We start from the raw sequence: 72,089 nt of genomic DNA, 5'->3' as shown, positions 1-72,089 counted from the left end.
TTGAATGATAACTCTTCCGGTTCCTGTACACCTGTTCACTCCTGTGGGGGGGGACCAAAGCTACATGGGTCCCATTAATGGCACCTATGATGTTGGGGAAAAGTCCAATGGCATAGAAGTCACCTTTCACTGTAGGCAAGTCCTCCACCTGAGGGAAAACGATGTAGCTCCGCATGTGTTTCAGCAGGGCAGACAACACTCTGGACAACACGTTGGAAAACATAGGCTGGGACATCCCTGATGCCAAGGCCACAGTTGTTTGAAAAGACCCACTTGCAAGGAAATGGAGCACTGATAGCACCTGCACTTGAGGGGGGATTCCAGTGGGATGGCGGATTGCTGACATCAGGTCTGGCTCCAACTGGGCACACAGTTCCTGGATTGTGGCACGGTCAAACCTGTAGGTGATGATCAAATTTCTTTCCTCCATTGTCGACAGGTCCACCAGCGGTAGGTACACCAGAGGATTCCGCCATCTCCTCACATGTCCCAGCGGACGGTGCCTATGAAGGACAACAGCGAGCACAGAGTCAAACAACTCAGAGGTATGTACCCACAGTCTACACAGAACACCAATCATACACAAAATCTGGCCTGTATGTGTGTTGAGAGTAGGCCTAGGTATGTGTGACGCAGTTGGTAATTAGGCCATGTGGGCTCCTGAAATGGCGGCTGCCTGATCTCTAAAGCGGGACAATGGAATGTGAGGTACCTGCGCTGGCGTTGTACACCGCTGCGGTAGGCGGTCGAAGACCGCGGCGCAATGCTGCATTGGTTAACATTGGACCCTATGGGTCCCAGGAGCCACTGACAATGTACGCCGGCGGTGATGGTACGCACCGCCGCGGACGTGACCGCCATTTTCTAGCTGTTGAATCACTCGATACCTGATCTTCGACAGGAGAGGACCTACACTGCAAGTGCTGCTGTGACCTCGGTCTGGAAGAGACAATGGCTCGTGCGTCTGGGGAAAGGGCCCCTGCCTTCACATCGCAGGAGTTGGAGAAGCTCGTCGACGGGGTCCTCCCCCAGTACACGCTACTCTACGGTCCTCCAGACCAACAGGTAAATACACAGGGAGCATGTTGTATGGGCTATGCCTGTGTGGAGAGGGCTGGTTGTAAGAAGGAAGGGGGTAGAGTTCTGCTTGCATGAAAGACGGTGGGGGCATGTGCCACATGGCAAGGGTAGGGATGGGGGCCACTCACTTTGACGGTGCAGTTGGTAATGACTTCTCTTCTTCCCCTGTACATTTCATGTAGGTCAGCGCCCACCAGAAGAAGGATATTTGGCGTGCCATTGCCAAGGACGTCCGGACCCTGGGGGTCCACCACAAACGGAACACTCACTGCCAGAAGGGATGGGAGGACATTTGCCGCTGGAGCAAGAAGACGGCGGAGGCTCAGCTGGGGATGGCCTCCCAACGTGGGAGGGGTGCCTGTCGAACCATGACCCCCCTGATGTTCCGGATCCTGGTGGTGGCCTACCCTGAGTTGGATGGGCGCTTGAGGGCATCACAGCAGACACAAGGGGGTGAGTACACTCTCATTCAGCTGACTTTGCACGCAGTGGAGGTGTCTGGGTGGGGGAGGAGGGCTGTGGGTTTCCCTAGGCCAGGGCGAGTTCCGTAGGCTAGGCCCCTTCATAAGGCATGGCCCTGTGGCCCCCCACCCCATCTCTGTAGAGCGGCAAGTACAGCTATTTATGCCCCTGTGTCATCTATGTGTGCAGATGTCGTCCATAGCCTTTTAGGCCATTTCCCAGGAATTGCACTGTAGAGCCCAACAGCGCGACGTAGTGCAGGGGGCTGCTGTGTCTGTCTTGTCCGCCAACGGTAGCGGTAAGCCATGCACTCAACCTGTCTTTCTTCTGTTCCCCCCCCCTTTTTTTGCGGTCTCCCTGTTCTTGTATGCATTAGCATCATCAGGCGGAGGTGCAGTGGCACCGGGGCACGAGGGAGCTGCATCCCACATGGGCATGGAGGCCCACACTATGGACTCTGAATACACCAGTGGGATGGAGGGCGAGGGGAGCACCACGGCGATCACAGGTTCTGCAACCAGCGACACAGACTCGTCCTCCGATGGAAGCTCCCTTGTGGTGGCGGCAACATCTGTGCCCCCTACTTCAACAGGTACAGCCGCCACCCCCCTACCAGCACCGCCCTCCCAGCATCCCCTCAGCCTTCGCCCCGTGCCCGCTCACCCAGGAGGGTGGGCATCACCTTTGCCCCAGGCACCTCAGCCCCTGTCACCTCTGCTGCCCTCAGTGAGGAGGCCATTGACCGCCTCAGGTCCCTCACTGTTGGGCAGTCTACCATTTCGAATGCCATCCAGGGTGTAGAAAGGGAGTTGCAACACACAAATGCATTCCTGGAGGGCATTCATTCTGGTCAGGCTGCCCTTCATCGAACCGTTCAAACTCTGGCCTCAGCACTGATGGCAGCCATTGTCCCTGTGTCTAGCCTCCCCCCTCCAAATTCCCTGTACCACTGCCTATCCCAAGCACACCATCAGACCAGCCTGCACACACCTCACCACATAAGGGAAGCTCAGGCAAACATAAGCACCACACATCTCACAGGCACTCATGCAAGCATCACACAAATACAGACACACCAACATCCACTGCCTCCACTGTGTCCCCCTCCTCGTCGTCTCCCTCCTCCCTCCCAGTCTCGTCTCCACTCACACCTGCATGCACTACCACTACAGCCACTATGTCCTGCACCAGCACACCCACCACCACACCCCGCTCACGTGCACTCACCACCCCCACTACCATTTACACGTCCCCTGTGTCCTCTCCCAGTGTGTCTGTGATGCCCCCTCCAAAGATACACAAACGTAGGCACACACCCACCCAACATACATCCACCTCACAACAGCCTCCAGCGCATGCACCTGCACCCAAAGCCAAAAAACGTACACCTCCTACAACCACCACCTCTTCCTCCACTCCCAAACCCCCTCCAGCTACCCGTCCCAGTGTCTCCAAACAACTTTTCCTGTCGCCCCTTAACCTATTTCCCACCACCCCCGTCCAACTCATAGGTCCCGTACTAGCACCTCAGCCACAAAATCTCCAGGACCAGTGGTGCCTGTTGTCACAGGTATGTGGAGTGCACCGGCCACCAGGCCAGCCAGTCTGTCACGGAGCCACAGCACAGCCAGTCCCCCCCCCCCCTGTGAAGCACCAGAAGTTGGCCAGTGCCCGACAGGAGAGGGGGAAGACTCTAGCCACCCAAGCCGCTCACAGGGGTCCCGGGGAGAGTGTGGACTCAGCTGTGACTCCTCCCAAGGTGGGGAAGGGGCAGAAGAAACCTGCAAAGTCTGGGAGGAGCAGCACGGCGGAGAAGACCGCCATCATCCCCGCTGGCCAGGAGGCCACCGCCAGCCCCATCATCGCTGCCCAGGAGGCCACCGCCAGCCCCATCGTCGCTGCCAAGGAGGGCCCTGCAAGCCACAGCCCAGCTGCCCAGGAGGGCCCCACAAGCCACAGCCCAGCTGCCCAGGAAAGCCCTGCCAGCAACAGCCCATCTGACCCATGAAGGACCGCCAGCCACAGCCCAGCTGGGCAATGACGGACCACCAGGGCAAGCACCGCTGAACAGGGCAAGGACCGCTGAACATGGCAAAGACAGCCATGGCAAGCTCCGCTGAACAGGGCAGAGACCGCCAACTCAAGCACCGCTGAACAGGGCAGAGATCGCCAACTCAAGCACCGCCGAGCAGGGCAAAGACCGCCAAGGCGAGTACCGCTAGCCCATGAGCGGCAGGGGCAGTGACGCAACTGGGACTGTCACAGGGTGAGTGATGCACTCTGGGCACCAGTCCCCCTCCAGAACCAGTGGAGAACAGCATCCACTACCTCTGTCCTGCACAGGATGAAGCACTCTGGGCACCAGTCCCCCTCCAGAACCAGTGGAGAACAGCATCCACTACCTCTGTCCTGCACAGGATGAAGCACTCTGGGCACCAGTCCCCCTCCAGAACCAGTGGAGACATGCATCCACTCCGCCTGTCCTGCACAGGATGAAGCTCTCTGGGCACCAGTCCCCCTCCAGAACCAGTGGAGACATGCATCCACTTGAGAGACTGTGGCTTTGCACTCCCCAGGATACAGCAGTGGGCAAACCACCCACTGTAGAGACTTGAGAGACTGTGGCTTTGCACTCCCCGGGATGCAGCAGTGGGCAACCCACCCACTGTAGAGACTTGAGAGACTGTGGCTTTGCACTCCCCAGGATTGAACAGTGGGCAATCTACCCACTGTATAACCTTGAGAGACTGTGGCTTTGCACTCCCCAGGATACATCAATGGGCATGGTGCCCCCTCGTGGATCTGGCGTCGTGCACTCATCCGGCTGAGGTGCCCCCCCTTCCCTTCCCCCTGAACTGCCTGTTGTATTTCTATCTGATGCACCTGCAGTGTTCTCTCCGTCATGTTCTGGTATATTGTTTGGGCCTCGCCCATGCATTTTGGGCCTAGTGGTCCACGGACTATGAATGGTGCAATACCTGGACTACTAATCGTGGTGTATATTTTGTTTATAGTGTATATATATATATTTTTGCTTACTGATTTTTGATATATTACAATAGTTATACTCATTTCCTTTTGTCTTTGCATTCTTACAGGGGGGTTGGGGGGTGTTACTGTAATGTATAGATATGCATTGGTGTGTGTGTTGTAGTGGGTGAGGGTGGGGGTGGGGGTTGGGGTGTTGAGTGTGTGTGTCCCTGTTTTTTGCCTCCCCCCTCCCCTTTGTCGTAGGTGCAGTACTCACTGTGGTCTTCGCCGTCGGCGTTGGTGCTCCTCGTAGAGGAGAAGGAAGACTAGCGCAGGGAGAATATGAAGTTTCGGCTCCATGCTGTCCTCGTGGAGTGTGTAGAGGTGAGCGTTTTCCCTTCGAAATTCCTGTTTCCGCCGTGTTTTTATCCGCGGTGAATCCGCCCCGGAAAAGGTGGCGGATTGGCCTGTCATAATAGTGTGGGCGGTACATTGTCTTCCGCCTGTCTGTTGGCGGTGACCGCTGCGCTGTTTGTCTGTACCGCCGTGGCGGTCGGAGTGTTAAAGTGGCTGTCTTTGTTGGCGGTTTCCGACACGGTCGGAATTCCAAAATGTTTACTGCCGGCCTGTTGGCGGTCTTACCGCTGCTTTAACACTGTCCGCCAGGGTTGTAATGACCCCCCATGTTTCCTAGCAGCAGCATTTCAGTAGAATCACACTCCATACGCTTGTTGATGCCTGTAGTGTGTCTGTAACGCAGTCATGGAAGAGTAGCACTTCTTAATTTAGCAGTCCATGATATATTTTCTTCAGGGTTTAAGTTTTCCTTTTACAAGTGTTTAGTTTTTGAACTGCCGAAGATAAGATGGTGTTTTATCAATTCCTGTTTCTTCCCACAGGTTTACTTCCTGTTTTGGGCGAACAGACCAGTTCCAACTTTTGTAGTAATTATGCTTGTTTGTTGAATATCATGAGTGGCTAGGATCGGTGATAAGATAACTAGCCTCAGTAGAAAAAAACAATAGCAATAGGGTAACACCATCTGAAGCATATTTCTCTGATTGATAAACTCAAGGCCCAAAAACAACTTTGCCGTAAGCAGGAGCACAAATGGAGAAGGAGTTATGAGGACAGTGAGAGAGAAATTCATAAACTAACAACCAATGTAAAAAAGCATTTGATTGATTCAAAAGAAAAAATCATCCTATTTTATCATTAAAATTGGAAAGGCCAAAATTCAACTAAAGAATTATTCAAGTCAGTGAAGCTGTTGGCTAATGTTCCAGACAATAAAAATACAAAGGTTAGCCAATCTTTTTGTAATACACTAGCCTTGTTTTTTCAGACTAAAATTGAGGATGTGTACAACAGTTTCACAGCTAATACCTACCTAAGTCCACATTCTTCTGACCAGTCTTATTTACCTTCTGAATGTGAATTTCTTTCTTTTTCACAACTTTCAGCTGAACAGGTGATCAGTTTGATAAATTCTTCTAAGTCAGACTCCCCTATTGATCCTTGCCCATCAAAAATAATTCAGTTGACTCCGGAAACGATATCAGTTTACATGGCTGATTTCTTTAATAAAAATTTTGTTCAGGCTATTTTTCAAGGGTATGGAAAAAAGCATCCATGCTTCCTCTAATAAAAAAGGCAAACATGGCTCTAACTGACCCTAGCAATTATCAACTGATCTCATGATTGCCATTTGCAGCCAAGTTAGTCGAAAAAGTATTGAATCAAGAACTTTTGACTTTTATAAATACAATCAACCTACTACACTCCACACAGTTCAGGTTTAAAAGTGAACATGGGACTGAATCTGCTCTGATTGTGGCATCCAAAGAGATTAGATCTACTTTGGATAGGAATACTGCTCTGATCCTTTTAGATATCTCGGCTGCATTCATGACCTCCCGATTGATCTTCTTCACGCCTTAGGAATCAGAGGAATGGCTCTGGTGCTTAAATGTCACCCCTCTGGTCAGGCTTATTAAATCATTTGGGTTCTCAGTAATATCCTATGCTGATGATACCCACATTTTAGTGTCAGTGTTTAGTAATCCTGACCATTCAGCAGCCAGATTCCACAACTGTCTGTAAAATATAGGCATATGGATGAGTAATAACTGCCTAAAACTGAATTTTGAAAAGACAGAAGTGCTTCTTGTAGGAAAATGGCACTGTTGGCATGGTCACCCCCCACTTTTTGCCTAGTGTGGATGCCAGCTTTGGTTGGAAGTGTGCTGGGACTCTGCTAACCAGGCCCCAGCACCAATGTTCTTTCCCTAAAACTGTACCTTTGTTTCCACAATTGGCACAACCCTGGCACACAGTTAAGTCCCTTGTAAAAGGTACCCATGGTACCAAGGGCCCTGTGGCCAGGGAAGGTCCCTAAGGGCTGCTACATGTATCATGCCACCTTCAGGGACGCCTCACTCAGTACATGCACACTGCTTTGCAGCCTGTGTGTGCTAGTGGGGAGAAAAGACAAAGTCGACATGGCACTCCCCTCAAAGTGCCATGCCCACAAACCACTGCCTGAGGCATAGGTAAGTCACCCCTCTAGCAGGCCTTACAGCCCTAAGGCAGGGTGCACTGTGCCACAGGTGAGGGCATAGCTGCATGAGCCCTATGCCCCTACAGTGTCTTCTTCTTAGACAATGAGAGTGCAGGGTAGCCATACTGAGTATAAGGTCTGGGAGTTTGTCATTACAAACTCCACAGCACGATAATGGCTACACTGAATACTGGGAAGTTTAATATCAAACTCCTCAGCACAATAAACCCACACTGATGCCAGTGTGGGATTTATTGAAAAATGCACATAGAGGGAAACTTAGGGATGCTCCCTGTATGTTAGCCCAACTGCTAGTGCAAGGCTGACAGGTCTGTGCAAGCCTGCCACTTCCAGACATGTTTCTGACCACATGGGGTGCGTGCTTTGTGCACTCTGTGGTCAGAAACAAAGCCTTTCCTGGTTGGAGGCGCTTCACTCCACCCCCTGCAGAAACTGTAACACCTGCCGGTGAGCCTCAAAGGCTCAAGTCTGGTGTTACAGTGCCCCAGGGCACTCCAGCTAATAGAGCTGCCTGCCTCCCGGACGAGCCCCACTTTTGGCAGGGGGATAATGAGAAAAACAAGGAGGAGTCACCCCCTCAGCCAGAACCACCCCTGAGGTGTCCAGAGCTGAAGTGACCCCCCCTCCTTGAGAAATCCTCCATCTTGCTCTGAAGGAGTAGGACCAGTAGGGCTAGGGATGTGCCCACCTCCACAAAGGGAGTGGGCACAAGGAGGGTGTAGCCACCCTCAGGGACAGTAGCCATTAGCTAATGCCCTCTGGCCCTAACACACCCCTAAATTAGTATTTAGGGGTGACCCTGAACCCAGCTCCTCAGATTCCTGACAACCTCAAGAAAGAAGAAGGACTGCTGAGCTGAAAACCCCACAGAGAAGGTAAGGAGACAACTGACTTGGGCCCAGCCCGTCCGGCCCGTCTCCTGCTTTGAAAAGATGCAAGAAAAGAACCAACGTGTTCTATAGGACCAGCGACCCCTGAAAAGCCTCCAGGGGACTGCCTGCATCACTGTGGACAAAGAAACTACAGTGGACAGCGGACCTGTCCAAAAGGAAGACAAAGAAACCATCTTTAAAGGGACTCTCACCTCACTCCAGAAGCATGAGTCCAACTACTCTGCACCCGACACCTCTGGCCCTTGTCAAGAGAAACCAACTAGCCAGAGAGGATCTTCAGGCGACTCTGATGATGAGTCCACCCTGGGCCAATCTCTCTGCACCCCCATGATGACGAATACAGAGGGAATCCCGAGGACTCCGCTGACCGCGACTGGCCGGGACGAAGATATCCGATGCCTGGAGAAGCACTGAACCTGCAGCCCCCAGGGCCAGAAAGAAACCGACCACCAGTGCAGCAACGACCAGCAGGCAGCCCTCACCCTTGCCTAGTTGTTGGCTTGCGCGAGAGGCCCCCCAGGTCCCTCTGTAAAGTTCTATTGAGAACCCTGTCTGCACACTTCACCCGGCCGCCCCCGTGCTGCTGAGCCTGTGGTTTTTGTGCCCACTTGAGGCCCCTCCAGTACTCCTCCAAACCCTCCTGGTCTGCTACCGACAACATAGGTACTTACCTGCAAGCAGACCGGAGTACCCCGTCTCCATAGAGGCCCACGTTATTTTGGCTCCTGTTTGACCTCTGCACCTAACCGGCTCTGTGTTGCTCGGTGTTTGGGGTTATCTTGAACCCCCAACGGTGGGCTACCTATGCCCCGGAGATTGAACCAGTAAGTTTGTTACTTACCTCAAAAACTGTACTTTACTTACCTCCCCCAGGAACTGTTGAAAATTGCAGTGTCCACTTTTAAAATAGCTTTTTGCCATTTTTGAAGAATACTGTGTACATTGTTGATTCCATTCAAAGTTCTTAGTATTACTGTGTAAAGTACCTTTCATTTAATGTACTTACCTGCTAACATGGATCTTGTGGTTCTAGAAATAAAATAACAAAAGATTATTTTTCTATATAAAAACCTATTGGCCCGGATTGTATGTTTTCACTTAGGGCTTGTGTGTGTACAACAAATGCTTAACACCTCCCTCTGATAAGCCTAACTGCTCAACCACACTCCCACAAATAGAGCATTAGTATTATCTATTATTGCCTCTGTCAAGCCGCTTGGGGAACCCCTGGACTCTGTGCACACTATGGCGGTCATTCTGACCACCATGCGGTCACCGCCAAATGGCCGCTCCGCGGTCAGGAGACCGCGGATGCCATTCTGGCTTTCCCGCTGGGCCGGCGGGCGACCACCAAAAGGCCGCCCGCCGGCCCAGCGGGAAAGCCCATGCAACATAGAAGCCGGCTCCGAATGCAGGGGTGCGACGGGTGCAGTAGCACCCGTCGCGATTTTCACTGTCTGCAAAGCAGACAGTGAAAATCTTCATGGGGCCCTGTTAGGGGGCCCCTGCACTGCCCATGCCAGTGGCATGGGCAGTGCAGGGGCCCCCAGGGGCCCCACAACACCCGTTCCCGCCATCCTGGTTCTGGCGGTGTGAACCGCCAGAAACAGGCTGGCGGGAAGGGGGTCGGAATCCCCATGGCGGCGGCGGGGCTTTACCGCCACGGTCAGAATGGCCCTGGAAGCACCGCCAGCCTGTTGGCGGTGCTTCCGTGGTCCCCGGCCCTGGCGGTCATGGACCGCCAGGGTCGGAATGACCCCCTATATCTCATTTTGATATAGTATATACAGAGCCAGCTTACTACACTTCTGTTTAGTAATAACACCTCCTTCTGGTCCTTTGTTGGTGGCCTCAAGAATTGCACCAGTTGAGAAGGTGAGGAATTGAGGAGTACTTTTTGATAATCGGTTAACTTTTGAAAACCAAATCAACGTAGTTACATCACCCTTCTTTCATATACTGAAGCTTCGCAGACCTTCAGGAAACTGTAGTGATGGTCCTGCAATACGCAGAAGCCCTACTCTTGTTAGGAATTCCCAAGCACCATTCAGCTACTGTGGTGCTGAAGGAGCTTCATTGGCTACCTGTAAACAAGCACATTGTCTTTAAGGCATTATGTATTACCTTTAAAGCACTTCATAATTCAGGACCTGATCACCTAAAGCGCCCCTTTTCTTTGTATGTACCATCAAGATCCTTACGGTCTGCCTCAGCCAAAAATGCAGTTATACCTAGATAGAAGAAATCCCTTAGAGGAGGCAGAAATTTTGTTATCAACGCCACCAAACTATGGTAAAGCCTTTCTCGTCAGCTCAAGGAAATGACTGAGTTTTGCCAGTTTAGGAAAGCTTTAAAAATATGGCTGTTTTCCAAAAAGTATTCTGTCCAGTCTTCATCTTTTATCTTGAGATAGAGGCAGCACCAAGATGCCTCTGGGTAATCACGCTCTTTCTAAGTAACACTTTAATTTCAATTTCATTTTATACTTCCATAAAAATCAGATGCCAATTATAATACTCAGCTTCCCCCGGCAGAAAACCACAGCTGCAAGCTGCCCCTTGTAGGAGGCTGGCCTGACTTATAGTGGGTACCTGATGGTACTTACACCTTGTGCCAGGTCCAGTTATCCCTTATTAGTAGATTAGTAGTGTTCTAGCAGCTTAGGCTGATAGAGGTAGCTATAGCAGAGCAGCTTAAGCTGAACTAGGAGACATGCAAAGCTCCTACTATACCACTTATATCATATAGCACTATACCATAAGAAACACAATACTCAGAGTTACTAAAAATAAAGGTACTTTATTTTAGTGACAATGTGTCAGAAATATCTCAGAGGATATACTCCCTTAGGAGGTAAGTAGAATACACAAAATATACACACAAACCAAAATCAGGTAAGTAAACAGTTAGAAAAGTAGTGAAAACACTGTAGAATACAATAGGATGCAATAGGCCTAGGGGCAACGCAAACCATATATTCCAAAAGTGGAATGCGAACCACGAATGGACCCGAGGCCTAGTGTAGTGTGTAGAGGGTCGCTGGGGTCGCTAAGGGTGTCCAAGATACCCCACCCCAAGACCCTGAAAAGTAGGAGTAAAGTTACCCTACTACCCCAGAAACACAGTAAAGTCGTGATAGGGGATTCTGCAAGGACAACAACTGACTGCAAAGCACTCAAGATAGATTCCTGGACCTGAGGACCTGCAAAGGAAGGGGACCAAGTCCAAGAGCCACGCAAGTGTCCAGGGGGGGCAAGAGCCCACTAAACCCCGGATGAAGGTGCAAAAGGGCTGCCTCCAGGTGGAAGAAGCTGAAGATTCTGCAAAAACTGATGGTGCCAGGAACTTCTCCTTTGCACAGAAGATGTCCCACGGTGTGCTGGAGGATGCAGAGTTGTTTCCACGCAGAAAGACTGCAAACAAGCCTTGCTAGCTGCAAGAGTCGTGGTTGAAGAAAAAGGGTGCTGTCCGGGCCCAGGAAGGACCAGGAGGTCGCCCCTTGGAGGAGGAGACAGAGGGGGCACTCAGCAGCACAGAGAGCCCACACAGAAGCAGGCAGCACCTGCATAAGCACTTGAACATGAGTTCAAGAAATCTGAGCATGGCAGTTGTCTCAACACTACAAAAGAGGGTCCTATGAAGCCGGTGATCAACTCAGCGAGTTGAGCAATGCAGGACGGAGTGCTGGGGACCTGGGCTATGCTATGCACAAAGGATTCCTTGCAAAAGTGCACAGACACCCTAGCAGCAGCAGTTCATGCAGTACACAGGATTACTGTCTGGTGTGGGAAGGCAAGGACTTACATCCACCATATTTGGACAGAAGGACCACTGGACTGTACGGGTCGCTGGGATCCAGCGCCTGTGTTCCAGGGACCACGCTTGTCAAGATGAGAGGGGACCCAGAGGACCGGTGATGCAGAAGTTTGGTGCCTGTGTTAGCAGAGGGAAGATTCCGTCGACCCACAGGAGATTTCTTATTGGCTTCCAGTGCAGAGTGAAGGCAGACAGCCCTCAGAGCATGCATCACCACGTAACAGTTGAGAAAGCCGGCAGGATTAGGTGCTACAATGTTGCTGGTAGTCGTCTTGCTACTTTGTTGCGGTTTCACAGGCGTCCTGGAACAGTCAGCGGTGGATCCTTGGCAGAAGACGAAGAGAGAGATGCAGAGGAACTCTGGTGAGCTCTTGCATTCGTTATCTGAAGAGAAACCCCCAGGAGAGACCCTAAATAGCCCTCAGAGAAGGATTGGCCACCTAACCAGGTAAGCACCTATCAGGAGGGTCTCTGACATTACCTGCTGGCACTGGCCACTCAGAGGCCTCCATTGTGCCCTCACACCTCTGCATTCAAGATGGCAGAGGTCTGGGACACACTGGAGGAGCTCTGGGCACCACCCCTGGGGTGGTGATGGACAGGGGAGTGGTCACTCCCCTTTCCTTTCTCCAGTTTCGCACCAGAGCAGGGGCTGGGGGATCCCTGAACCGGTGTAGACTGGTTTATGCAAGGAGGGCACTATCTGTGCCCTTAAAAGCATTCCCAGAGGCCAGGAGAGGCTACTCCTCTCAGGACCTTAACACCTATTTCCAAAGAGAGAGGGTGTAACACCCTCTCTCAAAGGAAATCCTTTGTTCTGCCTTCCTGGGACTGGGCTGCCCAGACCCCAGGATGGCAGAAGCCTGTCTGTAGGTTGGCAGCAGCGGTAGCTGCAGAAAAAAACCCAGAGAGCTAGTTTGGCAGTACCCGGGGTCCATGCTGGAGGCCCTGGGATGCATGGGATTGGCACCCCAATACCAGATTTTGCATGGGGGGACAATTCCATGATCTTAGACATGTTACATGGCCATATTCGGAGTTACCATTGTGAAGCTACATATAGGTATTGACCTATATGTAGTGCATACGTGTAATGGTGTCCCGCACTCACAAAGTCTAGGGAAATTGCCCTGAACTATGTGGGGGCACCTTGGCTAGTGCCAGGGTGCCCTCACACTAAGTAACTTTGCACCTAACCTTCACCAGGTGAGGGTTAGACATATAGGTGACTTATAAGTTACTTAAGTGCAGTGTAAAATGGCTGTGAAATAACGTGGACATGGCAGTGGCAGTCCTGTGTAAGAATTGTCTGAGCTCCCTATGGGTGGCAAAAGAAATGCTGCAGCCCATAGGGATCTCCTGGAACCCGAATACCCTGGGTACCTAGGTACCATATACTAGGGAATTATAAGGGTGTTTCAGTGTTCCAATCAGAATTGGTAAAAATGGTCACTAGCTTGCAGCGACAATTTTAAAGACAGAGAGAGCATAAGCACTGGAGTTCTGGTTAGCAGAGCCTCAGTGACACAGTTAGGCACCACACAGAGAACACATTCAGGCCACAAACTATGAGCACTGGGATCCTGGCTAGCAGGATCCCAGTGAGACATATAAAACACACTGACAAATAGGGTCTTCACTATGAGCACCGGGGTCCTGGCTAGCAGGATCCCAGTGAGACAGTAAAACACCCTGACATATACTCACAAACAGGCCAAAAGTGGGGGTAACAAGGCTAGAAAGAGGCTACCTACCTACACCCCTTGACCAGCTCTGTTTTGAGGAATGGCGTAGGAACAAGCAACCAAGATAAAGCTTTCACTTATTAGATTAGATGAGCAATCTCACAATGTCATTACAATAGACAAGTGGGTACCTCATGAGTAAATCCAAGCGAAAAGTGGCACTGGCTCCTTGTCACCCTCAATCGGCGAAAGAATGCATGAATGACTTCACCATGGTTGGAATATTCCTTCTCATGGAACGTAGACTGTCTGATATGCTTATTTCTGGACAGAGATATGATTACCTACTGGGAATCCTTTGACCATCTATGTTTTCAAGTAACATGGTCTGAAACTGATTTCCCATTGTCAGGATTCGAAGCCTTTTATAAGAATGTAAAAAAGGGAGATTAAGAAAAGTCATTCAAAGGGTGGGTTTTCCAGATATGCAAATATGGATAAAACGTTCAAAGTAACTCATCTGGGACAAGCAGTGTGACTTGAAAACTGGGCTTCGAAATTGCCAAAAGAGCAGAATTGGCCATTTGCCACAGGTTTTCCCATTAGAAATGTTAACACCTCACTAAAGAGAATAGCAACTATAACAGGGAAGACGGTAATGGAGAATCTAAAATGACTAAAATGGGCTAGAAAACCTCAGGTTTATTCTGTAAATCAGAGCGTCTAATCAAACAACTGGCTAGTCATCAACTAGAAAAAGGGCCATGCAGAATTAATCAAATTAAACTTTGGGAAGACTACTCATGCGGAATATGACCCACCGCTAATGACAAAACTAATTTATTCAATAAGTCAACTCAGAGCCTCACCAGCAATTTGTGGTTCAGCAAAGAACGTAATTAGGACAACAGATTTCTACAAAGAGAGACTAGAGAAATGCTTAAAGCCAATGAGATTCCAAATCATCCCAAAAAGTGTAATAAATGTATACAGTGTCCAAACTGTATAACTCAGCCCACTTACCAAACAGTGTAACAAATCAATCGCTGAACTAAGTTTACTGTTGGAAGCAAAGGCTGTGGTTTATTCAAGCACAGGAAATAAGCATAAGCACTTTCATTGCTCGAAGGCGGACATCGGTCAGGCCAATGCACCACTGCATACTGCTCAAAACTTAAAACGTTTGCGTTATTTTTTTGTTGTTGTTGTTTTTTATAACCCTTTTTATTGTAAACAAAGCTCAGCATACATTGGAACCAATATCAATTACATAGGAATGGTAACTCAGACAAGGTACACAATAGCATCCGGCCATCGACCAACATTACACGACCACTGATCTTAAATCTACTCTTGTGTCTCGCCCATTCTCTCTTGCCTCCCCTCCCCTCCTGTGAGCCCAGAGGATAATCCCTCCTTCCTAGCTATTCAACTGTGTCTCTATATGCTTCCAAACGTTTGCGTTCTTAAGCATCAGTCAATCAGTGCCACCATAAATCACGATTATTCTCCATCAAACAGTGTGAACATGTGTCATAAAATCCTTTGCTTGCCACTTAAACCCCACAATCTTTAGGAACTGGTGTTTTCTCGCCATCTGCCAGGGGGGTACCCTTTCGGTTGTTTAGGCTTAACTTGTTACCTTGTATGACCTCTTGGCACTGGTGTCGGGCTGTAAGTACCGTGCTGCATTCAACCCCGTTAGCTGGCTTGCCATTCCGTAAGGTATCCCAAGGCAAGCCCACTATGTTGATCACCCCTCCCTGACCAGTAATAGCCTGAAGCTGCTCCTTGCGAGCCCAGTCATGCCACCTGTTGGGGCTTACGTCCCCGGGTGGCTCCCCGATTCCGGTCTTTTTTTTTTCTTTTTAAGCATCCCACCAAGCGCATGGCTCCCCTGAGGCTGTCCCAGAATATCTCCAATCGTGCACTGGATAGACACACCACAGAGCTCCGGGGGCCTTAGGTTAATAAGTATATGCTGGATGCTTTCTCATATCCGTTAACCCTGCAAAACTTTAATACTGCCATGTTGAATTTTATCCTTGATTTCGCTGGGTCCCCCTTGGATAGGGTTGCTGTCCATTGGTGCAAGGGAATGACCTCAGAACACATCACCATTGTGTTGCCCAAAAGTTTGTTCACCTCAGTTAGCCCCTCCCATATGCAGGTCAGCAGTTCCTTCTTTCAAAACTGTGTTAGGTCATTGCCCCCAGGTAGGTAATCCGTATGTCTGGCAGGGACTTCCCCACTCCTTGGTCCCTCAGTATAAGTAGCATCTGGTCCCATTGCATCCCTGATGAGCCCATTCATTTTATAATGGTGCTACGTGGCCACCCGCCTCCCCGCTTCGCTGTTGGGACTGATATAGGAAAAGCCTTTGCACATAGGAATGCCTGATCACCCAGACAGAACGCCATCCACCACCTGTCAAGGCAATCATTAAAGGTCTATAACAAACCTGCCTTTAAACATAAACTGCTGGGACACAGGGTCGATGAGGTGATTGTAGGTGTTGGAGGGGTGGGAGGTGCTGACGATTTTGTCCGGTGGTGGTGCCCTGCAACATGCATGTGCATGCATGGTGTGTCCTATTATAGGAGATATAGGGGGTCATTCTAAGTCTGGCGGGCGGCGGAGGCCACCCGCCAGACTTCCCCCCTCCAAAATACCGCTCCGCGGTCGCAAGACCACTGAGGGTATTTTGGCTTTTGCACTGGGTTGGCGGGCGACCGCCAAAAGGCCGCCCGCCAGCCCAGTGCAAAAACCCTTCCCACTAGGACGCCGGCTCAGAATTGAGCCGGCGGAGTGGGAAGGTGCGACGGGTGCAGTGGCACCCGTCGCGTATTTCAGTGTCTGCAATGCAGACACTGAAATACAAAGTGGGGCCCTCTTACGGGGGCCCCTGCAGTGTCCATGCCATTGGCATGGGCACTGCAGGGGGCCCCAGGGGCCCCACGACAACCCATACCGCCATCCTGTTCCTGGCGGGAGAACCGCCAGGAACAGGATGGCGGTATGGGCTGTCAGAATCCCCCATGGCGGCGCAGCAAGCTGCGCCGCCATGGGGGATTCCCAGGGCAGCGGAAAACCGGCGGGAGACCGCCGGTTTTCCCTTTCTGACCGCTGCCAAACCGCCGCGGTCAGAATGCCCTGCGGGGCACCGCCAGCCTGTTGGCGGTGCTCCCGCCGACCCTGGCCCCGGCGGTAGTGAACCGCTGGGGTCAGAATCACCCCCATAGTCTCACATAAGCCTAGTACACCCTTAAATGCCATCACCCTATTGCCATGATCCCGGTTTCATGGAGCCAACATGTGCAGCAGCAGTCACTGTCCCTATTCTGGACCAGTGTGTGACAAATTTCTTCACCAGCATCCCCGTCTTTCTTCAGGAAGCCGCATAAAGCTGCAAAGAACTTGAATTTGCTCTACTGGCCCCAATTCAAATACTTAAATAAAGGGCCTCCACTCTCTGGGTACCTTCTCAGCATGTATACGTGGCAGTGAGCCGGCTCCACAAGTGTGGCAGCTGCAAATTATTATAAACTAAAATGAAGGGCCCTTCATTTGACCCTTAAATGATTGGAGATAAAGAAAACTATAACCTACATTATCTTGTGGCTTGGATGCCCTTCCTGAATGCCTTGCCTCATGGGTGAATACAATGCTTTCTAAAGTCTACAAAAGCATATTTAGCCTTCTACCAAATGCCTCATGTCAGAACTATTTCCAGAAGGCCATGAGGCAAGCAGGGGTCAATGGGAATAACTGTGGGGTTGTGGCCTTTTATTCCTGATGTACCACAGCCTGATCTCCTATGAGTTCAGTGTAGCTGGTACAATTGTTACCCCTTCAGCACTTGACTCTCAGTGGGAGCAAGGGTCGAGCAGTTCAAGTCTCTTCAGGGAAAGGTAGGCACAAGGTATGCTAAGGCTCAAGACTCATAATACTGACAGTGAACTCAATAATCTGCTTGCCCAGCCCAATACTTACTTTTGGTAAGAAAAGCAATATTTATTACCCACACAACATATAATACAGCACACATAAAGCATCTCAGGGCTACCACACTGGAGCTGGTATAGGCATCCATTCACCAACATGGGAACACCACCACAGCCTTGCTCCCTTCAGGCTCTCTCCTCCTCCTCAGAGAGCACACTGGTCTTGGCAGGCAGGCAAAAGGCTGGTGCTCCAGGCACAGAGAAAGTGCTCTTGGCATCCTGGGTGATGGCCCTCACCCAGCTGGGAGATTTTTCAGACCTTGGTCCCCAGTCCTGGCTACAGCATGTTGAAGTCCTGAAATCTTTCCCCTGATGAATAGTGGTATTGAACAACTTGTGGCACTCATGCTCCTACCTTTATATTCCAAATCCAGACACAGATGTGATTTAATATCTGGTTCTTTACAATTTGTGCTTTGGGTGTCAACTCCTTTGAAGTGCAGTCTCCTCTGCCCAGACCTTTATCAATAGGACAGTCTACCACAGCAGGCATGGCTCCAATTCTGATTGACCTGCATCACAGGCCAAGAGAGTAACCAGGGATTACGTCTGTCTGTCAGCTTTCACCGATATATGCCTCCCAAAGGTTACAAGGCTGAGTCCTTTCCCTCTAACAAGATTCCCTGATCATACAATACCAACCTTATCAGACCCACCATCTCCTTGACAATGACTCCAGGCCCCACTAACCAGTATCTCTTCCTGGAATCAAAAAGTAACCTTTAATATCTACAGAGTATGTTCTGCTCCCCTTCATTCAGTGTGTGTGTTCCCACCCCAGCCCCCAGGAATGTCAGCCCTCCTGTCTGGGTGTTGCAGTCCTCCCCTCCACTAGTTTTTCCAAGCCATGGCTTCCAAAATAGAACTTACAAGCCTTCATGTTATGTACCATGCACAGGCACACATACTTCAAAGGTTGCACGTGCAAGTATCACATGCTGCCCAGCGCTAAACACAATCACTATGTAGGCCAAGGGTGAGTTGAGTACATAGCAGCAGAACTTTACAAGAGTGGGTAGATAGGCACCACTCTTGTGACACAGATGAGAGCGCATAACTTTGCCTGTGCTATTGTGCGCTGTAGATGTGACATGAAATGTAATCAACAACATAAGTGACATGTCCCTTAATGTATGGATGTTAAGTGGTGCATCAAAATCATATTAATCAAGGTGCACTCACAACTAGAAACATATAACTTTATATGAATGTTTTGATATTGATATTAATCGATTGAAACATAGTAGAAGTATGCATTTATATTCAATGTATTTAGACTACAGTATTGCAGTTAAAAGTAGTATAATCACAATTATTCCCCATTTATTACACTCATGAGGAGAAATGCACGTATAACTATATATTGTGAATGTGCATTGAACTGTTTGTTAAGTTGAACCAAGTGAAGGCCTGAAATGTTTTTCTGTGGCTTAACCATCAACATGGAGTTTTGCTCATGTTGTGGTATTCTTTGCCTGCAGGTGCATCTGTATGGATCTACAGTTAATGAAAGGCATGTTGTGTGTTTGACATAAAGTGGGTATGAGAGGATATGAAGGTGCACTAACAAATGGATGAAGAGGAGAACTTTCTTGTGTGCCCCTGGATCCTGGAGATACCCAAGGTCATCCTGATGTTTGGTTTGTGAGATGAAAGTCTAATGGGAGCTGCAAATTCCAATTGCACACAGAAGATGGAAAACTACTGGTGATGATGAGGTAGATTCTCGAACGTTCTCCAAGATATAAAGTAGTGTTCATTTAGTTAGGTAAGGCAGACCCTATTTACCCTTTGACTAGAGCATACTCCCTTGAGACTGACAGAGTTAAAAATCTCTCTTTTCCTAATTTGGTCGAGTGGCTTCATGCTACGCACATCTCTCTTGCAGAACGTTTACTGGGGATTCTGTTATGTTGACCCCTTTTGACTATTACAAATTTCCTGCATTTTCAGCGAAATGCTCATGTTTCCCCATAGGTTAGTTAAGATATTTATATTTGATTAGCTTTCAAATGATTAAACAGGATTTTTGCAATTTGGATTCTAACCATCAAGTATTATTCCTCATCTTTTGAATTGCTGCAACAGAAATACCTGTGTGCCTTATGCTTGTAGGGTTTAATTTGATTCAAAGGTTTACTCCACCTTTGGTGATTTTATACATGTATAGCATGTTTCCGACACTCATTTATATAATTCTGGCCTTGAATTTGTAGTAAAATTTGGTACTTGAACTTCCGTCTTTGAGAGTTAATGTGTGACCAAATGGGTTGCATTGTCAATTGATCTGAAAGTGTTGATTTTATTTTACTTAACCCTCGGAACACCTAAAAGGGTCTGTCGGAACTAGAAAACTACAAAATGGGCCACATGCGTTCTCAGACGGTAGCAGAGCAAGATGGTTAGGATCCCAAAGTAAGGGGAGCTACAACCCTTTATTCTAGAATAGTTGGTCCCCAGAGCCCAGTCTCTAGTGCCCATGACCAGACTTTGAATGATTGGCAGAGTTTTGGAGATGTGAGTGGGAGTCGTATCAGCAGTGGAGGAGTCAGTATTAATAGGGTTGCAAATTGCAGTAGTTCATGTTTAGCTTGCGGTGTTTGTGAGTTTGGATGGTGTTTTGTGGAGGTGTTTTGAGTGTTGTGTGAGTGTTACATGACTTTAGTAGAAAGAAGTTGAAGTTGTTCTCAGGTCACGCATGACCTAAGATCCTGGAATAGTATTAAAAGGTGTAGAAGAAACCATATTGTGATTGTCTGCTAAGTTTTGTGGTGCTTGTCGTGAAATGTTGTCAATGGTATACAATTGAGCTAGGGACATTGTGTGAATGTGAGGTGATTGGTATAGTGGATCTTAATGTGCAGGGTGAACATATACTAATCTGGATGATATCCCGCAGGTCGAGGTTTCATTTGAAGTGTTTGATACTCTTGTGTGACTGGATACCTTTGATTCTTTGGTGCAGCAGACAAAGATTATTGTATTTTATTTTGATATATGTGTATGATGTTGAGGAGAGTGTGTGCGTGCAGAGTGTGTTCCTTTACCTCCAACACATATGACTTCTCCATATGCAGCGAGTGCAGATTCAACTTTGAATCTTTCAGGTGTGGTTCCATGAGTACATACCAGAGAATGCCAACTTCTGGATCACCCGTATGGGAGCCCCCTTTAAATTCTAGTAGGGAGAGATGGGTGCAACAATATTCCCATTAGGATAAGTGCCTGGTGGAGGTCATGTACATATGCCTTAGAGTAGAAGTAATCTTGCATCATTCACTAATGACTTCTCGAATCTGAGAGAAAAGCCAGTGGGGTAGTTCAAGCAAGTTAAGAGGTTTGTGAAACTCTCACAGGTATTGTGGGTCAACTTGAACACTTTGTTTGACATTGTGGTTCCAAGTGACTTGTGGGCAGAATGTAAAGTATCTGCTCAGTGGCCTGAATCAGAAATGCAAAGTAATCGACTGATTAAAGGTTCTTCGCCGTTGGTGATGAAAAGGTATAAGCAAGTGATGACATTCTTGAAGTCAAAGGTAGCACCACAAGATGTTGATTGGATTAAAATTGATAGACCGACTCAGAATCCCAAAGAATCAATTCATGCTTACTCTGAGAGATAGTTGTAGGCATTCAAAAGGATATGGGACATTTTGTGTCAACGTTCATGATTAGCATGATGATTCAGCAGCATTTGATTTATTAGCTGAACAAATCATTTGATGAGATCATGAGGTATCCGAAGTATTGTAGTGATGAAATTGAAATGAAGCAAAGAAGCTTAAGGAGAATTTAATGGTTGCCCAGATGAGGGCTACGCAGTAGTCAAGTCCAGTCATTTGTAGGTCATATTGATGCTATGGAAGGAGTGTATCAACAGAGACCAAATCCAATGCACAATAGAGGTCGACGAGTCTCAACTGATCCTAGTACAGGGATGGATATTAATAGTTTGAAGAAGACACCCTTTGTAATTTTTGCAACAAGTTGGGGCGTTGGAAGAGGGAATGTTGTCTTGAGCCCATCAGTCAGCTGCAGAATTCAGGATTTGAACCATCTTAGAATAACAAACCTGTACAAATGCAAAATTTTCAAAGACAGAGAAGGCAGAATTACAATGTGCCACAAGCTCCAGAGATGCAGGGTCCGCAACCCCTGATGCCACAGCAAAATGCTAATTGTCCTAGATTGAATTCAAATCGGGTGCCAAATATGAACACAAATGTGTTTCAAGAAAATAAGCCCTTTCAACAGTTTCCCATGTTTGAGACAGTCAAGAACTATGGCTCCGATCAGTCAGCCTGACAGTGCCTGAGAGGGGAGGAAGATTGCATACTTGGTGCAGTCTTGGAAATAGACCAGGGTGATCCTTTCGTGCATGGTCAAGTGAATGGCCACCCGTGTCATTTTTGGTTGACACTGGTGCTACCCATTTTACTATAAGAACAGTAGAAGTTCCAAACCTACCCCTCTCAGGAAAAACGATCCAAGTTATAGGAGTGGCAAATAAACAAATGACATCCGAAGAAACAACCAAAGTGCCTGTGAAAAAAGGGTCTTTTGAAAAGAATCACAGATTTGTAGTGCGTGATTCCAGCCCATTGAGTCTTCTTCTTTGTAAGTTGAACTTCATCATCTATTGTACTCTGCCAGGCATAGTGATGCAGACTCATGATGAGGACATTGCCTTTAAATTGGAAAACAATGGATCTTACAGCACATTGTTTACTCTGTTAACAATTGATGATTTACCACCAGATCCTAAAGACATAGTTAAGTCTGAAGTGTGGGACTTTTGCAGGAAAATACATTGGACTGATCAAGGGTGTTGAGTCTGTTTGAATCACAGTAAAACCAAATGCTTAACACCCAAGTGGACCACAATACACTTTGACACCTGAAAGGACTGCTGTGATAACTCCAGTGATCGAGTCTGTGATTCAAAAAGGAACTTTGAAGGAAATTATGGGACGTCCTTGCAAATCACATATTATGGGCCTACAGAAGCCGAATAGGATGTACTGAATTGTGCAGGACCTGCAAAGGGTGAACAACATTGTAGTTCCTTGTTGTCCAGTGGTACAGAATCCAGCTGTTATATTCAATGTGAGACCGAGAGGTTCACTGACATTGATTTGTGCCAAGCCTTTTTTTGATACCGTTGCATGTGGACAGTCTGTTACTCTTCGCATTCTAGTTTGGAAAGTGTGTTTTGGCATGGTGCCAACTCCCTCAGAGGCACACTGAGAGCCCCTCCATTTTCAACCAGATTCTTAAGAGGAATTTAGTGTCTCTGGTCATGCCTTGCAATTCAGTCTTAATACAGTACATCGACAACCGATTGGGGCAGTTGAACACTCAAGAAGCTTAAAAACAAGATACTATTACACTGTTGAACCACCTGCCTGCGAATGGACATAAAGTATCCCCAGGAAAGCTGCAATGCTTTCAGAAAGAGGTTCACATTGAGAAAGAGGCAAGGAAAATATCACAAAAGATAATTTCAGCCATTGTGAAAAGGAATCCGCCAACTACCCAGAGAGATGTCAACATGTTTTTGGGAATGGTTGGCTACTGTCGCCAGTAGATAACCAACTTTTCCCTAGTGGCCAAGTCTTTGCAGAGGCTGACACACAAGGATGTGGCTGATCCTGTTCCCTGGGATAACAATTGCTTAATTGCCTTACTAGAGCTAAGAGAAAGTCTCTGTTGTGCCCCAGCACTGTGAATGCTTGATTACAATAAGTCATTTGCACTTTCTGCAATGAGAGGAAAGGCTGCACTCTCTCAGTGCTTACACAAACACATAGGAATACTAGAAGGGCTGTGGCCTATTTTTCTGTTACTCTTGATCCTGTAACTTCTGTGCTGCCTGCTTGCCTTAAAGCAGTTGCAGCCATCAGAGTCAGCATAGAGAGGTGTGAGACTATAATTATGAATCACCCGTTAACTGTGTATGTTCCCTATTCTGTAGAGGTATCATTGACAAGGACTAGAACACAGCATTTGACAAGTAGCTGCCTTACCCAGTATGAGCAGATCATTCTTGCAATGGAAAATATGACTGTCAAGTGCTGGGGTGTCGTAAAACCTGGCACCTGATCATGAGAATGTTGAGTGTGAAGTGGACCATGATTATCTTAATGTTATTGAACTATGCACCAAACTGAGACCAGATATACAAGATGAGCCACTACCTGAGTTTGATTCTATGTTAAAAATGTATGGCTCATGTTTACAAGACAATGGAGGAAGTTTGAGAGCTGTTTGTGCTGTTTGTACAATTTCAGGAGTTGTTGAAGCTGCCTGGCTTCAAGGAATATTCTCTGCACAAGTTGCCAAATTGAGTGCTCTTACTAGGGCATGCTGAGTTTCAGACCAGCTGAAAGTGACAATTTTTACTGATAGTATGGCTTTGGTGTCATTTGTGACTTCTGACAATTAATGTCTCAAAGGGGGATCACGACATCTTCCCGATTCCCATACCAGAATGGGAAGTAAGTAAGAAACCTTCTGGAAGCGCTACATTTACCTGAACAGGTTGCACTGGTCAAGTGCCCTGCACACCATAGTCGGAATGATCCTGTAACACTGGGTAACAATTATGCTCATGAAGTCACAAAGTATTGGGCTCACAGTGTCTGTACCTTTAGTGGAGAGTATACGAATGAGAAAATGTAAGAGACCAATTACAACCTTTTGTTAACAACTGCAGATATATGGGATGACCTAAATAGGTTTCAGGAAGAAGTGCAGGAGGAAAAACAGCAAGGTTGGGTCAGAGCAAGCTTTGTCAAAAGAGATGGTGACATTTGGGTTTCAATGCATGGAAGACCAGTGTTGCTGAATAGATTGTTACCCCCAATGGCAAGGCATTTTCACAGTCCAGCTCATGTTGGTAAAGACGCCAAGGTGAGGTTATTTAGGTAAACATGGTTTATTCCTAAGTTCAGGTTGATGACTGAAGAGTTGTGTTACAGATGTGTTGTGTGCCAGCAGTTGGAAAGGAGACTACAGTAATACTGAGTCACATAGGGAGGTCAGGAGGACCTTTCAACAGGATACAGTTGGACTTCGTCAAGAAGCCTGTGTGTAACTGACTGAGATATGTCCTGGTGATTATATGGATCTTCTTGCATTGTGTTGAAGCTTACCCTACCAAAAGAAATGACGGTCTCACTGTAGTAAAACTGTTATTGAGGGAGCTCATATCCAAGTTTGGCTTTCTGACCTCTCTGGAATCAGATTGTGGGACTCATTTTAATAATAAGGTTGTGAGACTGTCAAGCGCAGGATTGCAAGTGGAACAGAGACTGCACTGCAGCTATAGACATGTGGCTTCGGGTCTTGTTGAACAGGTGAATGGGACACTAAAATCCAGACTGGAGAAGGTGTGTGCTTCAACATCTCTGAAATGGCCTGATGGTTTGCCTTGTTTGCTGATGAGTCTTCACAGTGTACCTGATTGGAAGACAGGACTGTCCCCCACGAGGTCATCATGGGTAGGGCGATGAGATTGCCAGCTATTAATGCAAATGCACTTGTGAACATTACCAATGATATGATTCTTGACTAGAGTAAAGGGCTAGCTAACATGGTACATTTCGTGTCTCATCAGGCTGGAGCAGCTACTGCCCCTCCACATCAAGAATAGTGCCATGAAGAAATACTTATTTGGAATTTCCTTGGAACAGGCCATATTAAGTCATCTTGGTAACAATAACTGGTGTGAAGCCTGGAGGTCTCTCTAATTGGAGTCACGCTTCCCAGACTCACTCAGTTGAGTGTCCCCTTGATGTGATGGCACCGGATCCAGAAGTACTGGTGGTGACAGAGAAAAAACAGAAGGTTAGTGAAGCTGTCAGGGATCAAACAGAGCCTTAAACAGCACATGATGAGTCTGAGGGAGGTCTGAAGCGCACTACAGTCGAAGCTGATACAACTGAATCTCGCCCTGTGGTGGTGAATGAGTCACATTCAGATTTAGATGCTGATGAATCACCTAGTGCTGTGAAAAAGTGAGTAGAGGTTGGAGATTGATGGCCCAGAAGGCAAGAAAGAGAAAAATTGAATTTGCCTACAGAATGTGTGCCTTAAACAATCCCAGAGGACATTGGAAACTCTGATCAGAGTGAAAGCCAGAATGAATGAATGAATCAATCAATCAATCAAAATATTTGTAGAGCGCGCTACTCACCCATGAGGGTCTCAAGGCGCTAGGGGTGGGGGGGAATCAGGGGGGCCAGGGAGGGATACTGATCGAACAACCATGTCTTGAGGTTCTTTCTGAAAACCAGGAGGTCTTTGGTTTTGCGAAGGTCGGTGCGGAGGGAGTTCCAGGTTTTGGGGGCGAGGTAGGAGAAAGACCTGCCTCCTGTGGTGGTGCGCTGGATGCGAGGGACTGTGGCTAGGGCGAGGTCGGCTGATCGGAGGTTGCGTATGGGAGTGTGGAAGTTAACTCTTTCGTTGAGGTAGGTTGGGCCGGTGTTGTGGAGGGATTTGTGTGCGTGGATGAGGATCTTGAATGTGATTCTCATGTCTATGGGGAGCCAGTGAAGGGATTTGAGGTGTGGTGAGATTCGTTTGTGGCGGGGGAGTCCCAGGACGAGGCGTGCGGCTGTGTTCTGGATCCTCTGGAGTTTGCGTTTGACTTTGAGTGTGGTGTCGGCGTAGAGGGTGTTACCGTAGTCCAGTCTGCTGCTGATGAGTGCGTGAGTGACTGTCTTTCGGGTTTCTGGGGGAATCCATTTGAAGGATACTTTTAGAGTGCAGAGTGTGTGGAAGCAGGATTAGGTTAGAGCATTGATTTGCTGTGTCCTGGAGAGGGAGGTGTCAAGGATGATGTCGAGGTTGTGTGCGTGGTTTGCGGGGGTGGGTGCGGGTCCTAGGGCGGTGGGCCACCAGGAGTCATCCCATGTGGTTTTGTTGGGGCCGAAGATGATGATCTCGGTTTTTGTTAGAGTTGAGCTTGAGGTGGTTAGTAGTCATCCAGTTGGCAATGTCGAGGAGAGCGGCGTGTAGGTTGGTTTTGGCGGTGGTGGGGTTGCGGGTGAGGGAGAGGATGAGTTGGGTGTCATCTGCGTAGGAGAGGATAGTGATTCCGTGTGCTCGGAGGATGTTGGCTAGGTGGATCAGGTAGATGTTGAAGAGTGTGGGGTTGAGGTAGGACCCTTGGGGGACTCCGCAGGTGATCTTGGTAGTGTTGGAGTGGCAGGGTGGAAGGCGGACTCTCTGGGTCCGGTCGGTGAGGAAGGAGGTGAGCCAGTCTAAGGCTTAGTGGCGAATTCCTATGTTGTGGAGGCGTGTGCGGAGTGTGTGGTGGCAGACGGTGTCAAAGGCTGCGGAGAGGTCTAGGAGGATGAGTGCGACCGTCTCGCCTTTGTCGACTTTGGTCCTGATGTCATCAGTGCATGCGATGAGGGCGGTTTCCGTGCTGTGGTTTTTGCGGAACCCGGATTGTGAGGGGTCAAGAGTGTTGTTTGCTTCGAGGAAGTGGGATAGGCGGGCGTTGACTAATTTCTCTGCAACCTTGGTGGGAAAAGGGAGGAGGGAGATGGAGCGGTAGTTGGAGAGGACCTCCGGGTCGGCTTTTTTTTTTTTTAGGAGAGCAGTGATTTCTGCGTGCTTCCAGGGGACTGGGTAGGTGGCAGAGTCGAAAGAGGAGTTGATTGTGTTGCAGAGTATGGGGGCGATGGTTGGGCTAGCTTTGTTGTAGATGCGGTGTGGGCAGGGGTCGGAGGGGGAACCGGAGTGGATGGAGTTCATGTTTTTTTCGGTTTCTTCGTGTGTAGTGGGGGTCCAAGTGGAGAGTGTGGTGGGGGGGTCATGAGTGGGGGTTGGGTTGGGTGAGTGAGGGGTGTGTATGGTGGGTGTGTGTGGTATGAAGCTTTTGTGGATGTCCAGGATTTTGTGGAGGAAGTGGTTGGAGAGGGCGTCACATGGGGGCTGTGTGTGTGTGGGGGGGGGTCTATGTTGCTGGCTTTGGGTTTTGCAAGTTCATTGATGATGGTGAAGAGTTCTTTGCTGTTTTGAGAGTTGATGTCAAGGCATGTCTTGTAGTGATCTCTTTTGGCGGTGCGTATGAGTTGGTGATGGGTTCGAATGGTGGTTTTGAGGGTGGAGAAGTTGGTTGTGGAAGGTTCTAGTCGCCATATTTTCTCAGCTTGGCGGCATTTGCGCTTGGAGTCTTGGAGTTCAGGGGTGAACATGGGGCGTTCTTTATGTTGCAGGTGGCGATGTGATTTCTGAGGGGGGCTAGTGTGTCTGCGCAGGTAGTGATCCATTCGGAGAGGTTGTGTGCTCCTGTGTTAGGGTCTTTGGCGTGAGGGGGGTTGTGGGCCAGTTGGGAGTTTAGTTGTTCTGTGGGGATCTTGTCCCATATGCGGTAGGGTGTGGTGTGTTGATGGTAGTGTGTGGGGGGTTTGGTGAAGGAGAAGAGGATGCAGTGGTGGTCAGTCCAGAGGAGTTCAGTGGTGTGGGTGTAGGCTATGTATTGGCTTGCGGTGAAATTTGCGTCGAGTGTGTGTCCTGCTGAGTGGTTGGGTGTGGTAACCAGTTGTTTGAGTCCGAGGTTGGTGAGGTTGTCTGTGAGGGAGGTAGTGTTGTGGTCTTGTAGGTTTTCTAAGTGAAAGTTGAAATCACTGAGGATGATGTAGTCTGTGGAGGTGAGGGCGTGCGAGCTGATGCTGTCGGCTATGGTGTCGCAGAAGGCGGGGCGTGGTCCGGGTGGTCTGTAGAATAGTGTACTTCTGAGGGTGGAATTGTTGTTAATGTGGATGAGGAAGTGCATGTGTTCAGTGTTGTCAATAGTGTCTTGGGAGCTGGTGGTGACTTTGATGGTGTCTCTGTGTAGGATGGCGATGCCGCCTGGCCTGTTGAGGCGGTCTTTGTGTGGAGTTTGTATCCCTTGGGGGTGGCTATGGCTATGTCGGGTTCTGAGGAGGGGTTGGTCCAGGTTTCCGTGAGGAAGGCGATGTCAGGTGAGTGTGATGTGATGAGGTCCCAGAGTTCTATGGCATGTTTGTGATGGGAGCGGATGTTGAGGAGAAGACAGTTGAGGTGGTTGTGGTGGGTGGCGTTGGTGTGGTGCGTGAGGGTGTTGTTGCGGGTGTGTTCTGGTTGTGGGTTGGTGTGCTGCTGGGTTGGTTGGTGGGGGCAGGGTGGGTGAGTCTTGTGTTGGAGGTGTTGTGTTTGTTGAAGGTGGGATCTCTATGGTTGGTGTGTGGTATGAGGGATGAGGAGCAGGAGAAATGACAGGTGTGGCAGGTGAAGAGGCCATGGGTGTGTGTGGGGCTAGCTGGGGTGCATGTGGGGCGGGGGCCTGGGTTGAGAGAGTGGAGGGTGAGGGGGGAGTAGGTGTATCTGAGAGGGCCAGGGGGAATGGCGCGGATGGGTGCAGACGGGCTTGCCTTTGCGCGCCGCGGCTGCCATAAGGGGAGGGGAGGGTGGGAGTGGCAGCTGGGAGGAGGGAGGGCTTGGCGAATGAGAGGGCTGGGGGGTGGGGCTGCAGGGGACACAGCGGCGGGAAAAGCAGGCTACGAGGACGGTGAGAAGGAGGGGGGAGGCAGGATGGGCCGCAGGGGACGCAGCGGCGGGAAAAGCAGGCTACGAGGACGGTGAGAAGGAGGGGGGAGGTGAGAGGGGCCACAGGGGACGCAGCTGCGGGAAAAGCAGGCCACAAGGACGGTGAGAAGGAGGGGGAGGCTGGAGGGACCGCAGGGGCCGCAGCGGCAGGAAAAGCAGGCTACGAGGACGGTGAGAAGGAAATAAAGATGCGGAGTGGAGGTGGCGCGGATGGCGGAGCGGGAAGCGACCTGCCTGCAGAAGCTTTGGCTTTGAAGGTTTGGCACTACGGAGATTAAAGAGAACAAGAATGCCCTATAGAGGTACTCTTCATCTGAATGAACATACTTTGCTGCAGATAACTGAGAGAGAAAGTTTTGGGAGTTTTGGGATACCACTGCTGATCCAACGGAACCTCCTTGCCCTGAACATTGTGTTTGAATTCTATTTTGAGGTTCTTGTGTTGTTGGATAAATCAAGACATTACATTTTGGATGTGATTATCAGTGGCTTTAAACTATGCATATTTTAGAGACTAGGGAATTAAGAAGAAGACCTAGGCCTGATTATAAGAAGAAAAGAGGGTTGTCCTTTAGTAGAACACAGAGTAGGGCTAGGAAAGGCTCCTGAAGACCTTATAAAAATATATCTGTTCTTCATTATTTGGACTTTGTTTTGTCACTTAGCACAGGTGAAACCTACAGAGAATACTATGTTGCTGCTGCATTCCATCTAAAAGATCTGATTTTAGCGAAATCATGAAAGCTAATAAGAATAGTAGCTGTAGGTACGTATTAAGTGCAATATTGCATATCTCCTTTGTAGTATTAGTAGCATTTTTAATAGAAGCATTTTCCCCTAAACTCTCTGTAGAGAAAGAGTTGTCACCTAGTGTCCCCCCGCAAACACTGAGCTCTAGAGATAGTAACTTTTATAGACTAAATGAAGAGGCTTTAAACAGAGATGGATATGTAGATGGATATTTCAGGATGCTTTATGAGTATATTGACACTATGGATGTGAGAGATTACTATGAGTGCACACAATGACCTGCTTCCATTTCAGAGGGCATAACTTACCATCACATTCCTTTGACATATGGAGTTTCTTGTAGCCTTTTCTTTTAGTATATTTTAAAGGTAGGGAGGTTTCCAATGTTATTTTTTGAAATATGACTTAGTTCTTCCAGAAGTTCCTTTGCTCAAACATCTAAACAAGAATCCTTATTTTAAGGGTGCAGAAATTGCAGGGGAATATTTTTTATCACTAAAGCCTTTAGGCACTACGTATTCACACTGACATAATTTGACCCGCTCAATGACAGATGTAGAAAAGAAATTCCTAAATTAAGTGGAAGACAGGAGAAGGGGTTTAGAGTCTAAGGGCCTGATTTAGACCATGGTGGCATCAGTCCAGCCATCAGTTTTCCATCAGAAATCCCACCATCCGCCTTGGCGGTGCATCCACTGTATCTAGATGTTGGCTGTCCCATAGATGAAAGACTGCCTGAGTCCCACCGACTGAAATCTCCACCCACTTTAATGGCGCAATTAGATATAGTGGCTGGCAGCGGGACTACAACCACTGTTCCTGCCAAGCCAATTATGATGTGCCTTCCCGCCAAGGCAACTGTGGCAGAGTCACCTCCACACTGAGTTGGTAGATTGGAAGGGAAATGTGGTATAAACCTAACTTATTTACCTTTCCCTCTTCCGTTTTTGATTGAACCCGACTGGACAAGTCCTGCTGTTACTGCTGCCACTGGACCACAAAGGAAAAACGACCCTGTTGCCGCCGGACTCCAAGGTAAGCATATCATATTACTAGGGAACGTTGTTTGGCCACTTAACATTAGCTCAGCACCAGCGCATTGAAATACATATCACATCAATATTTCCAAAAACAACTTGTGACAAGCATATGTTTGTAAAACCTCTGTGTCAGACATTAATGAAGAAACACCTGTATCACACATAAATTGATGACATACACAAATTTTATTTTGGTGCAAGTATACATTATCAAATTAACATTTGCACCAAATTAAAATAAACATCAACATTTTAAATTATGTTCATGAGTGCACTGCAAGGGGACCTGTAAGTTGTGTTTCCAGTTGTGAATGAGAGTCGGTACATATATCTCTCTGGAACAACAATTCCATTCCAATGACACAATGTTTTGTACTGCAATCAACAATGTGGGATACATTACGTTAAATTTGGACTCAAGTCATGAGACATGTACTCCTACTCTCACGTTCATTACTTTAGCAATGTAACACATATGTGACAGTAAGCAATGTCTCAATGGTACCATTTTCCCTGACTCTGTTACGCATAACTAGCCTTCTGTCTATAGTCCAGGGGTGTCCTAATCATAAAGGGGCATTTATTGGGTACATATCTAGCACCTCAAAGCTTTTATGGGAGGGGTGGGAGTGAATTTGCTGGTTGAGATAGAGAGAGCTGAATGTCGGTGATGTTGTTGTGTGACAGTTGCATATGGATTTAGTGTTTGTTGTGTATGCTTGTTTGTGTGAATGTTTGCTGTGTGCAACATTCAGGTAAGTATGGTTGTTTGGTTGTGGTTGTTGTGATGTGTGTACTTGTGCTTTTGTGTGAGTGTGTAGATGAGTGTGTCGTTGCGTTGATAGTTGTGGTTCTATTTTTTGTGGGTTTAGTATTAATAGTCTGTGTTTGTTGTGTTTAGTATGTATGGCTTTGTGTGTTTTCTGAAAGTAAATGTTGTGTAGAGATGGAATGGCAAAGGATCAGGGTGTGTATGTAGTGTGTTGTGTAGTATGTTATGCAGGTGGACACATATGGCTAATGTACTAGGGGCGTGTGTTACTCGCATCCTTTCCATAGCCACTGCAATTGTATGATATACATTGCCTCCTGCAACAGTCTCCTTCCATCAGGTATCCGGCGCCAGAACAACGCCTGCAGAACTGTAACATCTAAATACAGCGGGCTGACCTCCATGGACTTGAAGGAGTACTTGGAACCGCCGCCTTGGCAGGTAGGTGGTAATCCTGTCAAGATCTAAATTCAGCCCTAAATCTAGAACGAATAAAGATCTCAAGACACAACACAGGAGTAATACAGAGGAGATTGAACACCAAGTTAAGGGGAATTTACCAGCTTTAACCTTAGATTGACAACATAAAGGAAAGTTCTACATACAAGTTTTTCTGCATGTTTTGATACTGATGTTAATCAATTGAAATATAGTACCAACGCCACTACAAAAATCAAATGGTGTACTTATGTAGAGCGGATCTTCTCTTCTCTTGGTTTGGGGAATTATTGGAAAAAAACACTATTCAGAAATTGAAGGATGCATTTTGGCTAAATGTTCAAACTTCGTACTTCGCAGAAGTTTCGTCCTCTTCCATGACTGGCAGCTTCTTACAAATTAAATGTCACTACGAGTTTGAGCAATTTATGGATGTAATACTTTCTCCATTTGCATGCGCTCTGTACATTAGATTTAGAATAGGCTCTCTTCTTCTGCGTACCCTAACCTATAAATGGTCCAACACAACTAATAGGTCAAAGACATGCCCATTGGGCTGCGAGAACGAAGAAACTATGACCCACATCCTCTTCCAATGCCCTGCATACTCTAAACAGAGGGCTCTTTGGATCATTCCCTAATGCAAACGAATGGGCTTTAGGAATTGTTCATTGGCCTTGAGAATATTCAAATCAGATCCATCTGTGCCATTGGTGTGTTCTCTGGCAAAATTTCTTGAATCTATTTGCCATTTTAGATTTGGAATTTTAAATGATAAAACTCAGCTATAGATATTAGTAGTAGGCAATGTAGTTTACAGTTGTGAAGTATAATGTATGGTTAGTACTACATCTTAGGTAACGCATAACTAATTTTGCACGCCCTTACTATTTGTGTATATTTATGTAATTCTTTAGGTACTGCATATTGTTGTTTTAAGCTTTTAGGATTTTAGAGGATTATTCCAAATTTTTATGATCCCATATTTTATTTCTATTTTTCTAAATGTTTTTTATTGTGCTTTTATGGTATATTTTTACCGAAATAAAGTGGTGATGATGATGATGAAATATAGTATATGTATACATTTACATTCCATGTATTTGGATTACATTATTACAGTTAAAAATTGTACAATCACAGTTATTTGCCGTTTATTATACTCATGAGGAGAAAAGCAAGTATAACTATATATTTTTAGTCTGCATTGAACTGTTTGTTAAGTTGACTCAAGTGAAGGCCTGAAATGTTTTTCTATGCTTAACCTTCAACATAGAGTTTTGCTCGCATTGTATTATTCTTTGTTTACAGGGGAATCTGTGGGAATCTACAGTTAATGAAAGGCATGTTGCGTAAAGGGGGTACAGGAAGATATGTTGGCAAGGACAAGGAGTGCTAATAAACAGATGAAGAAAAGAACTCCCTTGTATGAACATGGATCTGTTTGGTTTGTGAGATGAAAGTCTAATAGGAGATGCAAATTCCACTTGAGCGTGGAAGATGGAAAACTACTGGTGATGATGACATGGATTCTCGGAGTTTCTACAAGGTCTAAAGTAGTGTTCATTTAGTTAGGTGAGGCAGACACTTTCTACCCCTTGACTAGAGCTGATTTCCTTGAGACTGAGAGAAGTAGAGATCTCTCTAGTCCTAATTTGGCTCAGTGACTTCATGCTACGCACATCCCTCTTGCAAAACTTCTTCTGAGTTTTCTGTTATGCTGACACTTTTTGACTATTACCAATTAGCTATATTTCCAGACAAATACCTAGGATTCGCTATAGTTCAGTTAGGATATTTAGATTTGATCAGCTTTTAAATGATTAAACAGGAGGATCGCAATTTGGAATCTGACCACCAAATATTATTCCTCATCTTTTGTATTGCTGCAGAAGAAATACTTGCGTGCCTTGTGCTTGTACGATTTGATTTGATTCAATGCTTTACTTCTCCTTAGGTGATTTTCTTACTTGTATAACATGTTTCTGAGACTCATTTATATAAGTCTAACCTTGAATTTGTAAAAAGTTTTTGAATTTGAGTTTCATCTTTGAGATTTAATGTGTTACCAAATGGGTTGCAATGTCAATTGATTTTAAAGTGTTGATTTTATTCTTCTTACCCATCGGAACTCCTAAAATGTTCTGTCAGAAGTAGAGAAACTGAAAAATGTGCCAGATGCGTTCTCATGGGTAAAGAGGTCTGATCACACTAGTGATCACTACTAAAAGCAAAACTAGTAATCAACAAACACAACACGTGTGTCACTTAACACCAGGTAAGGAAGTAGCCCTCTACTGTTATGAGGGTAGCACTTAGTGTGTCCCTCCTACTCTAACAAGACCCCATTATCATGACGCAAGTCGTGGCACACATGTGTGATCTGTGTTTGCCCTAACCAAAAATCAGGAGGACCTGGCCTGGCAGTTCAGGCTGGACTGTTCCCAACGGGAACAGGGTCAAGACTGATTTGCATATGGCTGGGCCCAAACAGGAATGGCATGGCAAGCAAAAAAACTGATGGATTAAACTCAGATCTGTGACTGGGGGGGAATGTTTGATTTGCTCTACATTCCGTCCATCATCTGTTGTTTTTGCATTTGTCTCCCCAAGTGGGAAAGCTATGCCCAGACGTGGGTCCTGTGCTTGCTATGCCACCAGATTCAAGCTAGCCTGGCTGATTAAGGGTAATACCCTGAAACCAGTCCCAGGATGCTAGTTTCTGGTCTGGTGAAGACCTGGCCTGGCCGTTCGAGCTAGACTGTTCCGATGGGGAACAGGTTCAAGACTGATTTGCATATGGCTGGGCCCAAACTGGAATGCCCTGGCAAGCAAATAAACTGATGGATTAAACCAATATCTGTGACTAGGGTTGAACGTTTGATTTGCTCTGCATTCAGTCCACCATCTGTTGTTTTTGCAAAAATCAGTACCTGGCATCCAGGTAACATGCTGGTGGGACAGGCAGGACAGGAATGTATTTCCTTCAGCATGTAGGGGAGATTTCCATCCACAGACATCCTTCCCAAATCAGACAACCTCAAACCAACTCCTAACCTGGAGAGCTTGGGTCCTCAGAGCAGCAAAACTAACAGACAAATCCATATACATTCCCATAGCTCAATACAGCTCTGTGCTCCACTACAAAATCTAACCCTTGTAGTGAAATAGACCTCAACAATTTGGAATCTCTCCCTTCATAGCCATCAACCAATTTAATTGCTTATTACCGCTTGCACTACAAACCTAGTGCCAAAATGTGAGGGCAGAACGTCCGCAAGGCACTCCTTCTCTTCTGCCATCTAGTTCCTCTCCTGGGGTAGTAACCTCCCACTAACAATGGCCGTCGGACACTTTCTACCTGTGTCATCCAGTTGCGCTAACACAGCTCTACCTCACTGGTCAGAAGTATCCATATGTACAGCAAAAGGCTAACTGTAGTCAGGCACCCTATAGGTCTATTGTGTAATGCCTTCTTCAGCTGTCTAAATGCTCCCTGACACGCCTCAGTCCATATCACCTTCCTGGGATTGTCTTGGATGTCGAAGCAGTCAATGGAAAACTACACTCTCATAGTGAGCAACAAAGTTCCTGTAATGCCCAGTGAGTAAGGCTCTCACCTCAATCTTGGTAGTAGATGTTATGAACTTCGGGGACTTACCAGAAGTCTTTGTTCTGTGGAATACCATGAATACACCAAGGCTTGCTGCAACACTCCCAAAAGGCACTCCAGACCCACATAAATTCAATGTGAATCATGAATACCCGAGGGGAAAATGGAATGAGATAAGAGAAGAAAAACAGCTAGTGCAAGGCTTTCTTCACATCAGACAGATTTCAGAAAGTGCAACTTCTGTATTTTGGTCTACAACAGAAAATATAACTTGTTTTCTTTTGGCTACTCTCATCAGCTAGATTCTAATATCACTTTGTTTAAAGCAAACTAATACTGTTTTACAAACACTTCTTTTACGGCTACTCCCCTTAACTTTCTTATAACATGTAAGTGTATCTATGAACAAAATATCACAGTGATTACTTTTTATGCTGACATTTTCTTTAGAGAAAAATAAAAATGTGTGTTAAAGAACTCATCTTACTTCTAGCACTCTCTAGAAACAACAAATGTAATGTCACAGTATTACAAAAGGGGAAGTACATATCACCGTTAACTATCAACATCTACGTAGAAAGTTCACTATTTGACTTATAAAATAATTACCAGTTCAGCAATGTTAATTTTACAGGGTGAATAGAGTCACAAGACCAGTACTCATGGCAAGAGAAGCAGACATCATTGGCAGCATGAAGAAAAAGCATGGCTCCAAAAACTCTAGAGTTTCTCAAAACTCCTAAGCAAGTTTAGGAAGTGACTTGATTCACTTTACTTTTTCCTTCTATACTGAAGATTCAAGGTGGGTGTACCACTAAATCTCATGAGATGAGATTTCCAAGTTTCATAATATTTTATCTTAGTTTCAATTTTACTTTGTGGCATCCTTGTCCATAGTCACCACCATTCTGGATGAGGCATCACTGCAAACAAATTATTGTGATGGAAGTGTGTAAAGGAGTTGCCATAAGATTGCACTTCGTTTTATTACAGCCTGGGAGTCCATCTCTGTATTACTCTTTAACCTTTTCTGTGATCATGACAATATGCACCCCTACTCGATCACAGGCTGTATGTTGGCATCAAGGGTGAAGTTGCCCCTTACCTACCTCATGCCCCAAGTAGTCCACAGAGAACTGCCTTACCTGACACCTGGTTGCCTTGGTGGTAAGTCTCACCTTGTGTATCCTAGAGAACAACTGTTCCAGTGTCCTCATGTGGTTTTGCCATGAACAGGTAAACACTGCAATGCCATCTAAATAAGCCACACAGAATTCTTCCAGACCTGCAAAAATGTGGGTCACCGGGTGCTGAAAAGTGGCAGTCGCATCCTTTAACCCAAAGGAAATTACTTAGAACTGATATAATCCCTCATGAGTAAAACATTTCATCCTCTCCTTGGCACTTGGTGCTAAAGTGATCTGCTAGTGTCCACTGGTCATATCATAGGTGCTCTAATACTATGGGGCACCTACCCAATCCACAGGCTCATCCACTCTTGGGATTGCATGGACATTGGTCTTGATTACCTCTCTGGGGGCTCAGTAGTCCACAAAGAAACAGAAGTCTGTGGACCCTTGCTTTGGTATAAGGACCACAGACCTAGCCCAAAGACCACAAGATCTGTCAGTGAGCCCCAGGGCCAACAGTGTGGCATCTTCTGCCTCAATGCATCACTGAACCCAGTCAGGCATTCTGTGCATTCTGTCCTTCACTGGCAGACTTTCACCTGTGTCTGTGTAGTGGCAATGCTGGAATCAGCAAGTAAAGGTGGGAAGTTCATCCCAACACCTCTCTACACTCTCTCTGCTCTCAGGCATCAACTCAAGGGCCAAATGTACCCCTTCCACTGTGTGTTCTCCCATGCCATCATGCAGCAGATCAGGAAGAGACTCAGTCTTCCTCAAATTCATCTGCCATAACCATGATATTCACTGTGTAATCTCCCTGGAGGTAAGGCTTCAGTCAGTTCACATTGAACACCCTAATTGTTTCATTGTGGCACCTGTGTCCACCATGCAGTTAACCTCAGAAATCTTCTGAACTACCTTGTATGGTCCACACCATATAGCCTCCAAAGCCCTGTGACAAATAGGCTTCAACATCAACACCTCCTGACCTTTCTAATACCCATTCCGCGTAGCTTTTTAGTCATACCAGTACTTTACAGGGGCTTGGATTACCTAAAGGTTTTGCTTCATCTCACTCATGTTTTGCGCAAACAGCTTCCTGAAATTAGTCCACCACACCCTTGTGTGGGAGACTACGAGGTTACTTCCTACCCTTCTCTGACTAAAGCGAGTGGAACACATAGCAGGTGTCCAGACAGTAGTTTAAGGTTTGTGGACGGAAGCCGTGAAGAAGTGGTAGGTGACACCACCTTGCTCCCACATCTCTCTCATAAATGCAGACATAAAGGTGGTTCCTAGACAGAGATCATTGCTCTTAAAATCTGACCCTAAAAAAGATCCCAGGGAGAGCTCTCGCTACCCCTTTTGTGGTTGTGCTCCTCGAAGGTACTGCTTCTGAGGAGTTGGTGGCATGATCCACCACAAAAAAAATATACTTGTTGCCAAAATGTAAGAATGGACCTACAACTTCTACTCCTGCTCATTCAATGGAGCATCCACAACTGGTAGAGGCACTAACAGTGCATTAGGTCTTTGTCCTGACTTGCCACTCACTTGACAATTGAGGCAGGTTCTCTAGAACCACATGGTGTCTCTGTACATCCCTAGCCAGGAAAACAAAGGGTCCCATCTATCCTGGGTTTTTCTAATTCCAATGTTCCCTGCCAAGGGCACTTCATGGGCCAATGACAACAGGAAATTCCTGTGCACAACAGAATCACTATCCTAGCTCCTGGCTCAGCATTCATTGGTTCACTGTAAAATTGTCCATCCTCCCAGTCAACATAGTGTTTCCTGGCCACTCCTATGCTGACCTGTTCCTGGGCTTCCTTGCAAAGTCCCAAAAGCGTAGGACACTCCTTCTGCACGTTATAGAAATCATTCTGAGTAGCCCCCCAGCAGCTAGCAAACCCTGCAGCTCTGGTAGTGACCCAGACTCTCACACCTGGTCCAATTTAGGAGCCTCATCCTCCTCTTCTCCTGGAGCAGAAGCAATGACCACCACGGATAGTGCCTTCTTGAAGTCTGCCCTTTCCTGCAAACTAACTTGTCCAGGTCCCTGCAAATCTCCTTCTGATACTGCTGTGCAGCCTGTGCTTTAGTCAACATAACTGATCCTGTCAAAACAATAAAGTCTATTTGTCCTGATACCAAGCCAGGGGCAATCAAATAATTGCCCAAGAGACAACCAGCACCTTGTTTCTCTTTCACCCCTACATTTACCCTGGCTGACTTGCCATTTTGTAGTACCCCAACTTGGGCAAGCTGTTACTCCATGCCTTCACCAGTGGCTACCAAACCGGTATCCTTGGTACCAGGAAAAATCTCCTCAGGTGTGAGACACTTCCTCTCAGTCATAGACCTGAAAGCTCCAGAATCTCTCAGGGCAGGAACCTTCCTCCATTGATCCTGATTTCCTGCATAAACCCCATTGTGGTATGATGAATGTGCTTCACCACATCTGGATCCCTCTATCAGATGTCCACAGTCACTAGGGTGAGTGCAACAGGTCCTATGTTGGGGTCCTTCACCCTTGTGTAACATGCTATCATGTGAGCTGCTGGACAGGGTCTTTCACCTGACAGTCTCGTCTAAAGAGTTTCTCTTGGTGGCACTTACAAGTCATCACCTTGGACTTGGAAGAACCTTCCTGTCCTCCCTTACCAAGATGCTCCTTCATGGACACATTAGTACCTTTCCCATTTTGCCTAGGCCCTCCTCAGATCCTCTGTGAATTACTGGGGCCCTTACTCTCCAATTTGGAACCAATCCATGGAGAGTCCCCCCCACCCCTTTTGAATCCTGTTAGCTATCCCCTTGTTAGCCAAAACCGCAGGTTTCTCTGGACCCCCCTCTGCTGGTGAAAAGAATTAAGGGCCAGATGTAGTAACATTCTGAATTGCGACCCGCAAATTGTGAGTCAGAGCGACTTTCAATTTGCGACTCGCAATTCAGAATGGTGGATGGTGTCCCTGACACCATCTGCGATTCGCTAGTGGGTCGCAAAGGCCCACCTCATGAATATTCATGAGGTGGGTCGCAATTTGCGACCCCCTTGCGAATTGCGGCCCTCACAAGGATGGTGGCCTGCTGCGGACAGCAGACCACCATGTCTGTGACTGCTTTTTAATAAAGCAGTTTTTTTTTTGTAATGCAGCTAGTTTTCCTTAAAGGAAAACGAGATGCATTACTAAAACGGAAAATGAAACGTTTTTGTTTCATTTTTTCAGAGCAGGCAGTGGTCCATAGGACCGCTGCCTGCACTGAAAAAATGTTTGCAGTGCCATTCACAACCCCTTCCCTTTTGCGAATGGGTTACCACCCATTTCAAAGGGGTTCAAACTGCGATTGGTTTACGACCGCGTTCGCAGTCACAAAGCAATCCTGCATTGCACTGCGACTCGCAATTGGGAAGGAGACATCCCTTTCTAATTGCGACACGCAAACCCGTTTTTTGCGATTCAGTAACCAGGTTACCAAATCGCAAAACGGGATTTGTGCATTTTGCACGTCGCAAACAGCGAAATTCGCTGTTTGCGACGTGCAAAATGCTTACTACATCTGGCCTTAAATGATCTACTTCCATCCCTCTCACTCACTCATTGCAATCTCGTAATACACTGTGAATCCAAGTCTTAAACGGAACACGATTCGTTCTCTTGTATTCCTCGAATCTCAGAAGGGACTAAGCTGGCTGCAGCCCAAAGCTCCGGATCAGAACTTCCTTCATTCGCTCATAGACAATCTAGTCAGACATCCTTCGGATCATCGCCGTCCCTTCTAAAGGCAAGCGACCCATTAAGGTAACTGCCTTAGACACCTTATTGAAGGCCTTCTCCTTACATGCAATCTCAAAGCTCACAAACCATTCTAAGATATTCTGCCCCTTCACATATATGTGCACAAGCTTTCTTGGAATCTTGGGCACTTGCTGGCAGTAGCGTAACATTAGCGCAACATTATCCCATGGCAGACTCCACGGTGCGGGGTGGGCCCCCAAGCTCCAGGGGGCCCCTCAGCAGCACAAAGTCACGCACGGCGCACTGGCCGGCACTGTGCATGGGCAGCGCGCCCCTGGCCTATGGGGCATTCTTGCATGCCACCTAAAAGTCACGGTGCTACTGTTTCTATGTTCAGGTGCACTCGACCCCGTTTCTGAGACAGAAGTAATGTTCTGTGCCAGAGTGCCTAGGTGTCTCCTCTGGCTTCAGGGACCGGGCGTGCTGTGACGTCATGCACAGTGGTACTGTACATGTGAGGCCAAGCCTCTCTGGTTGGCTTGCCCATAACTCGGCTGCTGTTTCGGGTGCACACTCCGCACTACCCTGTGGTTCCCAGCCACACTAATGCTGCAGCTGACCTCTCTGCTGCTCTGCTTCCTCCTCATGGTGCACATATGCACAGTGGACTGAAAAGCAGATGTTGATTTGCATACATGGATCACTAATCAGGTCTCCGTTTTCATTAAAGTAAGGTAACTTATTTGTGAGCCGCGTGCCCAAGCCCTTTCTGTTTATGTCCGTCTTGTCTTCTCAGTCTACTTTTACTGTTCTCTTTTACTTATTCTTTCACCCCACTACATCCTTTTCAGTTACCTATCTGCATTTTGCTCCTTACCATCACACCCTCTCATTCGGCTTTCTCAGTTTCGAGACCTTCCCCGAGGAACACACGATTCGCTGACACCACCTGCTACTGTCCTGCGGTGCTCGGTTTGACTGGCCCTGCAACAGACCCTTGTGCTTTGTGTTCATGGTCTGGTACACACCGGCACAGCACACCAAAAAGTAGATTTTTTTTGCTTTGTATCTATCGATCACACAGCAGTAGCATTCAGGCCTGACTCTAAATTACCATAATTGTGAGCTGTGCACGAAGCGCATTCTATTTATGCCTGTCTTGTCGTCTTTTCTTTGTCTAGTTTCACTCTTATCTTCCCCCTGTTCTTTCTCTAAGTGGCATCATTAACCATTATCGCTTTTGGCCTTTCTCACCTTGCCCTGTCAAATTTCAAGCTCTCTCAAAGTCACACTTTCGAGACCTTCCTTGAGGGGCACAATTACAGACACCAACAACAGGCTCCTATTCCAACCCACCAGGCCTCTCTGAACCATGGGCTGTGGGCTTTGCTGGCAGCGCAGAGAAGCGGTCACTCCCTCTTCTGCTCATGCTTTCAGCCTTGAAGACCCGGTGAATGGTAAGCATGGCTCTACTTCAGTTATTTCTGCAGCTCTCAACCTCACACCACCTCCCTCTCGTTTGTTGACTTCCCTGTTCCTGTTGCTCTCCAAGCCTCTTTCTCTCTCTCGTTCTCTCTCTCTCTCTCTCTCTCTCTTCACTTGTTCTTTTTCTCTTTCTCATTTCTTTTCCTCTCCTTCTAGCCATCCTGGTACTCTGGCTCCTCCCTGTTCGCTCTTCTCCCGCTTGCTTCTCTTTTTCTCTCCTCTCTGTGACAATAACTCTATAGGTATGTATGAGTGCGAGCATGCATGTGGGAATGTGTGTACGTATATGTGTTTATGTAGTATGTGTGTAGATATATAGGTGCCTATATGTGTGTATACACGTATGTTTATGCATGTTCAGTTCAGACATGTGCAGGAACAGTTCGGGAACATGTGCAGGAACAGTTCGGCTTTAGCCCGGGACATCGGACCGAGTCGGCCCTAATCCTAGCCTTGGATGAGTTACAGATGGTAGCCGATCACGGCCAGTCTCCGATTCTGATTCTGATTCTTCTTCATCTATCTGCCACATTCAACAGTACCAGAACATAGCATCCTGCTTAACAGACTTGCCTCCATGGGAGTCGAAGGAACAGCCTCAAAACGGCTTCACTCTTACTTTTCTGATCACATCCAAGTAGTCGCCCTTCCCTCTTTCAGACCGATTTTCAGGAAGGTGAAAAATGGTGTTCCTCAAGGTCTACCCTTAGTTCCATTCTGTTTAATCTCTATATGAGACCTCCTATCTCTCTTATTAAATCTCACAGTCTGAGAGTAGTTAACTACGCAGACGATACTCCGCTGATTTTGTATTTTGACAGTGACCGTAAGACTGCAGTAAAGGTTTTCCACAAGTGCGAGAGGGACATCGCAATATGATTGAACTCCAACTCTCTCCAATTCAATGGGGATAAGACCAAGCTCTTATGCTGCTCGGCAACCAACGTTCTCACAAACCAGCATGTAAACGTTTGGTCTCTTCCTGCAAAGGATGCACCAATTCCCTCTGACTCAGTCCGGAATTTAGGAGTCATCTTTGATAATAAACTGCGCCTTGAAGTTCATACGACAAAAGTAGCTGGGACTTGTTACTTGCTCCTGCAGAGCCTGAGGAAATTGCTTCCTTTGCTTCCAGCTAATGCAGAAATTCTAACTATCCGCAGTGTGATCCTGAGGCAGGCTCGACTATTGTAACTCTCCCCAGCTTGGGGCCTCTGAATATTTAATAAACAGACTATATATAGTACAGACTGCTGCAGCTAAGCTGGCCCTGAATCATGCCAGAAGGTCCTCAGCCTCAGATGTCTTGAAGGAGCTTCATGGGCTGCCGATCAAGCAGAGAATAACTTTTAAATCTTTATGTATCGTTTTTAAAGACTTACATGGACTTGGACCAATCCCTCTACAGAATCGTTTCTCCAGATATGTCCTGAGGAGGATTTTTTTCGCTCATCATCAGCTTTCCTAGCCTGCATTCGTAATGCTAAGAAATCAAAAATGGGAGGGCAGGCCTTCCTAGTCAGAGCTGGCAACTGTGGAATCAGCTCCCGGGCCCCCTCAGACTAATCAAAGACCTGCTGTCTTTCAGGAAAGCGCTGAAGGCCTGGCTCTTTCCCCAGTAACCTCCTCACTCATCTGGTGGACTGTGCCACTTCTGCTTGCTAGTACCCTAGGCCAATAGCGCCATGATACCTTTTGGGTGAATCGTGAGCTCTATAAATGCCTATAATACTAATACTAATAATAATAATAATAATAATGTATGTTTATATGAATACATTTATTTAAATATTTATTCTAAGCGTTTTTGTCGTAGAATAGCTTAAGGGTGCTGACATGTGCCTATTCATAACAAGAAATTAATGCGTGTATTAGAATCCAGTCCTCTCCCACATACTCGAAAAGGCTCGGTCTGCAATATATAAAAATTGCAAAATGTGTCATCATAAAAAAAAAAAATACTGTACATCAGGGTTGCCCATAAGCTGATGTACTCACCCTCTGCTGTTTCTAAAAGTATTCCTCTGTTTCTAAAAGTATTCCTCTTTTTCTGACAAGCTGGTAATATAACTCAGCGAGCTACTTTTAGGTCACAGGTGGGAAGTTCAGTGGGTCCATAGAGTGCTGCCAACATGTTCTATGAAGAATACCAGCTATTGAGTTACTATCACTGTTCTCGAGTCACAGGCAATTATGTTGTATGTACTTACTAAAGCAGTAAGCGTTATGGGGAGGTGATGCCCAGTTTCTGTGGAAGAGAAACCCAGAAAATTATCTTTTGGCTGTGCAAACGTTTTCACAAAAATAAGGGAAACAGCAATTGACCTGATTTTCACACACTTTGCTGAAAGTAATAGTGAAATTCACATATGTGCTGCAGAGTTTTCCAGCAAAAAACTTATTCGGCAGGAAAAGTTCGGCAGAAGTCGTAATAGGATAAAAAAAAGTTAAAATAGTCGTTCAGTGGAATAATCATGAAGTGTGCACAATTCCAACGAGGATATTAAAAAAGTTGTACTTCTAGTTCAATTCACTCAATATCCAGTCTCCCTTGAGAGTAAAAAATATTTTATCATCAATAAATAATTCACTTTGAGTGTGTGCTCTACAGACAACCTTTTATTATCTTCACCAAAAGTATAACAGCAAATAGTATTTAGTTTATTGATAAAAAAAAATTCATATATTGTGCATATAAATCACTGTGGCACAAAAAGACAAGTGAATCTGCCCAAGATTACTCAGTGTGGGAAAAAGGTTGAGCTAAGAATTAAGACATAACGCCTGAGCATTCAGCGACCAGGAGGTGCTTTGATTATACGCAAAGGTGACATGTAATCTGTGTATTGAGTGCTCTTACATTACAGTCGGCTGCACGTGAAATTTTGTGACTTTCCTCAGAACTATATGTGAAACATTTTGTTTTTGCTGTCCGGAAGGGCAATACCTCTCCTGTCCGAAAGAAAGTGTTTTAGCCCAAATAACTAGTTAAGGAATAGTCAAATTAAAAGCACAGAGGTTCAGTAAGAAAAAGGATTGTGAAACACTTTGCCCTACCGGCTTACTTGGAAGTGTCAATACAATCTGATTAAAACTAATGCAGTGTATTGGATCTATCCCATCACCAGTACATGGACTACTGTGAAAAGACGTGCATAGTTCTACTCCATCCCCACGGTCTCCTACGCTAAACCTTCTGGTCTTTGAAAGGCACCCCATCTGGACCTGTTTCACCCAGACCCAGTAAGCACCAGCACCGGTAGATGAAGAAAATAATGTATCTGGACTTGTACTTACTGACAAGGCTAAGGAAGGACAGCACTCTTCCCAGGTACACCTCAAGCATCACCAGCAACAGGCACTCCCCATCCATGGTATTTTCTGGACAGTTACTGAATGCCATAGGAGGGCCACAATCCCAATACATAGACCCTGGACCAATGCTAGGGGGCAGTAGCACGTAGTGGGCTGCCAAATGTTCACCAAAAGGCCTTCTGCCCTGGGACCTATCCATAACACATAGGGGGTGTCAAGGCCCCTGAATTCGTTGCATTTTCAACACTGAGGTGTCCTGGTGGCTGTGCTCCCAAGGGACATTCCAAAGGGCAGGGCATGGACGGCAGACCCGATTTCTCAGGTAGAGGGAGCCAATGGAGTTGTTTGGACTCCACAGGTGGGCTGTTTGTTCTGTCCACCCCCACCCAACCTTCTCTGTCCAAATGAGTTAACTCTCAGTAGCCTTTTGTCGCATTAAATTTGATCACGTTGATGGATCAAAGGCATTCAGCCATATTCTCAGAGCTCCTGGTTTTTGTGCACACACCCAAATTGTGTTTGTTTCAGACCTTTCAAGTTCACAGCCACAGAAGGAGATATCTTGTGGGACACTCAGTGTTAGAAATGGGGTCTTTGGTTGGTAGTCAGGTTACCCCCTGTCTAAGCAAGGACCCTCACTCTAGTCAGGGTAAAGGAGAATCACCCTCAGCTAACCCCCACTCACCCCCTCGGTGGCTTGGCATGAGTAGGCAGGTTTAACTTCAGAGTGCTAGGTGTAAAGTATTTGTACCAACACACACAGTAACTCAATGAAAGCACTACAAAATGACACAACAAAGGTTTAGAAAATAGAAAATATTTGTCTAAAGTAAACAAGACCAAAACGACAAAAATCCAACATACACAAGTCAAGTTATTTATTAAAAAGCAAAAAGAGTCTTCCTGTGATTTTAAACACAACGCTAACGCTGTTAAAGTGGAAATGTACCTGGGTCGTGTCAAAATAACACACACAGGCGAGTGTGAGTCGAAAAAGGGAAGTGGTGCGTCAATTTCTCACCTGCAATCGAGCTTGTGCGCCGTTTCTCCTTCTCCAGTCGGGCCGGCGTGTGCCGTTTTTCCTTCCCACAGGGAAGCGATGCTTCGATCCAGGCAGCACTCAGGTCTGGGCAGGCATTGCGTCATTTTTCCTGCACTCAGCAAGGTTTGCATCGAAAATCCTGTTGCACCGTCTTAGCAAAACCGCACAATGTGGGTTGCGACGTTAACAGCCTCCATCAGTGATGTGAGCGTCATTCTTCCAGCTCCATGCGTCGATTTTCCAGCCGCGATGCCGGTGGAGCTTCAATTTCTGCTGCGAAGCCGGAGGTGCATCATTTTTCAGCAACATCTCGGAAGGTGCGTCAAGGTTTTCCCCACACGGCGGTCTGTGCGTGGATTTTCAATCTTGTTCTGCCAGTTTTTCCTTTCAGGGACCCAGGAACTGGATGGGCACCACTTGGCAGGAAGGAAGTCTCAGCAGAGGATCCAGGTGCTGGCAGAGAGAAGTCTTTGCTGTCCCTGAGACTTCAACAACAGGAGGCAAGCTCTCTTTCAAGCCCTTGGAGATTTCTTCACAAGTAGCAAGGCACACAAAGTCCAGTCTTTGTCCTCTTGCACAGGCAGAAGCAGCAACTGCATGATGGCTCCACAAAGCACAGTCTCAGGCAGAGCAGCACTCCTCCTCAGCTCTTCAGCCCTTCTCCAAGCAGAGGTTCCTCTTGAGGTCCAGAAGTGATCTTAAGTCTGTGGTTTTGGGTGCCCTTCTTATACCCATTTTGCCATTTAAAGTAGGTTTACTTCGAAGGAAAGTCTCTCTTGTTTGTGAAATCCTGACTTGCCCAGGCCAGGCCCCAGACACACACCAGGGGGTTGGCGACTGCATTGTGTGAGGACAGGCACAGCCCTTTCAGGTGTGAGTGACCACTCCTCCCCTCCCTCCTAGCACAGATGGCTCATCGGGAAATGCAGACTACACCCCAGCTCCCTTTGTGTCACTGTCTAGAGAGAGGTGCAAACAGCCCAACTGTCAAACTGACCCAGACAGGGAATCCAAAAACAGGCAGAGTCACAGAAATGTTTAAGCAAGAAAATGCCCACATTCTAAAAGTGGCATTTTCAAACACACAATCTCAAAATCAACTTTACTAAAATATGTATTTTTAAATTGTGAGCTCAGAGACCCCAAACTCCACATGTCTATCCGCTCCCAAAGAGAATCTACACTTTAACCATATTTAAAGGTAGCCCCCAGGTTAACCTATGAGAGGGACAGGCCTTGCAACAGTGAAAAATTAATTTAGCAGTATTTCAATGTCAGGACATATAAAACACATTACTAAATGTCCTACCTTAACCATACACTTCGCCCTCCCCTTTGGCCTACCTAAGGCCTACCTTAGGGATGTCGTACATGTAAGAAAAGGGAAGGTTTAGGCCTGGCAAGTGGGTGCACTTGCCAAGTCGAATTTACAGTTTAAAACTGCACACACAGACATTGCAGTGGCAGGTCTGAGCCATGTGTACAGAGCTACTAATGTGGGTGGCACAACCAGTGCAGCATGCCCACTAGTAGCATTTGATTGACAGGCACTGGGCACCTCAAGTGCACTGTACTAGGCACTTACCAGTAAATCAAATATGCCAATCATGGATGAACCAATTACATACACATTTTGTAGGGGAGCACTTGCACTTTAGAACTGGTTCGCCCAGAGTAACAAAAACAGCAAAGACCGAGTCCAGCACACATCAACAACCTGGGAAACAGAGGCAAAAACTTAAGGGAGACCACGCCAAGGATGAAAAGTCTAACACTCCTCAGCTTCATAAAGTCCACTTCAGTTTGTATTTACATATCTACCATTTAATATCTGGACTAACCTGTTTTCAGACACACACAATTTTTGCACATAAGTCACATGAAGATAAAGTTTTTCCCAGGATCACAGGCTCACACAATTTGATGAAGTGAGGGAATCAGGGTTTAGAGTTGTTATCATTTGTAGCCACAGCTGATAGTGTAATCACTAGATTAGACAACGTCTCCCTCAGTAAACAAACTGCCACTGTTCTGGTAAAGGGACCTAAAATGGTGAAAAAGACAAACAAGAGGAAAAGTCCATCTAAATGGCTTTTTCATGGAAGAAAATTAATTATTCCACAATGGGAAGGTGGGGCAGTGAATTCTTTGGGAGACTATAGGCCAACAATCACAAATGGCAAAACCAGGTGCTGGAGTAGATGATTAATCATAGGCTGCATGTAGACCACTATGGGAATTGATAGACTGAAGGCAGGGAAATATGGGAACTGGGGACAATGGATGAAATCACTGTATGCTAATATCTGCCACTTATGATTTAGAATAAACAAGGCATTAGACAGAAAGATAAACTACCCACCACTTTCAAACATATCGCTATGAATGGGAGTGAGTGAGGCAAACAAGCTGGGCACTTGTTCAGCTCCTCCCCTGAATTTGGTCGTCTATTCATACTTCTACTCCATACTTTTCTCCATCCATCTATTCTTCACTTCATTTACCCATCAATACCAATCTTCTCTCTGTCCATCCATCCTTACTCCCCTCCAGCCATCAATTGATTCATCCCTGCCATTCATCAATCCATCTTCTGAAAATGCTCCATCCCTACAGGTACACACCTAACCAGAGCTTAAACATCTTAATTGTGGGATTCATGATGCCCTCAGTTATAACTACAAATCAAAATCATGTCTTCCTTCTCAACACATTCACTCACTACCACCCTCCTATGGTGTCCCTTTCCTTTCCATAGCCCCCTTTGACATTTATTTAATGTATTTTATAGTCCTTCTCATTTATCGTCAGTGGGCCAAAGTGGTGGGGGTCCTCCATGTATTTTGCAGTGGGTCCCATCTGGTTTTGTTATGCTCCTGCTCCCTGGCCTGAATTGGAGGTGAAGTTATGTTTCCCAGAGAGAGCTGTTCCTGCTGCCATCCTGAGCTTTTGCTTATCAAGGTCAGCCCTTTCCATCTCTGGTTCTCTTTCCCCTTTCCTTTTCCCTCTCTTCTCACTCTCTTAATTTCCCTTCCTGCTCTCTCAATTTCTCTTCCCTGGCCATTCCTCCTGTCTCTCACTCCTCCTCTCCTCTCGTTCTTGGCAAGCTAGCCACAGCTTCTTCCCTCTACAGCCTGGCCTTCTCCTCCTGTTCAGCTTTAGCTTTCTGGAGAGCCATTCAGGTTCTCTAGTATAGTCAACCCACCCAAGGGATTTACTTCTGAAACTGGTGACAGTGGTACTTTAGAAATTAGAGGCTGTGTATGTATTTGTGTAACTCTGAAAAGTGCATTAGGAACACACTCTGCATTTACCTGTGATAGATCTGTGCTAAGGGGACACAACAGCCTGACTTCACAGCACCCTCCTTTGGTATTCTTACATGGTTCCCTCCCTATAGTCTATCACAGCCTCTTCCGTTTCACCCAATGTCTCAAACTGGTTGCTAATGAAATCAACAATTACCTCTCCGTCCCTGCTTCTGAGAGCCCTCCACCCTCTGGCCCTACATAGATCCTTCAGCTGAGCTATAGACACAGTGGTAAGGTCTACTCCCAACCCTGTGTTCTACGTTGTTTATATGAACAAACTTTGCATGAAATAAAAACTGGCCTTATTGTGGCACTTGCATAAACTACAAATGGTCTCTGCAGTACTCGCAACCTGAACTCCTAAACATTAGGCATCCCACCCATTGCCACCAATTATCAGAACCTCTTTCAGAGGGCCATAGGGCAAGAAGGGGTTACTCAGCCTTCAGGATTGTGGCATTTTACTCTTGGTGTCCCCCTCTCCCGGGCGTGGAGCTCCCTAGCTCAACCCATATGTGTGGCTACCAAAGGGGCTAAATGCCCCTAGAAAACCGGTTTGGCAACTGGTTTCCTCTTTCCTGTCCCCAGTACCAGTCTGTCTACCTGAACAATGAAACAGCCCCTCTCCCAGGTGTTTCCCATTTGCAATTCAAAAGCAACTTCTCCTTTGAAGCTCACCTTTTGGGCCAACACCAATGTGGCTTCCTGCTGGAGGGAGGTGACACCTTGTTCCAGAGCAGGCCTCTATTGTATCCCTCCTGGAAGTTGTTAGCATGTCTCCCCAGGAGGGCAGAAATCTGTCTCAGCTACATGACCCTGTGTGCAACCAGTATGGGCACAAGGGACTGAAGGCAACAAACTGGCAACTTCGCTAAAGTTGCACACTGCAACTTGTTCCATTAATTACGACCTGGGAATTAAGCCATGCTTAATGTAATAAGTTGTTTGATATCTTGGATGACCCACTTTGGTCGCACCGTTTCAGAGTTAGCACAGCTGAGAGGTCAGGGTGTAACTCTGCACTCGCCAATTAGGTGACCAAGGTTTTCCATAGTAGAAACAACAGTTTTCCGATTTTACTGTCTAAACATGTAAATACATATTCTGCCCATGACATATGTTGCACTTTGCCTTAGGACTCACTAGGCCTGCCATAGGGGTTACTTACAAATACACCAGGGGGAGGCTTGGTCTTGCCATTACTTCAAATGGCAAAGTCGGGTCAGCAATGAAACTACTCTTCCAGTCTGCAAATTGCAGGCTGGGAGTCTCGTTTTACTCATGTCTCACCAAGGCGGCATAAATAGTGCTGCAATCCCCATAGGAACTCAATAACCTACATGCTCTGGGTACAAACATCAGTACCAGGGATCCTGATATCCCTGCAGCTCTGGCACTCAGGATAGGGATGCACATCCGTCACTATGCAGGGACTTTTGTGTTCCAACACCTCACAATCGCAAATCAGGCTGAAGTTTGGGCTGTGTAATCACAAGTTTGGAAAACACCTGTCATACATAAAACAAATGCACAAAATAAAGTCCTGTAGCGAACACACATTGAGTCATCAAATTTGGCTAGAAATAATATGTAAGAACCTAACCATGAAAAACATGTGGAATTACTTTTTAGTAAAGTGTGAAAGAGAGTTTAAGCCATGGTATTTTTTAAAAAGGATACAAAATTGCAAGTAAGACAAATGCCAAATTTAGAAAAAACACACACCTGGTCAGTGATTAATCCTTACTCTACCACACGTGGTCAAGAATACTTACAACAGCCATACTCAGCAAAATTTAAATTAAGCATTACTCTGAGAGTTAACCATGTAATTACTGTGCCCCACTGTGGATGAATACAGACACAAATACAAGCTGTGGAGTCAATTCCACACTTACTACGCACCTGTCCACGCTTACACTCCAAAGGATCTTGTAAAACCTGCTCTTTTTCGCTATGAACATCCGTACATGTCACTAAGCCCTAATTGTGTGCTCAAACAGGGCAAACCTTCACTGTAGATACATCAAATTTACATCAGCAGTTGAGAAGTCTTTTAATCAATAGATGTGCATTTTATAATTGCCGTCTGTAATGCTCTCTTTTTAACCTACTCATATGTACAATTTTTGTAATGATTTTAAATAATCAAACAATAAATCTTATTGCTTGTTTTCTTGCTAGTAGCTCTGACAATGTTAAAGTGCTGCAGAGAGTTTTGGGGGCTTTAATTATAATGATGAAATCCATATTATACAGGAAACATTTACAAAATGTCACCTTTTCCTGGGAAATAAGGGTTTTATACCAGTGTATTTTGTGTAAAAAAGCATCAAAACAGCAAACAATAACTATAATTTGCGCAGTGGTGAAGTCCACACACATACCATCACTCAAAACATGTTCTATGACAGCATTGAGAACATCACTGATGACATCTGAAATAAAATCATGTATGACAAGACTGTACATGGTGCGGGTTCGAGTTATAGTCACTTCATGGTTTGAGTTATAGTTACAGACCTGCCAACCCACACGGTGCCACAGCGTGTCAACCAATTTTGGCTCCCTTCACTGGGTCAACCGGTGAGGAGCCAAAATCACACAGTGGCAGGAAAGACAGCTGGAAAGCACTGCTCAGGGTGGCTTTCCAGCTCTTTTTTAGGGGCTGTAAGAACCTGATGCCCATAAAGGGGTGTAAAACACCCCAGGCATAGGTGACATCCTCAGGGACTCTTTTTTGGGTGTGATGGGATTTGTGGAGAGCACAGTGCTTCTCAGGTAGCTGTAGATTTGAGGCTCCGTCCCCTCCAAAGCACCACCCCCCCCCCTCCTCACACTGTGAATTTTTTTTGCAGGTTGGAAGGTCTTTATTTGCATCAGTTAACTATAACTGTGCAAGTTCAGTGATTTTCTTTTGTTTAAAATGTTATGTTGTCACCTAACTATAATGTCACTTTAACCTTTGGATTTTTCAGTGAAAAAAAATATACATATAAATATATACCACTTGCGTCCCTGGTTGTTCAGTAACCGCTTGAGCCCTGGTGCATCCAGTGCTCAAGGGCATCCAGGAACACCATAAATCATCAAATGTTGCCACTTACTCTGCAGAAAAAATAATTGGCACTCCAACATACCATTTTAAACAAACAAAACCACTGAAATTCATCAGTGATAGTAACTATAAGTCAAGTCCTAACCCTTTAGTGATATCTATTTTTTAAAATGTAAAGTAAGACATTATCAAATTAAATTACGATGTTGGTTGTGGTGCCTGGTGTAGGGTTGGGTACAGGGCTTGACCAACCCCCACAGGCGCCCAACTGCCCACAGTGCACAGCCTTTGGCCATGCACGGCATAGTGTTGGGCGCATGGCCTGGCCACCCACCCACGGACATTTGCAGTACATGGCCTTTGGCTGTGCCCTGCACCCCACCCCGGCTAGAGCCCAACCCCTGGCTTTGCACGGCCTTAGTTTGTGCATGGTGTGGGGTTTGGTGCCCTACTCCCTGCAAAGCATGACTTTTGGCCATGCGCAGTGTGGGTTGGGCACAGCCTTTGGTTGTGTGCATTCAAATGGGTTGGACGTGCGCAGCTAACTATGTGATGTAACAAAATAAAGGGTGCCATTTAAAGTAGGGCAGACCTAAATAGACCTACTGATTTTGCCAAAGGCTCAGAACACTAAAATATAAAAAGCAGGCCTACTGACTTTATAAAGGGTCAGCACATCAGCATATATAAAGCAGGACTATTGTCTTTGTCAAAAAACTTACAAATAACTATAATGACTATAATGATTTGTATATCTTATAAATTCACACATTGCAATGTTTAATAAAAGTGATAGTCATAAAACATTTTAATACATTCTTAATAAAAAATCAACATATGTTTGAATCTTTTTTAAACATTTTTCAGGTGACAACATGCAGCCATAGAACCCACCACAAGGGGTCTCTGCATTCCAGGTGAAAAGGTTACAACTCCAGCTTGTAGTGCTTTAAAAAAATATGGTAAGCTCTCCTAGGGTCATTGATGGAATGACCCAGGGGACTTAGGGCCTGATTACCACCTTTCTGTAGCGGATTACTCTGTCTCAAATGTGACGGATAACCTGCCCGCCATATTACAGGTCCCATTATATCCTATGGAACTTGTAACACAGGGGATGGGATATCCGTCACATTTGGGACAGAGTAATTCCCTCCGCCAAGGACGTAATCAGGCCCTTAGTGTCTTTTTGCTTTTAATGTTGCAGGGGGATTGCTGCACTCCAACAACATTAAAAAAAATGGCATGTGGTGTCCGTGTCTTTTGTTTTTTAGGGCCATACCAGCAAATCAAAAAAGATTCTACAAGAGCACTAGAGCATTATGGGGCATTCCTTGCACAGAGCAGAGAATAATAAATTAGCAATTCATGCTGCTCATTTATTATTCTTTTTTTGCTACTATTTCTTTTTTTAAATGGGTGCCCCGGTGCCCACCCGGGGCAGTCACAACATAGCCAAATGTTGAAGGGACCAGGGAGAACCTCAAGGCCACCATGGCCCCTGCCAGCTTCCCAGCCAGCAGTCATAGTGGGGGACAGCAGGAGCCAGCTATAAAGCTTTAATTGCTGGGGGTGAAAGTGGTAGCCCCTAAGTCACCAGAGGCTATGACTGGCTCTCCAGCCAGCACCAATACTGTGTGGCGTTTGGAGCCAGCACTTTTTTTGTTGTTTTAATGGGTGTCCTGGTGCCTACCCACGACATTCATGAAAGGCTTCATCATTGGGGGTCTCGAGGAAGCCCTAAGGCCCCCGTAGCCGGCTCCCTAGCCAGCACCCCCTATGATGCTGGTGGGAGCAGGCACTTTAACTTTGACCCACCTAGTGAGAGGCGGCATTTTCTATGTTCCTGCCCGGGTGGGAACAAAATTGTGTTTCCTGCCCAGAAGAGTGTGGTAAGGGTATGCCTGGGCAGGGATTGACAGTGTCCCGGGGGTTGGGGTCACTGGGACACTGCATTTGTCTCAGAAATTCTATACTCAGTCATAAATAAACCTTAAAAGACAGAAACAGAGATAAAAACATAACAGAAATGTTCCAACTCTTATAAAACAATGCAGTAACCGAGCACATACAATTTGTTATTAAGAAGAGATCTCAAAAATACAAAAAAAACAAGTTACAGTTACTACACATATTAAAATCATCATAAATGTATCATGACAAGTCTAAAATACATCAAATGCAGTTACCTCGTAAACAGCAAGAAATCCCAATCTTAATGACTGATTAAGAGTTAAGCAGATGGGGGTTACTTCATCACAAACAATTATGATTCCATTACATCCTGTGGATATTGAAATACAGCGGATGGGATATCTGTGACACTTGCAACACAGTAACCTGTCTGCCAAGCTCTAAATCAGGCCCTTAGTCCTCCATTTAATTGCACACTAGCTATAATTAACAACCACTAGATACATGTTACTAGGGGGCACCAATTGTAGTAAACTTGCCTGCAACGCCTGAAATTAGCCTCCCTCAGAATTGTAATAAAAATTGTTTCCTAATATCTGCATAATATTTGCAGAAAAGCATAAAGTGCACAGTGGACTGCGAAGAAGAACCATCATATACACAGTATCAAACTAGTAGCATGTGAAAATGGTTCTAGGAAGGCGACCTTAAAGTGCAATGTGCTCAGTCTCAATCTGATAAGTAAAGCCCATGGTAATTGTTAGTAACTCAAGTAAGATCCAATTCCATGCCTGGGCTACAGTTTAACAAGCTGTGCTGTAATATAGGACATTTAAGACTCCCAGTGCAGTCTCTATTATACTTACTCCATGCCCAGAGGCAAGCATTCAATGAATGTTAGCACAGGAGTTAAAGGGCTTAAGGGTTTTTGTATAGTTCTTGGATATCCGGATTGTAGATAACGTTTTTATGTAAGCCAACCAAGGAATCTTCATCATGTGAAGTCCTACAGTACCCTGCGATTGAAATTCGTCTCCAGTTTGGTCCATATGGACAACCCAAAAAAAAGTTTAATATGATCAGAAACATAATCAAGGCCTAGTTCTAAATGACAGATATCATTGTCAGTACTCTGAGGGGCTGGCCAGAGTCTTTTGAGGCACCCGTTCTCAATCCTGTGGGTGACTAGTTAATCCTTAATTTCTCATAGCTCAGAGCCATAAGTAGATACTGATAAACATTTTGCTTATAAAGTTTCCCTGGTTCTTTCAGGCTTTTGGATACCAAATTCCTTACAAGCTTAAATCGTACCTCCACATTTCTAGAACGTTTTGCGGCCGTAGACTTCTTAAGGGCTTCCAATTCCTCTTTGGTCCATAGACCATTATGCAGGCCTATGACTAGTTCACTGTTAGCTCTAGGTCTGTCATAAAAGTTGCAAATTGGTCAAGTACCTTATGAAGCCCCAGTGAAGTCCTGGCACTAAGCACCGCTTCATCCGCATAGAGAAACGTGAGGACAGGGCGAGACCCAACACATGGGACATCCACATTCACGTTGACTAGCTGTCTTTGCAAACCATTTATGTATAGCGTAAATACAAATGGTGCCAGCACACAAACCTGTCGCACTCACCCTAGCTAAGTTAAATAGTGTAATGATGTAACATGGCTCCATGCCAGAACACTGGGCATGGAACCAGCTTGTTCTGAGGTTCTGTCATGCAGGGTTCTCTGCATGACAGTTGATATGCTGGCTGTTGGTTGAGGCTGTAATAAATACCTCCTACCATATATCTTCATCTGGTGTGGATTCACTTTATTACACTGGCGACGCTTGGGCGGAGAAAGGAACACAGAGGAAGGGACAGCCTCAACAACAACAAAGAAGGAAGAGCTTGGATTATTTAAGAGAAAAACGGAGATAACTTACAGAGACGTGCTGGGAGAGGATCGAGCGTCTTGCAGCATGTTCTAGCGGAGAAAAGTGTGAAATTGCGGTTGTAGGGGTTTTGTGGAAAGCTGTTTGAGCATTTACTGAGGATCAAAGTGGTCTCTGTATGCTTCACGACGTCAGAAGGTCAGTGAGCAATTGGAAAAGGACTGAAAGCTGTGGGAATTGTTGGCGGCCATCTTGAGTGTGGTGGAAGGAGAAAAACAAGCCAGATTGACTGAAGAAAATAGACTGGATGTTTGGTTGCGGCCATTTTGAGTGAGGAAAACGATCCGAGATTGCTCAAAGAGAAAGCAAGCCCAACTGCCTGAAGAAAACGGACCAAATGTTTCGTGGCGGCCATCTTAGATGAGGAAGAAGGAATTTTTTTATTTAAAAAAAATTTTTTTTTTACAGCGCAATTGTTGGAGGACATCGAAGAAGAACATCGACGGTCTATTGGAAGTTGAAACTTAGACGGAGACTGGATAAGGATCACTATATTGGTTTGTGGTCACGGGAATATACATTTCTTTGGAAACTTTATTGCACTTGTGGAATACAAGTATTGGGCGTTGTAAAATGAATTAAACTGAAAAGGTCGTCTCTGCGGTGACAAACACACCTGAAGACCCGTGTTTGATATAGCGGCATCGTGCTGGGACATACAGTGACTGGCACACCTTTTGGACTTTAAGTACTTTTAGCAACTAGTAGGGTTTGGAATATATCGTGGGGAAGAAGTGTTTTACACCTCTTGTGAGTATGCAGAATGTTACGGCGCCGCCGTTTTTCTTGTCAGATCCAGGAGAACCGGTTATTAAGTGGAAGAAATGGAAAAAGATTTTTGAGAATTATGCCAGGGTGTGTGGTACGAATTTGAGTGGTGAAAGGAAGCAGGCACTTTTGTTACATTGTTTAGGGGGTGAAGGACAGGAGGTGTTGGAAAATCTACCTCCATTGTCGCAAGCTGATCAGAGGGGGTTGAATGAATATGAAATATGTGCAAGACAACTAGATTTACATTACTTGCCAAAGATTAGTACTATTATGGAAAGGTACCATTTTGGTTTGCGGGAGCAAGGGAAAGAGGAGAGTGTTGAAGAATATATTACGGCTTTACGGAAGTTGGCTTCAAGTTGTAAATTTGGGGCGTTGGTAGAAGAAAGGATTAGAGATCAGTTTGTGCTGAGGTGTTGCAGTGATAAAGTGAGGGAAGAACTCTGGCTAAAGGACGAGCCACCGTTGGATGAGGTTGTTAGTATTGCAAAAAGGGTAGAGCATATGTTAAAGTGTGTTGGAGAACTAAGTAAAGCACATAAAGAAGACAAGGTCAGTGTAAAAGCACAAGAAGTGGAGTGTCAAGTCATACAAAAAGATGAGAAGGAAAAAAAGTATGAGGGTGTCCGTGAGAAAGGTGTTGTAATAGAAAATAGCGCAGGAAAGACACAGGGGAATAGGAGGTTTGCAACACCTTTTCAAGGAAATTGCTACAGATGTGGAAGATTTGGACACATGGCTAATGCAAGTGAGTGTCCTGCTAATAGGATTACTTGTAATGTTTGCGGAAAAAGAGGACATTTTGGAAAAAACTGTAGGATGAGGAATAGGAGAGATTCTAGATCAGAAATAAAGGAAGTCAGTTTTCAAGTTAGTGAGAGTGAGGTGGAACATCCCTCTGAGTGGGTTTTGGTGGGGAATGTTAGAGTCAAAATGAAATTTGATTCGTGCTCTCACATCACGTTTCTCTCAAAGGATTTTTTTATGAAGAATTTTCAAGGAAGGAAGAAACTGTTCAAACCTAATATTAAACCTACGGGTTATGGTGGGTTGCCAATTAAGTTATTAGGTTATTTTGATGACTGCATTGAGTACAATGGTAGGTTCACTGATGCTAGGATTTATGTTGCTGAGAGGGGTGATAATTTGTTGAGCTGGAGTCATCAAGCACGCTTGGGTGTCATTCTCAATCCTAATGCACATCCATCTGTTCAGGTACAATCTATTGAGGGTGACGAAAACAAGTTTGTGAGAGCTTTTGGTGAATTGTTCAGTGACACCTTGGGGTGTTTAAAGGGGTACAATCACCATATTAAGTTGAAACAGGGCGCAGTACCAGTTGTGGCAAAAGTTAGACGCATTCCCATTTGTGTCCAAGACGCTGTACAAAAAGAGATAGATAAATTGTTGTCCACTGGTGTTATACAGCCTGTAGAGGCAACGGAGTGGTTAGCTCCCATTGTTGTGGCACGTAAACCAAATAATGAAATCCGTCTATGTGTGGATCTTCATGCCTTAAATAAAGAAGTGGTGGTTGACAAGTTCCACCTTCCCAATATTGAGGAATTAGTATCATCGTTTGATGGCGCTTGCTATTTTACCACTCTGGATATGGCATCAGCATACCATCAGGTTCCGTTGAGTAAAGAGTGTCAAGAATTAACGGCTTTTATTACGCCAATGGGGGCCTTCAAGTTTTTGCGTATGCCGTTTGGGCTGGTTTCTGCGGCCTCAGTATTCCAGAGGATTATGGAAGATCTTTTTAAAGGCATTTCAGGCGTAAAGTGCTACCAGGATGATGTATTAATATGTGGGAGAAACGTGAGAGAACATGATGAGAGGGTGCATGCTGTGCTTAAAAGGATGCTTGATGCTGGGTTATCTCTTAGGCGAAGCAAATGTAAATTTGGAGTCACTGAACTGGACTATTTGGGTCATCATATTTCACGGCAGGGGGTGAGTCCTAAAAAGGATTTGGTGAACACTATCGAAATGTTAAAAGAACCGTGTACAAAAGATGAGGTTTCTTCATTCTTAGGTATGGCAGAATTTTATAACAAATTTATACGAAATTTTGCAGATAAGACAGTAAATCTAAGGAAGTTGATGTGTAAGAATGCAGAGTTTGTTTGGACGGAAGAGTGTGGTACAGAATTTAAACAAGTAAAAAATGATCTCAGGAATGCACCAAACTTACAAGCTTTTGTACCTGGGAATCCCACTTTCATTGTTACTGATGCGAGTATAAAGGGGCTGGGTGCTCTTCTTTTTCAGATCAGGAAGGGCCAAGAGGTGCTAATAGCTTGTGCTTCAAGATGCTTGAAAGGGGCAGAGATATGTTATTCTGTTATAGAGAAGGAAGCGTTGGCAATATTCTGGGCCATAAACAAGTTCAGAAAATTTGTGTGGGGATCTTCTTTCGTAGTCAGGTCTGATCATAAACCCCTGAAAGAAATTTTTGAGAAGAAGGGTTTGGACTCGATTTCCTCGAGGATCAGGAGATGGGTCATTTCCTTACAGGAGTATAACTTCATGTTTGAATACATTCCGGGAAAGACAAATGTAACGGCAGACTGTCTGTCGAGATTGGTGGAGGTGGTAGAGTATGATAAATCTCAGGATGAAAATGATCAATGTGATGCTGAGTGTGGCATAAGAGTTTGTGATGTTACGCTGGGGGCTGTAAAGGAAGATGAATGGAGGGATGAGTTGCAAAAGGATAGTGAATTGTGTTCTGTGATGTCTCTTTTGGATCAGCATAAGTCTCGAAGTCTGGTTAAACCTTGGTCGTTAGTTGCGAATGAGTTAGCCGTTGTTGATGGTGTTCTAATGAGGGGCACAAGAATGATTCCCCCATTGAGTTTGAGAGAAGTCATCGTGAACATGGCTCATGAAGGGCATATGGGCATTTCTAAAACCAAAGAGCGCATCCGTCAGGATTTCTGGTGGCCTGGATTAGATTTGATGGTGGAACGTACTGTTAGGGAGTGTACACCTTGTCAAGCTAGTGATAAGGTACTCAAACCAAGATGTTCACCTATGGTTTGTAGAAGTTTACCAAAAAGTCCATGGGATGAATTAGCTATCGATATTGTGGGGCCATTGCATGGAGAACATCAGACTCCTTACCTGTTGGTGTTGCTGGATTTGTATTCACGATGGGTGGAGGTGAGTTTGGTGGGAGAGATCACTTCTCAATCTGTGATCAGTTTTTTAGAATCTGTGTTCAAACGCGAGAGTTTTCCTAACTCTATTCTTTCTGACAATGGTCCGCAGTTCTGTTCTGCTCAGATGGAGGAGTATTTTGTAAAATGTGGAATTGTACATAAAAAAATTGCCTTATATCATCCAGAGGCGAATGGTGCTTTGGAGAGATTTAACAGGACTTTAAAGGAGAGTATACAATTAGCAAAGGTAAACTGTTTAGATTGGAGAAAAGAACTGCAGGGTCGTAGAACAGCTTACAGGTACACTCTTCATGCATAAACGGGGAAGACTCCTTTTGAACTGCTCAGGGGAAGGTCTCCAAATACTTGTTTGTGTCCTGGCTGGATGGTTGCTGGGAAGGGTTTGAAAAACAATGGTATTGGGGAATGGAGAGACAAAGAAGTGTCTCTGCAAAGCAAAAGGAAGATTTATGTTGATAAAAGGAATAATGCGAAAGTTACAAATTTTGAGGTTGGAGATAAAGTAAAGGTCAAAGCTCCTGTTGGGTGTCAAAATTGGTCAAAATATACCTCTCCAAAAACTATCATTAAGCTGTTTAAAAATGCTGTCAAGACGGATGATGGTCGCATCTGGAATCATAGTCGTGTAGCACATTTTGGGGGGTGTGGTGTGGCCGACAGGAGAGATGATACTTCTTATCGTTTTCCCTCTGACATTGATTTAAGGTCTGATAATACTCGTAGGAGTGTCAGAACACGCAGGTTTCCTTTACATTTGCGTGATTTTGTGTAGTTCTTTCTACCCTCTTTTTCTTTCCGTTCAAATGTGTTTTTTGTTCTCATGTTATTTCTGTTCTAATGTAAAGAGGAAGAAGTGTAATGATGTAACATGGCTCCATGCCAGAACACTGGGCATGGAACCAGCTTGTTCTGAGGTTCTGTCATGCAGGGTTCTCTGCATGACAGTTGATATGCTGGCTGTTGGTTGAGGCTGTAATAAATACCTCCTACCATATATCTTCATCTGGTGTGGATTCACTTTATTACAAATAGTGCATTTGTCTCACCCTTAGGGTCATGCCTCATGCTTGAGGTTATCTTATTTTGTAACTGTCCTAAAAAACTAACAATGTTTGCATTCACCCCCATGCCTATCATGGTATCCCAAAGCTTTGAGTGATTTACATGATCGAATGCCGATCTCAGGTTCATAAAGGCAAGTTAGATACTCCTAGGCTTGGCTAAAGTATATTTGTTTATTAGTAGATAGAAGTTGAGACTGTTCCTAACCATGCACGAAACACAAAGTTCAGATCTGAAATGTTTCCATTTTCATAGGCCCAATGAGTTTTGGAGTAGAGGTGATTAATGACATTAGGTGATAGCATTTAGGGTCACATATACTTCCCTTTTAAGTATAGGAACAATTCTAGAATGTGACCACGACTTTAGAGGGCCTATTTTACAGAGAACATTAAGAACATTTGCTACAGTAGGTGTTTATAGTTCAACATTCTTTTCAAATAAGCCTGCAGTGATCCCATCCAGGTCTGGGGCTTTACCTGCTGGGCATCTATTTATAGCACCTATAAAATATGCAACTCTAACTTCAGTCCTACCATTTGTCCCATCAACTCGTCCTCTCCCAAGAGAAGCGGATTACCTGAGGTAGCGGCATTGCCATATACCATTGTGAAGTGGTCAACTCATATCTAGGGTGCTATCACCATTTAAATGCCTGTTAAAATACGGGTAATTAATCACCTGCCAAAAAGCCTATCTCTTGAGGTGTTAGCAGCTACTAGGGACTCACAAGCCTCAGTTCTAATTGCATCCTTTCTATTACCAATAGCCTTCTTATAGGCCAATCGGCACTTGAGAACATACTCGCCATGTTAGGGTACCATTTTAATAGCTTTTAACAATTTAACGTGTTTTTTAGCAGTGTGAGTCAAAAGGTTTCCGCTTACAGGACGAAACAGAGACTGTCAGCAGTTCCCAGATTGAATGACAAAGTGAGTTAAAACACCTCGAAATTTCAGCTGAACATTCCTTCATCCAAACATTTAACGAAGTCCACATTATTGCTGATGATAATACTGTGAAGTCGCTTTGATTTGTCTGCTCATTTCCATCTCTGTAGTGCTCTTGTTTTTGAGGCCATTTAAAGTTACAGTATTGTACTGGATCTACAAGGGGGTTGTGCTACTATAGAAAGATATTGAAAATGGACTGAGATCACCAAACATTTTTAAGATAGCATAGTCACAAAAGAAAAAAAAATGGATTACAAAATAAAATGCTGAAATGCTCCCTTCCTGTGTAGGTCGTTTTTAACATCGGAGATTTAGCGAAAGGAACGAGAGCAAACTTGATACAATACTTGTATATGAATAGGTTAAGAGCTCCACCATATAGGGTGAAATGTATTTGGGGTTCTCCCTGAAGGTCTGTAACACCAGACGCAATGGTTCCTGACCAATTAGAACGCTGTGTACTAAAGTCTCCCGTCCTCAATAGTGAGATAGGGGGTCATTCTGACCCTGGCGGGCGGCGGGAGCCGCCCGCCTGGAGGGAACCGCCAGAATACCGCTGCGCGGTCAAAAGACCACCGCGGGTATTCTGGGTTTCCCACTGGGCTGGCGGGCGACCGCCAAAAGGCCGCCCGCCAGCCCAGTGGGAAACACCCCTCCATGAGGATGCCGGCTCCAAATGGAGCTGGCGGAGTGGAGGATGTGCGACGGGTGCAGTGGCACCCGTCGCGTATTTCAGTGTCTGCAAAGCAGACACTGAAATACAAAGTAGGGCCCTCTTATGGGGGCCCCTGCAGTGCCCATGCCATTGGCATGGGCACTGCAGGGGCCCCCAGGGGCCCCACAACACCCCTCACCGCCATCCTGTTCCTGGCGGTCGGAGCCGCCAGGAACAGGATGGCGGTGAGGGGGTCGGAATCCCCCATGGCGGCGCAGCAAGCTGCGCCGCCATGGGGGATTCCCAGGGCAGCGGAAAACCGGCGGGACACCGCCGGTTTTCCTGTTCTGACCACGGCCAAACCGCCGCGGTCAGAATGCCCTGTGGGGCACCGCCAGCCTGTTGGCGGTGCTCCCGCCGACCCCAGCCCCGGTTGTCGGAATGACCCCCATAGTCTCTTCAAATTCAGAGCAAAACCTCTCTATTTCCTCGCTAAGGGCATTAACAATATCACTGTTATTGGCATCACACCAGTTGATATAGAATTTATTTTAACAGGCTTTTTTAATTTCCAACTTCATCCACAGAAGTTGGAAGTGGGGGTGTGTGTAAATTTGCCCTGATGACTCTACCTGGGAATGTAATAGATACAAAGGTTAAGAGCCCACTCTTTGCACCTCCTGAAACCCCTGGGGTAACTGATGTAAAATATGACGTAAAACCCTGAACATAGTAGGAACATGTAGCCCATATCTCTTGTAATTAAATGAAGTTATTACCACTTATAAAGTCTACCCATTATGGAGTAGTTATCTTAGAACCCAAACCTGCAAGATTCCAACTGGCAACTTTCCCCAGTGATTTAACTGAAACAAGCCTATGCTTGTTTGGCATTATGCCATCCTAGGTGGTGATATTAGTGATGTCCAATAGACTGATAACGCCATAGGTGCAAGATAAACCCTTGTCAACCCTTCCTGATTAATGGTAAACAAGGAACATGACTAATTGTTTGTCAAGCTATACACTCAGGCTGAACAAAAACAGCACATTTATTGTGAAGTGGTAGCTAGGAAGCTACAACTGGAGGACAACCATGTATCGTGTCCCTGACTGTAATTTATGAAACAGGATGGTCTCTTGGCCTTTAAAAACCGCTAAGGGGACAGTCTCTATCATTCTGTAGTTAAGCCTTGCAAAGATGTTTCTTACAATAGCTCCATGCCTAAAATTGACAACAATACAATACAATCATTAGCATCTGTTTGAGTCTATTTCCAGTCAATGCTACTCTATGAACTACCTTTATATCCTTGTAAAGTGTGTTTCTGTCCCTGAGTTGCCTCTTAAACCAGTGAATAACTTTGTTGACTAATTGGTAATGTCTTTCCACCTATTCTGGCTGTCATCATGCCCTGTGGGTTGGTGTGCCTGGGAGCGGTGTATGTCTTGGGACAGGGACTGCATGCCATCCATAAAATTAAAATTATGGACCTGAGGGATGAGGTCTTTGAGGCCTCTAAGATGCTCAAAGGGAGGGTGCTGCACAGCCCCCTAAAATTAAAATTGGCCAAGAAGGCTTGGTGAGGGGTGGTGTAGAATTTTATAAAAAGCATCAACCCCTTTGGCCCACCCCAGGGAGCTTATTTTGTAAAAGTGTGAGAGACTGTTTTTTTAATGGCATTGCGGATTTGCAGCACTGAATTGTTATAAAATTATGTTTTGGCCCAAGGGCGGCTCCTTATGAGGGCCCACAAATTTTCTTTTTTTAGTCTTTGAAGGACAAGGTAAATCCCAAATATTGCATTCTTGAGATGATGGTCATAGATATATCCCCATTCATCCAGTAACTTTAAAATGACCATCTAAGACGTTTTCAATTCTGTTATTCTACTTCTTTTTAATTGCAGTCATGCGAAACGTTAGTCCAGCCAAAGGGTTTCGTCCCTACCACGGGACTTCACCAGGGTAGTAAAAACATATACGACAAATGCTATTTACAATAAAACTTTAAAACACCCCATCAAAATCACAATCCCTTCAATAATAAAAAGCAAGTGATCAATATCCCAAATGAGCTGAAGTGGTGTAACATTCTTCAACTACGTGTGGAATAAAGAAAGAGGAGAGATAATTTAACCCACATCATCGGCGAATTCTACTGGATTTAAGTTCCGATGCTTCAATTGTGATATGTAAGGCAGACCAGGGTGGCAATATAGTGATCATGCAGAGAACTGACGATGCTGAGATCAGAAGATAACTGGACATCTTTAGGCATATGTGGCTAAATATTTGAAATCTTTTGCTGTAAACTTGCCTGCTTGTACAAGGGACACAGTGGATGTATTCAATTAATTGGATCATGGCATAAGGGACAAATTGTCACGCCATCTTTGTTCTTGGATGCACTTGACGTAAGATTTCGTATTGTGGAGGCAGCATGAGCCCTCGTGCTCATATAACATCAGCGAAGCTTGTTATAGTAATCAGTGCCAGAGGGATGAACCAAAGGGAAAGGGTCAGGACCAATAAATAAACTAAAATAATAAAAGAGTGACAGCTTGGTTCACCTCTACCTGGAAAAGAAATGTTGAGATTGATACACCAGGTAAAACACACCTTATCCCCTATTTTGTTACCATCCTTCATGGAAACTGAACCTTATCTAGTGACCAGTATCTGTCAGGTTTCTACTGGATACTGGTGAGAAGATGGAGTTTGAGGGTCTCTTCTTGCCAATTGTAATTCTACGACTAATTGCCCTATAGTTTCAACTGATCCAAGTTATTTTGTAATCTTAGTTACATAACCAGGCCTATTAGTTTCATAAATCTTGGAAAATGAAGTTCGATAATCTGGGATCTTGTTAGGAGCACAGATCTCTAACTGAGTAAGAGTCCCCTTGGGTAGAACTTATAAGGTGAATGTTGGTAGGTATATAGATTGTTTTATAAATTTCCCAAAAATCCACGTCGGTTCACAGGATTTGAAAGGTCAGATGCACTTAAAGTTTTTTGGCTGACCAACATGTACTTTAATTGACTGGTTTGTAACAATGTCCCTAGTCACACTCCTGGTTGTACATTCAATAGCACTTGGCATCAAATTCCACTATGGTTCCCAACTATAATTTCACAGATTTGCTTGTTTCCTTTTGCAATAAATCAAAAAATTGCGGACGGGTCCTAGAGTGCCGCATTTCCCTGCACTTCTCACATCGGATCCTGAATACAAAGCATTGGGGATCCAAGGGACGTGTTTTTTATAGTCTCAGGACCTTATTCTTTCAAAATGGTCTCTGAGCAGAAGGGGTAATAGCATGCAGAAACACCAACAGCATTGTTATGACTGCATTGAGATAACCAAATGTGTTCTACCCAAGCTTCTTCTTCTTTGGTGAAACAGCATAAATATTTCTTGATTTCCTGATTGAACCGCTCTGTTTGACTGTCAGATCCTGGGTGATAAACTGTGGACTGGCAGAATTTGATTCCTAGCTTGGCACAAAAGGCTTTCCAAAAGTGGGACACAAACTGGGTATCTCGATCAGACATGATTCAGGTGAGCAGGCCATGTAGCCTACCACATTTTGCAGAAAGAGTCAAGCTAATTCGGAACATGATGGTATCTGGATTTAGTCAGAGTGTTTACAACAGCTATAATGGTGTCATAGAACATCTATGATCAGATCCATGGATCCATGGAAATGGTATGCAAGGGCACAGGGCGTTGGGTGGAGACTGCAGTAATCCTGCTGGCTTGCAGGACTCGCTTTTTGCTTAGGCTGAGACACCAAAGTTTCTCACAAACTCCTTACAGTCATTCCATAGGATTCCTACCAAAAGATCCTAGTGACAAGATTGTGAATTTTTCTTAATCCCTGATGTCCCATTAACAGGAAATCATGACACTGAGGGATTTGTTTTTGTAAGGCAGAGTTGGGTGTGTAGACCTTTTGCATATCAAACAATAGTCCCTGCTGGAGGTTCCTGTTGGAGCTTGCCAGCAAACATGCCAAGGAATCTATTTTGGATTATGCCTGGCAAAACTGAGACTTCCAGGAATCTACTGAGGCACACCTTTTTAGGTCAAAATTTTCCAGATTAAAATTGTTGTGAGTTGTATGTCCATAGATGGTGTTTTTTCTTCTTCTGTGGGTCTGGATAAGTTGACTGCTTTTCCGTTATTTTGCCCTGGGTGAAAAGTAATTACAAAATTATACTTGGAAAAGAATAAGGGAAATTTGATTTGTCTGGGGGTCAGAGCTCTGACTATTTTCAGAAACTGGAGGTTGCAATGGTTGGAAGATACTGTTATTGGATGTCTTACCCCCATTAGGTAATGTCTGCATTCCAGGAAGGTTGCTCTTTGTAACAGTACCGACGATGCATGGGTTGCTGGGACCTGGACTGCTGAAGGACACCCCGTGGGCACTGAGGAGGGCCTCATGCACACCAGTATTCCACACACACACCCTTATGTCATGTGGCCTGCTATAGGGGCACCCACAGCTTCTGGCAGCACCCGACCGCAAGCGAGGAAGAAAGCAGCACAGAGCAGGAATGTGGGGAGAAGACAGACGGAGAGAGCAGCTACTTGCAGGAGGACACTGGGAACAGTGGCGAACAGGAGGACGGTGACTGAAGGAGCCAGAGGACATTGGAAGTAGCGCACCTGAAGACCGGAGGTCAAGAGAGAGAGCAATGGGTGGGAGATACCAAAACGGCCTACACGTCTGATGACCCTTCTGTGAGGTACATGGCTGAACAAGGTACGGGCTCGGTCTGGACTACCCGGGGATCGGGACAGGAGAGAGGAGTGAGTAAAGGGAGGCACGAGGAGACTGAGAGGACTGGTTAGTGGTGATGCTAAGGACTGTGCATGTTCTGAGCAGGAGTTCCATGAGCACAATAAGTAGGTGAAGGTGGCACATACACGGCACAGTTGACCTCTCTACTCCACAACCCTCACTCTCTTCTCCTTATGTGTGACACTGTTAAGGAAGGTAAAGGACTTACCTGAGATATTGTCTTCTCTTTCTGAGGCAATATTTCTGGAGGATGATCTGGGTGGCAACCTGTTAAGAAACAACAGGAGTGGAGAGCAGCATACCCATTACAAGACCAACACCATACATCAAGGAGACAAAATAAGGGATTCTGAAAGAGAAAGACACCAAATTCAATTAATAAGCAAAATAAACGTATCTGATTTCTGTGTGTCTAGTAGGAAACAATGCATCATAGCACCCTCCTATCCCTGACCCTGTCACACTCTTATAGCTAGCAGTTCTTTATTGAGAATGGCATAATTCCTCTCAGCCTCAGACTCTTTGCAAGAGTAGAATGCGTGAGTAGGTGGCCAGTTCGTCTATGCCTTTGTGATAATATAGCTCCGAAGGCCATATTTGAATTGATGGATTCGATAAAAAAGGATCACGCAAAATCAGGTCTTCATAAGATTGGAACAGAAGTAAATGTTATTTTTTAGTTTAGCACAGGCCTCGTAAGCTGCTGGGGTCTGTTGGAAAATGGGTTATTGGTAAGGGCAGGTAAGTACCTACACTTAGCAGCAGGCCACTAACCTCCACTTAGGTTCAGTCAGGTCTCAGTAAGTTAAACCCAGCTCAACCCTTGGTAGCTTGGCAACGAGCGACAAGGCTTAACTTAGGAGACAAAGCGTAAAGCATTCAAATATCACAAAACACTAATCAAATAAAACACAGGTAACAGTTTAAAAATCCAAAATCAATTCATAAAAATAGATTATATTTTTATCTTTAAAATGACACCAAAACGAATAAAATCGGATAAGGGGAACCGGACATATGAATTTCTAAAGAATTAATGCTTTCTAGTGCATAGAAGCAACTAGCGCTCAAAGGGTTAAAAAAGGTCACACTGGAAAGGAACAAAGTTCAGAGTTCAGGCCACCCACGAGGTAACACGGTCACACTTACTTTCAGAAGTGTTTGTTTCAGGAAAGTGGTCCACAGCACAAGCCAAGGGTTCAGAGGCTGTGGTGTGCCTCTTGGGGTCTGGGACTACAACTCCCACAATGCACCTCTTCTACTTATGGAGTTGCTCCAAACGTCTCCAAACTTCTGGATCTTCTTGCAGAGGGCTTTTTTGTGTCCTTGAAGTGTCCACAACTTGATCCAAGGTTCCAGAGCTCTGAGTTACTCCTTGGGAGTTGGGACTACAATTCCCAGAATTCACCTGGTCAGAATTCTCAAATGGCCACTGGACGCTGGTCAGCTAGGCTCTGCTTGCAGGACTTGATGCAGGGGACTCTGGGCAGCTCCTTTGTACCTGTAGCAAACAGGGAGTCCCTTCTTGAAGCAGTAGAAGACAGGTAAAGTCCTTTTAGTGGTGAAGCCCAAGAGTGCAGCTGGTTCAGTCCTCCAGAGTGCAGTGTCCAGGTGCAGGTCAGGGGTCCAGCAGGGCAGTCCTTCTTCTCCTATAGTTCTTCCTTGTTGGAATCTGATAGGGATCTGCAGTGTGGGTGCAGGTCTGCCAGTTTTATCCCTGCTCCTGGGTGAAAAACCGGGGATTCCTGGTTCTCCAATCAGGCACAGGGTCCTTCCCCCTGTGATGAACACTTCCTGGGAAGTGTGGCAAAAATCAATCCCAGGGAGCAACATTCCTCAAAAATCCATCATGGCTAAAAGTGATTTTTGGAGGTCACATCTGGCTGAGCCCACCCACTGGTGTGGGTAAAAATCCTAAACACACCTCTCTCCTGCCCTCTCCTAATCTAATCAAGGGGACACCTAATTGTCTGGGTTTGCGGGATGTGAGGGTTGCTGGATTGCTCCAAATGTCCTTCTCTGCCTTTGAAGACCAGTTTGGCAGCCTTCCCCCTTACTGCTTCACCATCTGCTGAGGGGAGATCTCCTCCCCCAGGCACATCTCTTTGTGTGGAGCCAGGCCAATTCACACCTCATCAAGCCAGCCTGGCCAGGCTGCCAGAGGCTGGCCAATCAGAGCATAGCATCAAAAACACTGCAGGGCTGAAGTTAGCAAATTTTCAGGTAAAGTTTAAAACTCTTTACCTGAACAAGTTATATTAAATTCCACAACTGGAAGTTGTGTGATTTATTATAACAATTAATTTGATACCAAACTTCTGGTATCTGTTACTTAAGGGGACGTTTAAAATTAAAATAAAGTCTCCCCATTCTAGCCTATGTAGGCCATTCACTACAATGAGGGGAAAACGAATTTGGCTGTTTTACCTCACCAGGGCTTATGAAACTATTTTTATAAGGTCCCTGCTTATATTTACATAGCACCCAGCCCTAGGGGCACATAGGGCACACCTTAGGGGTGACTTACATGTAAAAATAAGGTAGTTTAAGACCTTGGAACTACTTTTAATTCCAAAGTCGAATTTGCATGTAACTTTAATTTAAAAGCAGCCAGCAAGACAGGCCTGCCTTTAAAATGACACAGGGCACCTCAGCAGTGCACCTATGGGTGCGCTACCTATGTAGGGGCCCGACCCTACATGCCCTACCATATACTAGGGACTTATAGGTAGGTTGACTTAGCCAATTATAATTAGCCTAATTTGCATACTGATTTTATACAGAGCACAGGCCCTGGGACTGGTTAGCAGTACCGAGGGCACCATCAGAGTCAAGAAAATACCAGCAAAAAGTGGAAAACAGGGGCAAAAAGTTAGGGGGCCTCTGCAATCAGCCCTGTTCTCTCACAGGGTCCAATTAAATGATACCCCTTTTTCAACAAAAAGGTGATGGGGGAGATTATCAAGCAAAAGTTTGAGATAAACCGCTGGTAAATGTTAGCATACCACAGGAATTTCAGAACCTGTTTTATGGTTGTAGGGATAATCCTGAACCTTTCTTTTGTCCAAGGTTATACCGGTGTGAGAAGCCATGAATCCTAAGAATTGAACTATGGTTACACAGAATTTGCATTTTATGAGTTTGGCGAACAGCTGATTAATGCTTAGAGCTTGTAAAACTTCAGTGGGGTATTTGATATATTCCTTTTCTGAATGTGAATAAATAAAGATGCCATCTATGTAGATAACAACTATATTGAAATTCTGTCTCAGAACACAGTTCACAAAATGCTGGAAGGCTGTTGGGGCACTGTGTAGACCACAGGTCACCACTTGGTACTCAGATAAGCTGCATTTAGTGCTAAAGGCAGTTTTCCACTCATCCCCTTCCCTTACCCATACAAGATGGTAAGCACTTTGTAAATCTAGTTTGGTAAAAGGTACCGCAGAGTTGACCTGGTCAAGGAGCACAGGGATCAAAGGAATAGGAGAGCAGTTTTTGCCTGTTATGTTATTTAATTCCCTATGGTCTATGCAAGGCCAAAGCTCACCACTCTTTGAGAAACAAAGAATAGTGGCGAGGACACGGGGGGCATGGACTATCGAATAAAGCTATTAGCCAGATACTTATCCAAGTACACTCTCAGGTGTTCTGGCTCCTTCTAGGTGAGTGCATAAATGCAGCTCCAGGGCAACTAGTTCCAGGTTCAAGGTCAATTTTACAGTTAAATTCCATGTGTGGGGCATGGTTTCTGCTTGTTTGTTTTTTAATATGTCACCAAAATCCTGGTATTGGATAGGGAGACCAGGTTTGATCATGGACAGAACCTTTTGAACATGGGGAGTGGGACAGATGTAGACAATGATGATGGCAGTATGCAGATGGAAAATGAATATCAAGTTGTTCCAAAGTTTACGCTGGATTTGTTTCTGGAGCCAGGTTAACACAAGAATTACTCCATACAGAGGTACATCGATTACATCAAATTGATTACCTTACTCATTTCCATTGATACTAGACAACT

This window comes from Pleurodeles waltl, chromosome 12, assembly GCF_031143425.1.
Source record: "Pleurodeles waltl isolate 20211129_DDA chromosome 12, aPleWal1.hap1.20221129, whole genome shotgun sequence".
NCBI classification, from domain to species: domain Eukaryota; kingdom Metazoa; phylum Chordata; class Amphibia; order Caudata; family Salamandridae; genus Pleurodeles; species Pleurodeles waltl.
Note: the sequence above shows the minus strand (reverse complement) of the source record.